Source organism: Nicotiana attenuata, unplaced genomic scaffold (assembly GCF_001879085.1).
Source record: "Nicotiana attenuata strain UT unplaced genomic scaffold, NIATTr2, whole genome shotgun sequence".
In the NCBI taxonomy this organism is placed as follows: domain Eukaryota; kingdom Viridiplantae; phylum Streptophyta; class Magnoliopsida; order Solanales; family Solanaceae; genus Nicotiana; species Nicotiana attenuata.
In genome coordinates this window covers 106,899-178,987 of record NW_017670547.1, presented here as the reverse complement: position 1 = coordinate 178,987, position 72,089 = coordinate 106,899, and the positions used below count along the sequence as shown (strand labels likewise).

General features: G+C 40.7%; 1 protein-coding gene across 1 annotated transcript; it reads right to left on the bottom strand.

Moving 5' to 3' along the window:
* Positions 1–39,684: 39,684 nt before the first annotated feature.
* Positions 39,685–41,380, bottom strand: LOC109240832 (peroxidase 5-like). The gene is made up of 2 exons (XM_019407512.1): positions 41,039–41,380; positions 39,685–40,774 (listed from the first exon to the last, which is right to left on the bottom strand). Exons 1-2 carry the CDS (start codon positions 41,282–41,284, stop codon positions 39,977–39,979), a joined length of 1,044 nt encoding a protein of 347 aa, XP_019263057.1. The 5' UTR covers positions 41,285–41,380; the 3' UTR covers positions 39,685–39,976.
* Positions 41,381–72,089: the final 30,709 nt, after the last annotated feature.

The following is a 72,089-nucleotide window of genomic DNA, read 5'->3' as shown; positions in this document are numbered from 1 at the left end:
GTGCGACTTTGGGATTTCTGTGGAGAAAAGTGGCATCGGGGGGGTCCTCTAGTGCATGAGGACGATGTCGAGGCTGGAAGTGTCGATCAGGAAAACCTATCGGATCGTCTTTTCTGTTCCTTTTTCTTCCAACCAAACTGAATGGAATGTTTTGAATGGCTTCCGAACAGCTCATGATTTTGCCTAACTTGATCCCTTCTTCTACTAGCTCCCCCAGTTTTAACACATCATTGAAAGGTTTTCCCAAGGCCGGGATCAAATGACTGTAGTAGGTGGGTCCCTGGGACTGTAGAAAAAGCTTAACCATTTCTTCTTCGCTGATCGGGGGACAGACTCGAGCAGCTTTCTCCCTCCATCTGAGCCCAAACTCATTAAAGCTTTCCTCCGGCCTCTTTTTCATCTTAGATAGCGAGGAGCGGTCTGAGGTAACCCTCGATTTGCATTGAAAGTGTCGGACAAAGTCTTGAGCCATGTCACCCAATGTAAGCCACTCATCGACATTTTGACGACCATGCCAGTCCAAAGCTGCCCCAGTTAGGCTTTCACTGAAATATGCCATCATCACGTCATCTTTCTCTCCAACAATCCTCATTTCGTTGCAATAGACCCTCAGGTGGGCTACCGGATCTCCACGCCCATCATACAAGTTAAATTTTGGTACTTTGAATCCTGCGGGCAGGCGGGCATCATGTGGCACAATCAGTTCTTCTCAAGTCATGCTACCCTGGCCTCCCACTCTTCGCTTGTCCCTTAAGGACAGTTCTATGCTTTTCAGCTTCCTGGGCGTCCCATCATGTCCTTCTCTTCCTGTAACCTTTTCATTTCTAGCATGGAGCTCATCCCGGGAGCTCTTCTTGTATGAATCAAGGACCCTGTGGGCAACCTCTGGAGGGTGATATTGGGCATTACGAGCTTTGAATGGGTGTTCATTGTTTGGGGTAATGGATATGATAGGAGGGCAATATTGGGGAGAAGTAACGGGAGGATGCGTGATGGAGCTACTAGGGTGGTTGGGAAAATTGTGATAAGCGGGTGTATCTGGAGAATATGGAGGATCATCTGGCATTGTGTTGGGAGTTTGGGTAAGGGTAGCGTCCGGGAAAATTGGTGGTGGCGGGGGTGGTGCCTTCCCAGTCATCCAGGCTTGATACATATCTGTCATGTGTTGTCTCAGCATCCGCACCTCTTCAACAAACCCATTATCCCGTTCCACCAACTGTTGTCGAGCACCGGTATCAACCAACTCAGTTCTCTTGTTGTTTGCCATTGCCTTTTGTCCTTGTGTTGTAAAGAAGAGTTACCACTTTCAAACCACAAACCAACCACCTTTTTGGAATGACAAAATGAAACCATCACGTTAGCGTTAGGGCATTTAACATATTGGTACCCGCACGTTTGGGAAGTGGATGCACCTAGGCAATTAACAGTTCCTATTATGCTTTTGATCGGTCGCATGCGTCATCCCGGCCTTTTCATTTCCTTTATTTGCCATGCCTTTCCTCTCATTCTTTTGCTTTTCTCTCTTATTTTTCCCTCTTTCCTTCTTTTCCGTTTTCCTTGGTTTTTCCTTGTTCCTCTTCGCTCCTGTCCTCAAAATTGTTTTTCCGCTCTTTTCTTTCCTTTGCTCCCTTTTTATTTTCTCTTGCTTGCTTTTGTTTGGTTTCTTATTTTCTTTTGTTTTTCTTTTGCCCTCTTTTGTTTTTCTTTCCTTTCTTGTTTTTCACCTCTTTCCTTCATTCTTTTCTTGTGTTTCTTTTTTTCATTTAGTTACGGTCGAATCCTGTGGAGATTGCCTACGTATCACGACCCCGCGTGAATCAAACCAAGCGTAGTTCTTGCAGAATAAATGTAAAGTAGAAGCAAAATATTTTTGGGATTTTCAATTTTATTGATATCAAATTCGTCTATTACAAAGATTCAAAACTGACAGATAAACAACTAACAGACTCTAATGCAGAAAAGAACTACGAACTCCGCCATCCCTATTCTAGTTCAAACGAAAATACAGACTTAATCAACTGACTGACTTTTACAGACTCCGGTAGAAAAGAAAATACAGACTCAAATGACCAACTCTAGTAGAAAAGGAAATACAGACTTAAAGGACAAATCATGAATACATTAAAGCTCCTGGTGCCCGCGGGACATCGTTCGGTCTCGCCGCGGGCCTATATGCAAGTTCCCATTATTTTGAATCGTGCTCATCCTGCACATTTATTAAGGTGATTTAATCACTTATTTTGACCTCAAAGGAAAAAAAAAAACTGACACTATTTTTGTTCAAATTTTCAATTTTAAAACAAACGGCCGGTTGCAGTTACGGCCTTTCAGCACGTCGGGGAGAAGATTTTAAGGCTGTGCCTGCTAACTATTGAAACTGACTCAGGGTGGCTGTTCTCGCAAAAACAGCCTTCCGGCGCCCTTTTGGGGACATTCGGCTTATTTTAAACAAGAATGGCGGCACCCGACTTATTCATGACGAAATTAAAAAATTTGGCATTTTTGGCTATTTTGAAAAGGGAGGTTGGACCCGATGAGGTTGCCTACGTATCTCACATCCGGTGAGAATCAAACCTGCGTAGTTTGGTCAAATAAACCTAACTATTTTTTAGAACAAGACTCTTTTGTTTTTGTTGGCAAATACACTATTTCTGAAAGCAAGATTCTTTTTTTTATATTTTCTTTTTCAGTGGCAAATAAACAAACTAATATGAAAATACAACTCTTTTTTGTTCTTCTTTTCCATTGGCAAACAAAACAAACTGAAAAAACTTTTATTTTTCCTTTCATTTTTCTCAAAAATCCAGCAGAGTTTCTACACTATTCTGACATAATTGACTTTCTACACTGCTATTTCTCTCCTCTTTTTTTTTCAATTTTTTCCAAATACTCCAAAGCCGGTCAGCATGCAAGTCCGAGACAGATAAATGCAAATGCAACAAGTAAGATGCCTCAGGGTGGTCTTTTTCATTTCAGGTTACCTGTCCTAGACGGACCCAACCCATGTGTTGAGTCCCCTACGGCAAATGCACATGATGCAAATAAGCGTTCCTACTAGGGATCCGGCATGAAGTCAAGTTATTCTAGGTTCAAAACCTGGGTATGTGTTCTAGACTGTGTACCCGAGCGCACAACTCGAGTCGAGGAGGGGGCTACGTACCGGGGACCCGTGGGATCGTCCGGCTTAGTAACCTGTCCGGCCTTTTTTTTATTTCGAGGTATGACACTAACAGAATAGGGAGTCTCCACCAGTGAGCACATCCCCGGAGGTGAGAAGAGAAGGTTTTCGGCACAGTTTATACACAGTTCAGATAATATCAAAGCGGTAAAAAATTTAGCACATAAGGCATGGAAACATGTAGGAAAATCAGATAAAGCCAAACATAACAATAATTCTAAGCTCGAATTCTTAAACCCTGAACCGAAGTTCTGGGTTTGTGTCCCCAGCAGAATCGCCAGAGCTGTCACACCTCCTTTTTCCATACTACACCCCCGAAAGGGTATAATAAAGGAGTTTTTCCAATTAAAGGACAATCGAAACGGGATTTGTTATTAAGATTCAGAGTCGCCACTTGGGAGATTTATGGTGTCCCAAGTCACCGGTTTAGAATCCCGAATCGAGGAAAAGAATGACTCTGTTTAATAATCCGCGAACCAGAAATCCGAGTAAGGAATTCTGTTAACCCGGGAGAAGGTGTTAGGCATTCCCGGGTTTCGTGGTTCTAGCACGGTTGCTCAACTGTCATATTCGGCTTAAATTATCTGATTTTAACAATTATGAACCTATGTGCAAATTTTAACTTTTTAACCGCTTTTATTATTATTTTTACAGAGAACTGCAACGTCATTAGAACACGTCTCGAGCCACGTCACATAAATGCACCCGTAATTTTTGACATATTTTAACTTCGTTGGGATTTGGATTTGGGTCACATAAATGCGCACCCGAATTTAGGAAAGTAATATTATTAAACACGTGCCTAAAGCAACTACGCGTTTGCAGTTTGCGAGGGCCATGGAATTTGCTAAATGGCACCTTCGGAATCTAAGGTTGAGTTAAAGCCAATTAAAACGAGGGCCACGCAACCGTCATTTTGTTTGGCACGGCGCACCTTAATTATTCTAACCAAAAGGTTTTACTCAACTAAAACAAACTACGGATATTCATGAATTATTTTTCTAGACTACTTTGAGATTGTTACCAAGTCATTGATTGTGGATAAGAATTATGGAAGAAAAGAAAAATGTCACAAGCCCAGATCATGTTGCAAAGACCCAGTGACTCATGAAGGGAACTACGCAAATTAATCTATATCAAAATTGCACATTCACTCACAATGCCTTATCGAAGTGGGACGTAATTAACAAACAGAAGCTCATACCTAAGCGCAAATGAACTGAACTAAGTAACCAGCCACCATATTCATTCAAGTTATATGTATATACAAATATAGTACCCCAAATAGCACAACTCAAATCCCCTTGTGAATGTGCAAATATGTGCCAAATCATTCTGGTGAAACAATGAGACTTATGTAATGAATTAATTAGCACATGAGGGAAACTGAATGACAATATGATTTAGACTTATCGGAAAGTCCATAAACTCAACAGAGGAAGCTCACTTTATTATACTTCAACATGTACCAAACAAGAACCAACTTTTATGCATTAACCACGAATAAGGAATTTCATATTTTTCATCCAAATTCAGCAAACCAAGTAATAGCACAGCATTCACAAAATCCAAAGGATGTAAGTCGAATAAACAGAGAAATGATACACCAGGTCGGATAGCGAACGCCGGATACAGAAATTTAAATCCCAAAACTCATTTCAATCACAACCAATGCAATATGAACACCCAAATCCGTCAAATCATTCAAACAGAGAAGTGAAAGTGATTGTATCACCAAAATCCTGATTTTATCTCTAGCAGCAACGAAGATTATACAACAATCAACATCAAATTAAAAAAAAAGGCTAGAAGAAATTGACCTCAAACGATAGCACCTAGACGAAACTCGAATCGGAGAACCAGCGGACAGCACCTCGATGGAGACTATTGATGAAACCTCGAATCAGTACAAGAACTTTCGAACCGTACACGATCTCAAATGACCTCCACTTTGGAACGAGAATCAGAGAACGACGCCTTTGATTTTTGAGACGAGAATCACGAAAATGCAAGAAGAAGACAGAGTATTTTCGTTTTGTATGAGCGACGGAATCGCGACTGCGTTTTGGAGTTACTTCAACCGGGTTTCATGGCATTTCCGGCAGCTGCCGTATGGTGGTCATATGGCTGATGGGTGGTCGTTGGGTGGTTGGAGTAAGGTCTAGCGCGGGGTCTGGTGATTTCCGGAGAGGGGCTACTGTTTTGCGAAGGTGGATAGAGATGGATGAACCGATGGGGGGGTCGTTTGGGGTCGTCGGAAGTTACAAAACGGGGGGAAGTTGAAGAAAACGTGAAGGGGGGGGGGGGGGTAGGGGGAGGGTCGTGGGGTCTGGTACTGGTGCGGCTGGCCGTCTTTCCGTTCGTTTTTGGCTTATCTGAAGAGTCTTTCCGTTTCCCCTTTGTCTAAGTTATTTTTTAAGATTTTATTAGTAGGTTGAGTTCGTAGGTNTGGGAGATGGGGTGGGGGTGGGTTCAAAGAAGATGACTTTGAGGAGGGGGGTCCTGTATTTGAGAATTGCGGCTCCACTTCTTTTTTCTCTTCAGAGATCGTTTTTTTTTTGTTCAGATTTTTTAAGTATTATTTATAGGTAGAGTCTAGGTCTAGGTGTATTTTGCCCATTAGTCCCTAGGTTTTTTGTGTTAAGTCCTTAGGGTCTTTTTATTTATTTTTATCCCAAAGAAGAGTCTAGAAGGGTCCCTAGACTACACAATGACTCTTTTTTTTTTATTTTGTATTTTTAAAAATAAGATAGAAATACTACACAATGCCAAAGCTAATCCTAATTAATTGAACTAGACATGAAACTATATATTTTTTTTGTTTTCGAAATTATATAAAGATAAAAATAAGGTACTATTTTTGTGTTGTTTTTTTGAATTTATGAAAAATGCATAAACTAATTTTTTTTTTTTTGTAATTTTCCTTTTTCTTGTACTAAAATAAAGCAAAAGTGTCAAAATTAATTGAAATAGCGCTATTAGGCCTAAATTAAATATTTACATGCTAAAATATGAAAAATCTTGGGGAGGGTCAAAAATCACACGTCTACAATTAATAGAGCAGAAGAATGAAATTTGACAATTTAGCTAATATCAATACGAATCCATAACATAAACTACACAGAACTGGTGTCAAAATCTCACGAACTATCTAAGAAATCTACAAATAAAAGTCTGAACAAGTAAGTACATGTCTGTCTCTGAAATAGTAAAGAACAGATGAAAACTAGATAGGGAGGGGACGCCAAGGCCTGCGGACGCCTGCAGGACTACCTCGGGTCTTCTGATGGACTGAAGGCAGCAACCCCAAGCTAAGGTCCGTATGCTCCAGTACCGGGATCTGCACAAAAGAGTGCAGAGTGTAGTATCAGCACAACCGACCCCATGTGCTGGTAAGTGTCGAGCCTAACCTCGGCGAAGTAGTGACGAGGCTAGGACACAACAACCAACAACCAACAACCTACAGCTAAACAGTATCTAACAGAATAACAGTAATAAAGGTAATTCAGAAGTAACGGGGAAAGGGTAACATGCTATGGGGAAGAATACCAACATAATGAATCACAGTAGTAGTGGAATAAGACAATCAAGGTACTTGAACCAAAGCAGCAAGAAGTCAAAATAAACAGGCAATAAGTGCACGGCATCACCCTTCATGCTTTTACTCTCAATCCTCACCAATGCAATCAAATAATGAAAATGTGCGCGACATCATCCTTCGTGCTTTATCTCTCTTCCGCACCATATAATTATTAGAAATGTGCACGGCATCACCCTTCGTGTTTTATCTCTCTTCCTCACCATATGCATCAATATCCATAAAAATGTACACGGCATCACCCTTCGTGCTTTATCACTCTTTCCTCACCAAATGCATAAATATGAATGTGCATGGCATCACCCTTCGTGCTTCATCACTCTTTCCTCACCCAAACAATAGCAACAACAATATCCCGGCAAGGGAATCACCAACAAGAATAAACACATCCCGGCAAGGGAACCAATAGTGAGAAATAAGTACCTCCCGGCAAGGGAATCAACAGCGAGAAATAAGTACGTCCCGGCAAGGGAATCAGCTATAACCAAACTTATACCAACACTTAATTTCACAATCAAAACCTCAACTAGAGCCAATGATTAAGAATAAACAAATACCACATGTTAATCCTAGGTCTTACTCAACACGGAGAATCAACAATTTAGGCAATTATAGTACTTATTAAGAAATACAACAATTACAATTTAAGACTCACGGGCATGCTTGACACTGACGTATAGATAATCGTCACCACACCTATACATTGTACATTACACTAGCACATAGCAAATAAGGCACAATATCTATTCCCTCAAGCTAAGGTTAGACCAAACACTTACCTCGAACTTCCACGGGCAACTCAAGCCTCAAACAACGCTTTTCCTTTAAAATTCGCCTCCAAATTACTTGTATCTAGTCCAAATTAACATAACAACATTAACAAATGCTAAAGAATTTATACCCAATGCTTAATTATAGATTTTCTATCATTTTCCCCAAAAAGTCAAAAATCGACCCTGGGCCCGCTTTGGTCAAAACTCGAGGTTCAGAATAAAACCCGATAACCCATTCACCCACAAGCCCAAATATGCAATTAGTTTCGAAATCCGACCCCAAAACGATTATTCAAAAGCCCTAACTCTACCCAAATTCCTAATTTCTACCATAAAAACCCTATATTTTTGGATGAAGATTGATGAAATGCAACGCGAAATCGAAAGAAAAAGGTTTAGAATCATATACCAATACTTTAGGGAAGAACTAGTCTCATGAAAATCGCCTCAATGCTCCCTAGTTTTGAAAATATGAAGTAAATGGGTTCTGCCCGTTTTTGCTACTGTTATAAAAATGAAAGGGCAGGCCTTCATCGTGTTCGCGATGGGTCAGGACCAGATGCTCATCGCGTTCGCGTTCGCGGAGCTTCAGCTCCTCAAGCCTTCGCGTTCGCGGTCAGGTGGCCGCGTTCGCATAGAACAATTTTAAATCCCTCCCCCCAGGCCACTAACCCTATGCGTTCGCGAGAGCCTGAACACGTTCGCGAAGGGTAACTCCCCCCACAGCTTCGCGTTCGCGTCCTAAGCTCCGCGTTCGCGAAGAACAAACTGGCACCTGAGGAAACTTGCCTTACGCGTTCGCGAGTGGAGCCACGCGAACGCGAAGAACAAAATCTCTGTGCACCTGAGACAGCAAAACCTGCAACTTTTCTAAGTGTAAAAACATCCCGAATCCCATCTAAAACTCACCCGAGCCCTCGGGGCTCCAAACATGCATACTAACTCAGAAACATCATATGGACTTACTCGTGCGATCAAATCGCCAAAATAACACCTTTTACAACGAATTTAGCATCAAAATCAAAGGAAAATCTCATGAACTCTTTAAGTTCCATTTTTAACAACCGAGGGTCCGATTCACGTCGTTTCAAGCCCGTTTCTTACCAAATTTTACAGGCTCAACCTAAATACCATATAAGACCTGTACCAGGATCCGGAACCAAGATACGGCCCGATAACGTCAATTTTAAATATATTCAAATTTCCAAAAACTCTTAAAATTTCAATCAATCAATTTTCTTCAAAAATTCATTTCTCGGGCTTGGGATCTCGGAATTCGATTCCGGGCATACGCCCAAGTCCCATATTTTTCTACAAACCCTCTGGGACCATCAAATCATGGGTCCAGGTCCGTTTATCAAAAATGTTAATCGAAGTCAACTTAAATTCAATTTTTAAAGGCCAAATTAGCATTTTCATCAAATTTTCACATAAAAACGTTCTGGATATATGCCCAGACCGTGCACACAAATCAAGGTGAGGTAAAAGGAGACTTTTAGGTCCTCAAAACACAGAATTGACTCAATAATCAAGTGATGACCTTTTGGGTCATCACATCCTCCACCTGTAAAACAACCGTTCTTCCTCGAACGGACATAGAAAAGAAGTACCTGAGTCGGGGAAAAGATGGGGATACGGCTTCGCATATCGGACTCGGACTCCCAGGTAGCTACCTCGGCAGGCTGACCTCTCCACTGAACACGAGCTGAAGGGAAATTCTTCGACCTCAACTGACGAACCTGCCAATCTAGAATAGCTACCGGATCCTCCTCATAGGACAAATCCTTGTCCAACTGGACAGTGTTGAAGTCTAACACGTGGGATGGATCACCGTGATACTTCCGAAGCATGGACACATGAAACACTGGATGCATGGCTGATAAACTCGGCGGCAACACAAGTCTGTAAGCCACCTCTCCCACTCGATCAAGAATCTCGAAAGGACCAATGAACCTAGGGCTTAGCTTGCCCTTCTTCCCAAATCTCATCACACCCTTCATGGGCGATACCCGGAGCAACACTCGTTCTCCTACCATGAATGCCACATCACGAACCTTGCGGTCGGCTTAACTCTTCTACCTGGACTGAGCTGTATGAAGCCTATCCTGAATGATCTTCACCTTGTCCAAGGCATCCTGCACTAGATCTTTACCTAACAACCGAGCCTCTCCCGGCTCAAACCATCCAACCAACGACCGACACCGCCTACCATATAAAGCGTCATAGCGAGCCATCTGGATGCTCGACTGATAGTTGTTGTTGTATGCAAACTCTGCTAAAGGCAAGAACTTATCCCACGAACCTCCAAAGTTTATAACATAAGCTCGGAACATATCCTCCAAAATCTGAATAGTACGTTCGGACTGTCCGTCCGTTTGGGGATGAAATGTTGTGTTCAACTCAACCCGTGTGCCCAACTCACGCTGAACTGCCCTCCAGAAATGCGAGGTAAACTACGTACCTCGATCAGAAATGATAGACACAGGCACACCATGAAGACGAAAAATCTCCTGAATATAGATTTTTGCTAACCTCTCGGAAGAATAGGAGACTACCATAGAATGAAATGCGCTGACTTGTTCATCCTATCAACAATGACCCATACTGCATCGAACTTCCTCTGAGTCCGAAGGAGTCCGACAACAAAGTCCATAGTGATCTGCTCCCACTTCCACTCAGGAATCTCAATCTTCTGAAACAATCCACCAGGTCTCTGATGTTCGTACTTCACCTACTGACAATTCAAACACCGAGCTACATAGGCAACAATGTCCTTCTTCATCCTCCTCCACCAATAATGCTACCGCAAGTCCTGATACATCTTAGCGACGCCCGGATGAATAGAATACATGGAACTATGGGCCTCCTCTAGAATCAACTCACGAAGCTCATCCACATTAGGCACACAAATACAACCCTGCATCCTTAAAACTCCATCATCTCCAACTGTAACCTGCTTGGCACCTCCGTGCCGCACCGTGTCTCTAAGGAAAAGCAAATGAGGATCATCATACTGCCGGTCTCGGATACGCTCAAATAATGAAGAACGAGCGACTATGTAAGCTAGCACACGGCTGGGCTCCGAAACATCCAACCTCATAAACCGATTGGCAAAAGCCTAAACATCCAAAGCAAGTGGTCTCTGACCAACTGGAATATACGCAAAGCTGCCTATACTGGCTGACTTCATACTCAATGCATCGACCACTACATTGGCCTTTTCCAGATGATACAAGATGGTAATATCATAGTCTTTCAACAGCTCCAATCACCTTCTCTGCCTCAAGTTTAGCTCCTTTTGCATGAACAAGTATTGCAAACTCTTGTGATCCATGAACACCTCATACGACACGCCATATAAATAATGCCTCCAAATCTTCAGCACGTGAACAATAGCTGCTAACTCCAAATCATGAACTGGATAATTCTTCTCGTGGATCTTCAACTATCGCGAAGCATATGCAAAAACCTTGCCATTCTGCATCAACACCGCACCAAGTCCAATACGCGATGCATCACAATACACTGTATATGGCCGTGAATATGTGGGCAAAACCAACACTGGCGCCGTAGTCAAAGCTATCTTGAGCTTCTGGAAGCTCCCCTCACACTCGTGTGACCACCTGAACTGGGCACCTTATGGGTCAACCTGGTCATCGGGGCCGCAATAGATGAAAACCCCTCCTCAAACCAACGGTAATAGCCCTCCAAACCCAAGAAGCTCCAAATATTTGTAGCTGATGCGGGTCTAGGCCAGTCCTTGACTGCTTCTATCTTCTTCAGATCTACCTGAATACCCTCAGCTGATACAATATGACCCAAGAATGCAACCGAACTCAACCAAAAAACTCACACTTTGAAAACTTAGCATACAACTGACTATCTCTTAGAGTCTGAAGAACGACTCGAAGATGCTGCTCGTTCTCCTCCCGGTTGCGGGTGTAAATCAAAATATCATCAATGAAGACAATCACAAAGGAATCCAAATAAGGCTTGAATACTCGGTTCATCAAGTCCATGAAAGCTGCTGGGGCATTTGTCAACCTGAATGACATCACTAAGAACTCATAATGCATGTACCGAGTGTGAAAAGTTGTCTTAGAGAAATCAGACGCCCTAATCCTCAACTAATGGTAGCCAGATCTCAAATCAATCTTAGAAAACACTTGGGCACCCTGAAGCTGATCAAACAAATCATCAATCCTCGGTAATGGATACTTGTTCTTGATGGTGGCTTTGTTCAACTGTCGATAATCTATACACATCCTCATCGACCCATCCTTCTTTTTGACAAACAATATCGGCGCACCCCAAGGCGAGACACTTGGTCTAATAAAGCCTTTATCCAACAAGTCCTACAACTGTTCTTTTAATTCATTCAACTCTGGCGGGGCCATACGATATGGCGGAATAGAAATGAGCTGAGTGCCCGGAGCCAAATCTATGCAAAAGTCAATATCCCTGTCGGGTGGCATCCTCGACAGGACTGAAGGAAATACCTCTGGACACTCACGAGCAAGGGGCACAGAATCCATAGAAGGAACCTCAGCACTGGAATCACCAACATACGCCAAATAAGCCAAACATCCCTTATCAACCATACGTCGAGCCTTCGTATATGAGATAACCCTGCTGGTAGAATGACCAGGAGTCCCTTTCCACTCCAAACGAGGCAACCCCAATAATGCTAAGGTCACGGTCTTGGCATGAAAATCCAATATAACATGATATTGGAATAACCAATCCATCCCCAGAATGACATCAAAATCCACCATGTTGAGAAGTAGGAGATCTACGTTGGTCTCAAGACCCCCAATAATAACCATGCAAGCACAATAAACACGATCTACCACAATAGTATCACCCACCGGTGTAGACACATATACAGGAGCTCTTAAAGAATCATGAGGCACAACCAGATAAGGGGCAAAATAAGATGATACATAAGAATATGTGGACCCTGGATCAAATAGAACTATGGCATCTCTATTGCACACTGAAAACGTACATGTGATAACTGCATTGGAGGCCTCAGCTTCAGGTCTGCCTGGCATAGCATAACATTGGGGTTGGGCCCCACCACTCTGAACTGCATCCCTAGGACGGCCTCCTACTGGCTGGCCTCCACCTCTAGCTGCCTGACCTCTACCTCTAGCGTCCTGGCCTCCACCTCTACCCCTACCCCTAGCTGGCTGAGCACCTGGTGGAACACCCATGTCTAGGACCATAGAATGAGAACCCTGGTGCTGAGAACTGCTCGACGCTCGAGGGCAAAACCTAGCAATATGCCTCGTATCACCACAAGTATAGCAAGACTTGGGCTGTTGAGACTGCTGACCCTGAAACTGACCCTAACAACCTGGATAACCACCCTGAAAACTCTGAAGCGGAGGTGCACTGATAGGAGCTGGTGGTGCACTGTAGGGAAACTAATCGGAATACTGCATATGAGAACCACGGCCACCTCGAGCACCGTGAGAAACCTGAAGTGCTGACTGGAATAGCCTAGGAGGATGGCCTCTACCAAAAGAATCCCTGCCTCCAAACGAGGCACCACTGAATCTTCCTGAATGACGAGGCCTCTTATCGGACCCCTGAACGCTCCCCTGAGCCAAAACCATCTCAACTCTCCTAGCCACATTTTCCGCATCCTGAAAAAAAATCTCGCTACCTGTCTCGTTAGCCATCTGCAGTCTAATAGGCTGAGTGAGTCCCTCAATAAACCTCCTCACACTCTCTCTCTTTCTCTCTCGGTGGGGAGTATCAGAAGAGCATGACGAGCCAAATTAATAAACCTCGTCTCGTACTGGGTGACAGTCATAGAACCTTGCTGGAGACGCTCGAACCGCCTGCGGTACTCCTCTCTCTGAGTGACGGGAAGAAACTTCTCAAGAAATAGCTGCGAGAACTGGTCCCAAGTGAGAGCTGGTGATCCAACTGGTCTGGATAAACAATAATATCTCTACCATTTCTTGGAGGAACCTAACAGACGGAAAGCAGCAAAGTCGACCCCATTGGTCTCCACTATCCCCATGTTCCGAAGAACCTCATGGCAGCTGTTTAAGTAATCCCGGGGATCCTCCAAAGATGCACCACCATAAGTAGTAGTGAACAGCTTGGTGAACCTGTCCAACCTCCACAAAGCATCGGCAGACATAGCTGCTCCATCACCGGTATGAGCGACTACACCCGGCTGAACTACTCCAACTGGCTGAGCTGCTGGAGTCTGAAACTGGGGAGCCATCTGCTCCGAAGTGCCGGTAGCGGGAGTCTGTGCTCCTCCCCCAGCCTGAGAGACGGGTGGTGCTACAAGAAGTAAGCATGCCTGAGTGACACTCTCCATAAGGCCCACTAGACGGACCAGAGCATCCTGGAGTACTGAGGTAGAAATGAACCCCTCTAGGACCTGAGTTAGGCCCACCGGAACTGCCTGGGCCGAAACCTCATGATCAAACTCAACTTGAGGCTCCGCCGTTGGTGCTGCTGCTCTAGGCTGAGCTCTTCCCCTGCCTCGGCCCCTAGCACAACCACGGACTCGCCCTCTACCCCTCGTAGGTGCTGCTGCTGACTGCTCGGGCTGCTGATCGGCGGATGAAGAAGCACGAGTGCTCCCCATCTGCGAAAGATCAGAGTAGAAGTTCAATTAGCATTGAGAAACCGAATCGCACGACAGAGAAGAATAAAAGTGAAACTGTTCCTAACTCTATAGCCTCTGAGGGATAAGCACAGACGTCTCTGTACTGATCCCTCAGACTGTACCAAGCTTGTTCATGAATTGTGAGATCTAAGCTACCTAAAGCTCTGATACCAACTTGTCACGACCCGGACTTCCCACCCTCGGGAGTCGTGATGGCGCCTACTAGTGAAAGCTAGGAAAGCCACTTATCTTATTCTTTTCATTTTTAATCTATTAACAATTATAATTAACATTTATAAACAATGGAAATTAATAGAGCGGAAGAATGAAAATTTGACAATTTAGCTAATATCAATATGAATCCATAACATAAACTACCCAGAACTGGTGTTATAATCTCACGGACTACTTAAAGAAAACTATAAACAAAGTCTGAACAAGAAAGTACATGTCTATCTCTGAAATAGTAAAGAATAGATGAAAACTAGATAGGGAGGGGACGCCAAGGCGTGCAGACGCCTGCAGGACTACCTCGGGTCTCCTGATGGACTAAAGGCAACAACCCCAAGCTAAGGTCCGTATGCTCCAGTAACGGGATCTGCACAAAAGACTGCAGAGTGTAGTATAAGCACAACTGACCCCATATGCTAGTAAGTGTCGAGCCTAACCTCGGCGAAGTAGTGACGAGGCTAGGACACAACAACCAATAACCTGCAACTAAATAGTATCTAACAAAATCACAGTAATAAAAGTAATTCAGAAGTAACGGGGAAAGGGTAACATGCTATGGGAAGAATACCAACATAATGAATCACAGTAGTAGTGGAATAAGACAATCAAGGTACTTGAACCAAATCAACAAGAAGTCAAAATAAACAGGCAATAAGTGCACGGCATCACCCTTCGTGCTTTTACTCTCAATCCTCACCAATGCAATCAAATAATGAAAATGTGCACGGCATCACCCTTCATGCTTTATCTCTCTTCCTCACCATATAAGTATTAGAAACGTGCACGGCATCATCATTCGTGCTTTATCTCTCTTCCTCACCATATGCACCAATATCAATAAAAATGTTCACGATGTTGATACCCAATTTTTCCTCAAACTATTTTTAAACTATTTCACCATATGCATAAATATCAATAAAAATTTAATTCCTATTCAAAGGCCTGTAACAATTATTTGTAAATGACTCTCGGGTTGGATAGTGAAAAGGGGTGGGTAATATGCATGTTGTAGTATAATCCAGGGTAGAAATTATGTTCATAGGTTTACTTTCTCTATGCGCAATAGCAGCCATGTTTAGATACAATATGTCAAGCATGCCATGCATTAGATATCATGCTATTTAGGATTTATATGTACTATTTTTAGCATCTCATCCATACATAGAAATCCTGTCTATAGGGTAGATAATAACAATAAAATAAGCTGCTATTATGTGATTCTGCCCATGTAAACATGTTCTGAAATTTCATTTAGAAATCCTGCCTTAGGGTAAACGTGTTAACACAATTTGTTATTTATGCACTCACCATATTGCAACCATGCTCCATACTTAGAAATCCTGCTTTAGGTAAACAACATCAAAACTGTCACTCCTGCCCATTTTGAAGCTGTGCATAATTTGATATGCATTTAGAAATCCTGTTTAAGTTATTATGCATCGTGGTGCATTAGACATCATGTTATAGGATCGCACTTATTCGATCGCACTAGTCTAAATACATATGTATAAACAGTCCTCCTGTTCTAAAACAAACTGATAATTAGTATCTGGATGTTTGCAACACTTAGAATTGCATGTTATTAGGTATAACAACTTGGAATTATTAACAAATCTGAATAACTTCTACATATTATTTTACGCCTAGGCAAGCCTTAGGTAATCAACTTTAAAATAAAACTAGAACCGTCTTTGTGATTAGTGTTTAACTGTCAGCATGTTAAAAATCAGAAGGCAAGCCTGATTTGGACTTCCTCTCTGAGTTATGTAATAAATCTGACTCTGCTGTTATCACTTAGATACCATGCTTAGGATTTGAATTTAGACCTTAATTGTGTATGAGTCATGCTGTTTATGTGTACTATGTGTGGAGGTATATATGAGCCTTTTATTTGTCTTCCATGCTCCCCTTTAATTGAAGTCGTATCTGTTTATTATGTGTCGCCTTAGTATTTTACCTTAAAACTTGAGGGTCTTCCTAGAACCCCCTTTTTATAGGATAGGAGTCCTAAATTCCTCCGGGACTGATAGAAAGGGACGGCTAACAGCATGCAATAAGGGTCGAGACCAACCCTCGCTTTAATTACCTTCATGGCGTGGGAAAGGGTAGATATAGATATGATGACCGGTGCGTTAATACCACGTGTAGCCCCTCTTTGAGGAGTGTCATACCGGGTATTGCATTGATGTGATCCATATTATAAACAAACCTAGGACACCCCTTTACATTCACAAATATGCTTAGATTATAATTCTTTTAAAAATCTAGCTTTTCATTAACTGTTTTTCGAACATCTGTGTACTTAAACTTAAATCCCCTATTATTTGAGCCATACTTATTTATTTTCTAAATTGTACAAGACAAAAGTTGTTTGGCCGGGAACCACACTGGTGGATCCTGAGGGGTGCCTAACACCTTCCCCTTAGGATAATTTCAAGCCCTTACCCTGTCTCTGGTTACCAAACGTAGTTATAAATGAACCCTCTAGGTGACCTAACGCACCTTAAATCGTTAGGTGGCGACTCTTCAAAATGCAAACCCCTATCCCAAAAGGAACGAGTTGTATCAACCAAAATGTCATAAACCCGATTTCGTAAGAAAAAGGTGGCGCGACAGCATGGAGACTCTACTGGGGACTTTTAGGCTTTTACCATTTCAGATCGTTTTTGTGAATTTGTACCCCCCCCCCCTATGTGCAATTATTTGTTTAATTCCTTTAAGCATTTAATTTCTTCTTCAAAAGCAAACTGGCGTATCTTTCTTGTTTCCTTCCTTTGTAATCGTTTTAAATTATAAAATTGTTGTATTCATCGCTTTCTTAACGTGCAAATACATGACAACATGCTTTTAATTATTGCATAATCATGCTCAACATCATACTCCACTCGTTCCAAACAAAATACTATAGCAACGCTTGATGAGTGGTTGCGCCCTTCCTATATCATTACCCCCTAAATTCGGAAAGGCTTATTTACGGTAAAACTAGTCGATCAGCGGTGCAGTCGACGGTTCCGTGCCTTCCCCATTGAGTTGTCCGCTCAAAAGTACCAGTCTAAAACCCCATAGAAACCTTACTCTGTTATTGTTGTTGCATGCATGGTCAAACCTAGCCCGGCTAAAAGTGTTGTCCGCATAATAGCGTTTAAAATAGCCTTGTCCAAAAGTCCACTGGGTTTCCCAAATCCAAACGGACATCATCACGTTCTGTGCATTTATTTGGAGAACTAAATGCTGCATGCTAATTGTTGATGTTAAATAGTCGAGTCTGGTGGGGGTCAGGGCCTAACCTTGTTTGCCTTGCAGAAATATGAGGCACGAAGTCCCCAGATTCGGCATGGTCACCAATATCCACCAAAGGTTGCTGAGTTGGTGGGAAGATTTACATTCTAGTGGTCATAGTAGAACTAGAGAAAAAATTTCTCAAAAGGGTTGAAGACTGTCAAAAGGCTGAAGGGACCAAAGGTGGACATCAAGCCAGAGCATACCTATTGTTAGGACTTCGCGAATTGGGGAAGCTGATCGAAGGAGCCAAAGATGTCGAGCCTGGGGAAGGTCCTTCTGGGACCAAATAGATAGGAATTTACTTTTTCGCTTTATGAATGTAATAAGGCCAATGACCATTAGTGACCTTTATTTCTTGCTTATTTAGTGTTGTTTTGGGATTCGTCTATTTTTATCAATCAAATGAGGCATTTAGCATTCTAAGTTCTCCAAATCAATTTGTCACTAGGCCTACCTCGGGCACAAAGAGGTTCCCAAATTAGGACACGCTTTACATTCCCGCACTATGTGTTTAAATATTGCAATACTTTTTATAATCCTCACTCACTTGATTACCTTTTGTTTTTGTTTTGTTTTCTTTCTTTTATTCCCCTCCCCAAAGGTTAGTTCGTGGACTCTGGCATCATCATCTTATTTCACGAGATCCAGGGTCCCTCCACCCACTCCTCCTCCTAGTCCCTCTAAAGGCAAGAACAAAGGCAAGAATAAAATGGAAGATTTAAACAACATCAAGAAGGAGAACACAGCTGAACGGGTAGAGGCCACTGATGGCCAGGGTATTCGGGTTCCTAATGAGAATGTATCACAGCTTGAACAAAAACTATTGAAATTCCAGGAAGAGCTCGATCAGGTTCGAAATCTGGCAAACCTATCATTTTCCCTCAACGTCCCAAACCTCAACTTCCCCAACGCTCAAAACCCTACACCTCCTCAAAATATCCCAAAATAGCATAATCATCCCGCACCTCACCATCATGCTACTCCACCAAAGAACCAATGTAACACCTGCCATACCCAAACAACACTCCACTACTTATCCTAGAACCTCAAAACTCCACAAACGACCATTTCCACACCCATACACCAGGCCACCATAACAATCCTATCTACGTGGAGACCATGCCACACTCCACCCAACCTATCTCATACACACCTGAGTCTGATAAAAAGGATCTGCTTATCAGGAACTTGGCCGAGGAACTTATGAAACTGACCAACCGGATTTAGGGCATCGAGGGAAGCAAAGGAATCGAGGGGCTGAACTATGAGGACCTTTGCATACAGCCTGATGTCGAACTGCCTGAGGGGTACAAACCTCCTAAGTTCGAAATGTTTGATGGTACGGGTGATCCAAGGGTCCATCTGAGGATCTATTGCGACAAGTTGGTTGGAGTAGGGAACAATAAAAGGATCCGCATGAAGTTGTTCATGAGGAGTTTGAAAGGAGCTGCATTGTCTTGGTACATCAGCCAGGATCCAAAGAAATGGTCAAGCTGGGTGAGCATGGCATATGACTTTATGGACAGATTCAAATTTAATACAGAGAACGCATCAGACGTGTTCTATATCCAGAATTTGAAGAAGAAGCCCACGGAGACATTTCGCGAGTATGCTACTCACTGGAGGTCCAAAGCTGCTAAGGTCAGACCCGCCTTAGAAGAGGAGCAAATGAACAAGTTCTTTGTCCGGGCTATGGACCTGCAGTACAATGAATGGTTGATGATGATTGAGAACCACAAGTTCTCCGACATTATCAAATTAGGTGAAAGAATTGAAGAGGGTATTAAAAGTGGTATGGTCACAAATTTCGAAGCTTGCAAGCTACGAATAAGGCTTTACAGTCCAGTGGTGTGTCCAAGTAAAGGGACATGGGGGCCGTGATGGTTGCACAAAAGACCAAGTCTCCCCTCAATTACCAAACTTACCCAACACCTCCACTCACATACCAGCTAACCCCAAATTACCAAGCACCCTCACCCTCGTACCAAGCTCCGCCACCAACTTATCAATCATCTCCACCTCCTACATATCAACCTACTTCACTCAGATACTCCCAACCCGCTCATGTCTACCACACTTATAATTCTCAACCATCCCATTATCAATCACCCCCTGCACACCAAAACTTCCCTAGACCTCGACCTAATTTTGATCGCAGACCTCCAAAATAATATACCGCCATCACTGAACCCATCGACTAGCTATATGAAAAGCTCAAAGCTGCTGGTTATGTCACCCCCATCCCTGCTACAACCCCTGAGAATCCTTCTCAATGGGTTAACCCAATGGGTTACCACTCCGGCATGAAAGGGCACACCATCGATGAATTTCGCTCTTTGAAAGACAAGATACAGTCTTCGATTGATAACAAGATCGTTGTGGCAAAGGAACTCTCTCCAGACGTCCTCAACAATCCTCTGCCAGACCATAAGGGTGGAGGTATCCACATGATTGAAGTAGAAGATGACTGGGATCCCGAGGGATCAATCGGGTTGTTCGCAAAAGGTGATGACCCAAAGAAACAGCAATTACTCTCAATCCAATCATAGTCCAGATCCAACCGTCTGAGGACGCTGAGGTGAATATGTCTATACCACTTGAGTTTGAAGCAGCGCCACCCACAAAGACACCGGTACCAATTGAGATTGAATTCCTGTCTCCGACAAATGCACCCGCACCATTTGAGGTTGCAGTCTTTCCACCCAAGGCACATGTTCCATTCAAAGTGAGGATAGTCGCGCCGATCCTAGTGGCGATGTCAACCACACCACCCTTCTATACAAATATTGTACCCTGGGACTATACAACCGAGGCGAGAAGGAAGGGCAAGCTCAGGAATGAAGAAACTGTCGCAACATAGGGTATGACAAGAAATGGTAGAGTGTATACCCCTGAACATCCAGCTGAATCAAGAAAGCAGGCTTCCAATTGGCCACCCCCCATTGAGACAGGTCCGGATGACCTTTGGAGGAAAGTACAAGCCAAGGAGTATTCGGTCATCGGCCAGTTGAACAAGACGCCAGCACAAATATCCATTCTCTCTTTGCTGCAAATTCTGAGACGCACAGGAATGCTTTGTTGAAGGTGCTGAATGAAGCGTACGTACCAAATAACATCACTAGCAGGGAAATGGCTAATATGGTAGGACAAGTGCTGGAAAGCCATAAGATCACCTTTCATGAGGGCGAGCTGCCACCTAAAGGGATGGGGCACAAAAAAGCACTGCATATCACCGTGCAATGCGAAGATCATTTCATCACCAGAATCCTGATCGATGGAGGGTCCAGTCTTAACATTTTTCCGCTGATAACGCTCAAGAAGTTGGGTAAAGGGCTGCATGAGATAAAGGATGGAGCAATTAATGTGAAAGCTTTCGATTGTTCTCAGAGGTCCACCATTGGTGAGATTAGTCTATGCCTGCAGATGGGACCAACCTGGTTCGAGGTCGATTTCCAGGTAATAGATGTACCAGCGTCTTACAACTTGCTGCTGGGACGGCCATGGATCCATGCTGCTGGGGCCGTAGCGTCAGCGCTGCATCAGGTAGTAAAGTTCGAATGGAATCACCAAGAAGTGATCATTCACGGCGACGGTAGCAACCCTATATACAGTCGCCAAACTATTCCGGTGATCGAGGGAAGATGGAAGCTGGGTGGAGAAGCTTACCACCACATTGAACGGGTCAATGCTATCGATAAAGACAAATGGTGGGATAGCAAAATCGAGAGTATACTGAGTTGGAGTGGGTACGAGCCTGGAAAAGGGCTCGGCAAGAACCTCCAAGGAATCTCTAAACCCATAAAACTCAAGAAACATGGCACCACCTTCGGTTTGGGATATAAATACACCTGGGAAGAATTCAATAGCTGGTCGCCACCATGGCGCGGTCCTTACTACCCATTAGAGCAGCCAATACCGCATCTGGAGCAGACCTTCCAATAGACCGACATTATTTATGGGTCACATGAAGAAGAAGCACTTGCAGCAGTAGGGAACTTGTTTCTAGAGGACGGTGATATGGACTATTGCGTTATTCTCAAGGAGGAGGGGGAGGAAGGCCCTTCCATACAGGCTGTGAGCAGAGGGGCACATCTCAAGAATTGGACCATCAGGACAACCAAAGCCCGACGAGCCTCGGGGTAGCAAGGCTAAAACAAGCATTATTCACTATTTTATTTACTAAATGATTTTCTTTTCGCATTTTTCAATTCCCGCAATAAGATCTTCGATGTTCAAAACAATTATTCAATTTATCAAAAGCATTTTTGATTTTTCTTAAGAATCAATATTTATTGCTACGTTTTCTCTCATTACTTTACCTATACAACATTACTATTACTTGTCTTGATGAATCAATGACTGTGACATGCAATGAGACAATGCAACAAACGGACACTAATTCAGAGGAAGATGACATACCTGACGAGATTGTCAAAGAAGTTGATAATTTTGAGAACAGACCTAAGTCCAACCTGGACGAGACTAAAACTATCTACCTGGGAGATTCAGAAAATGTCAAGGAAATGCGAATCAGCATTCACCTGTCACCATCAGAGAAGGGAGAATACACAGAATTTCTAAAGGAGTATGAGGACATATTCGCCTGGTCGTATGATGACATGACTGGTCTGAGTACATCTATTGTGGCTCACAAACTGCCAACCAATCCAATGTGTCCGCCGATAAAGCAAAAGCTCAGAAAGTTCAAGCCTGATATGAGCTTGAAAATCAAGGAAGAAGTCACCAAGCAGATCAACGCTAAGGTTCTCAGGGTAGTAGAATACCCGACGTGGTTTGCCAACATTGTGCCGGTGCCAAAGAAGGATGGGAAAGTCAGAGTCTGTGTCGACTACCGGGATCTCAACCGGGCCAGTCCGAAAGACGACTTCCCTGCCAAATATACACATCCTGATTGATAATTGCGCCAAGCTTGAGCTACAATCATTCGTAGATTGCTTCGCTGGTTATCATCAGATCTGGATGGGTTAGGAAGATGTTGAGAAAACGACTTTCATTACATCATAGGGAGTGTACTGTTACAAGGTGATGCCATTCGGCCTGATGAATGCAAGGGCCACCTACATGAGGGCCATGACTACCATCTTCCATGATATGATACACAAGGAGATCGAGGTATATGTGGATGATGTTATTATCAAGTCCAAAAAGGCCACTGACCATATAGAAGATCTGAGGAAGTTCTTCAATAGACTGTGGAAATACAACCTGAAATTAAACTCCGCAAAGTGTGCATTTGGGATTCCTGCTGGGAAATTGCTTGGGTTTATTGTGAGCCGCCGAGGAATAGAACTGGATCCATCGAAGGTCAAAGCCATTCAAGAACTACCACCGCCATGGAACAAGAAAGATGTGATGAGTTTCTTGGAAGGCTTAACTACATCAGCCAATTCATAGTACAATCTACATTTATCTGTGAGCCGATCTCAAGATGTTAAAGTAGGACGCCGCCACCAAATGGACCAATGATTGCCAAAAGGCCTTCGACAAAATCAAGGAGTACCTATCAACTCCACCAGTCTTAGTCCTGCCTGAGCCACGTAGACCCTTATTACTCTACCTTGTATTGTCAGATAGAGCTTTTGGCTGCTTTCTGGGGCAGCACGATGAAACAGGAAGGAAAGAGCAAGCCATTTATTATCTCAGCAAGAAGTTCACCCCGTACAGGCCCAGTATTCTCTACTGGAACGCACGTGTTGTGCTTTGACTTGGGTAGCTCAAAAGCTGAGACATTACTTATGTGCCTATACTACATATCTCAATTCGAGAATGGATCCCTTAAAGTACATCTTTCAGAAGCCCATGCCCACTGTCAAGCTAGCCAAGTGGCAAATCCTGTTGACTGAGTTCAACATTGTTTACGTAACTCAGAAAACGGTCAAGGGACAGGCACTGGCAGACCACCTTGCTAAAAACCCCGTGGATGGAGAATACGAACCCCTGGAAACATATTTTCCTGATGAAGAGGTATCATTTATAGGAGAAGACATTGCGGAATCCTATGACGGTTGGAGAATGTTCTTCGATAGAGCAGCGAACTTCAAAGGAGTTGGCATTGGAGCAGTACTAATATCAAAAACCAGTCAGCATTATCCGGTGTTTGCCAGACTCAGGTTCCCCTGCACCAACAATATGGCCGAGCATGAAGCCTGCATCTTAGGACTCAAAATGACCATTGGCATGAAGGTTCAAGAGCTGATAGTGATTGGAGATTCAGACTTACTTATACATGAGGTACAAGGAGAATGAGCAACCAAGAATTCCAAGATACTCCCGTATCTGCACCACGTACAGGAATGGAAAGAGGTTCACGAAGACAGAATTCCAACATGTTCCCAGAATCCAGAATGAGTTCGCCGATGCATTGGCTACCCTATCATCTATGATACAGCATCTAAACAAGAATTTCATTGATCCCATTCCGGTGAAAATCCATAATCAGCCAGCTTACTCTGCCCAAGTTGAAGAAGAAGCAGACGGAAAGCCTTGGTTTCATGATATCAAGGAATATTTGGCAAAAGGAGAGTACCCAGAGCTTGCAAATCCTACTCAGAAACGCACACTTCGGAGATTGTCCAACAACTTCTTTACAGCGGAGGAATCCTGTATAGGAGGACTCCCGATTTAGGATTATTAAGATGTGTCGACGCAAAGGAAGCATCCAAGCTACTATAGTAAATTCATGATGGGACCTGCGGTCCACATATGAACGGTTTTGTCTTAGCAAAGAAGATACTCCGGGCTGGTTACTTTTGGATGACTATGGAAACGGACTGCATCCAGTATGTCCGGAGATGCCACCGCTGTCAGATACATGCAGACATGATAAAGGTACCTCCAAACAAGCTTAACGTAACAAGCTCACCGTGGTCGTTCGCCGCCTGGGGAATGGACGTTATTGGACCAATCGAGCCTGCCGCTTCCAATGGACACAGGTTCATCCTAGTAGCCATCGACTATTTCACCAAATGGGTCGAAGCAGCATCTTACAAAGAAGTGACTAAGAAAGTTGTGGCAGACATTGTCCGCGACATTGTTTGTCGATTCGGAATTACAAAGTCAATCATTACTGATAATAGCTCCAACCCAACAGCGACTTGATGAAAGCTATGTGCGAAACTTTCAAGATCAAACACAAGAATTCCATAGCCTACAGACCTCAGATAAATGGAGCTGTAGAAGCCGCCTACAAGAATATCAAGAAGATATTGAGGAAAATGATAGAGAAGCATAGACGGTGGCACGAGAAGTTATCATTTGCTCTACTAGGGTACCGCACCACAGTCCGCACATCAACCGGGACAACCCCCTATATGTTGGTTTACGGTACAGAGGCTGTCATTCCCGCTTAGGTAGAAATTCCTTCCCTAAGGATCATACAAGAAGCTGAGCTCGGCGACGCAGAGTGGGTAAAAAGTCATTATAAGCAACTAGCCCTTATAGATGGAAAAAGAATGAATGCAGTCTGCCATGGTTAACTCTATCAGAATAGAATGTCCAGAGCCTTCAACAAAAGAGTCAAGCCAAAATAGTTCACACCTGGGCAGCTAGTGTTGAAGAAAATTTTTTCAAGATGAAGCCAAAGGGAAGTTCTCTCCCAACTGGCATGGTCCATACATGGTTCGCCGGGTTTTGACAGGAGGAGCCCCTATACTTGCAGAAATGGACGGAGAAGTCTGGCCAAAGCCGATCAATTCAGATGCAGTCAAGCATTACTATGTGTAATCTTTATGCCTTTCTTATATGATGTAAATTGAACTACGCCTGACCTGATTCCCATTTAAGAGGGGATACGTAGGCAGCCCTATGAGTTTGGTCACAATTCAATAAAAATTTCATTTCCCCCGCAATTGGAAACTGGGCAAAATTTTGAGGAGAACCCTCAAAATTTCGAAGTAATTTCAGCCGATCGCCGCACGAGCAACAGTCAAAAATATCAACCCATCAAACTGGGGCAGAATTTTGAGGTGGACCCTCAAAATTCCGTAGCAGGAGAGGTTGCAATGTCCTGAACTACGTCACAGTCGTCGATTCATCTAAAAGCTATTTTTAAATTATACATTTACGTCATACTTCTACAAAATCATGCATGTTTATTATTGAAACTGCTTTGTTTAGCAACGCTACCCCAATGATACAGACGGTATCACCAGATCAAAGTCGAACGAGTCAAGCAAAGCCAGCGGGGATACGAACTAACCTCCCCCTTACAAAACTCATGATTTTTCTTTGGAAGCAGGCACTAGGATTGCGAAATCTTTAAACATACTGTACGCCCGGGGGACAAACATTGTTCAAAAATATGATTCTCAGAACCGTTGCACTTGCCAACATTTGCTATCAGCACACACAAGTAATGCTCCATAGTCACAATGCTCCCAGTAATCACAATGCCGCAATTTGCTATCAGCTAAGAAAACTCTACTGTCATTTGTTATTTTATTTCTTCCATAAGGCTACCATTCTGCCTTCCGAGACTAAACGGTGTCTCCATCTGCATTTGCATTGCATAAGGCTACTATTCTGCCTTCCAATTTGCATAAGGCAACTATTCTGCCTTCCGAGACTAAACGCTGTCTCCATCTGCATGTGCATTGGATAAGGCTACTATTCTTCCTTCCAACTTGCATAAGGCTACCATTCTGCCTTCCGAGACTAAGAACTATCTCCATCTTTGCATAAGGCTACCATTCTGCCTTCCGCTCTACCTCCATCTACATTCGCATCTTTGCATAAGGCTACTTTTCTGCCTTTCGAGGCTAAGCTCTGCCTCCAATTTTCTTCGAAACTAAGCGCTATCTCAAGCACTATTTATCTCGCTTTTCTTACAGGCTAAGCTCTGCTAATTCGCAAGACTGAGCTCTGTCTTGTTCGTATCATACTACTGCATCCTTCATGGGCTGAAATATCGCCAACTCGTCCAAAGGCGTCATCGTTCGGAGGCACCATCTTCATGGCCCGAGAACACCATGTCATGGCCTGAGGATCTCTTTCAATCTTCTGCATATCATTATTCAAAGGAATCATCATTCGGAGGCACCATCTTCATGGCCCGAGAACACCATGTCATGGCCTGAGGATCTCTTTCAATCTTCTGCATATCATTATTCAAAGGCGTCATGGTTCGGAGGCACCATCCTCATAGCCTAAGAACATCATTTCATGGCCTGCGAATCCTGCATCAAACAACCCATGGCCCAGGACATCATGGTCTGAGGACACCATTCCTAACCGTCCAAAGACAACATTCAAGGTCCGAGGGGAATTTGCATCATGTTTAAATTGCGCAATATATGCTTGTATCATTTATTTGCAGGTAATCCGGCGAGCAACGATCATCCTAGCAGGAGCGTTCCCGCTCCAGTTCTCCTAACCATTCCTATAAGTCGCTTATTCGTCCAACCCTATACGTTGCGTCCGTTCTTGTAAAACTTCATCGATATACTTCGCTGATTCCAGTAGAACCAGGGATATGTAGGCAACTCAGAAACCAAGTTGCGGCCTAAATCCCTTCAAACCGTTTCGCTTGGTCAAAATATATCTTTACCAGACAACTCTTTCATCCTTCCCGGGTAAAGAGGGGCAGCTGTTGATACCCAATTTTTCCTCAAACTATTTTTAAATTTGCATATATACCTTCAAAATCACTTTTTATAATAATTGGTATTTTTTCATAATTTTCCATATTATTATCAATTTATTTTTCTAATTTATTTAGTCTTTATATCCAATAATTATTCATAAATTACATTACAAGTAACTTCAAAGTATTTCTTAGGTCAATATATCATTTTTAATCCTATTATTATTTAATTATTTCACAAATTAGCCAATTTGGCATCATTTGGCTATAATTACAATAATTTTGCAATTATAACCTAACTATATATTTTATGCTATTTTAATTCAATAATCTGTCATTTCATATTTTAAATATTAGTTAATTACCTTAATTTCACCTATTTAGCTTTAATTTCATTTTATCTAATTATTAGCTATTTTTATTAATTATTTATCTAATTTTGATGGGTATTTAACAATTAGCCATTCTTATTTAAATTATAGCCTGATTAAACCTGGTCCAAGTTAAATAACCCACCAGACCCCAAGCCCAATACCCAATCCTACCCGGCCCAATCCCCATTCCATCTGAGTCGTTGATTATTTTGAATCAACGGTCCAGATCAGCCCCTTCCTAATTTANATGCTCGTATCCTAATTGAGATGGATATAACACAAAAGTTGCCAGATTCTCTGATGATTGAAGTGGCTGATGGAAAATACAGGGAACAAATGGTAGAGTATGAGTGGAAACCAATATACTGTAAGGAATGCCTTCAGTTAGAGCAACATAAAGAAGGATGTACAAAAGACCAACAACAACAAAGGCAGATGGATCATAAGGGAAGTTCTCTCCCAACTGGCATGGTCCATACATGGTTCGCCGGGTTTTGACAGGAGGAGCCCCTATACTTGCAGAAATGGACGGAGAAGTCTGGCCAAAGCCGATCAATTCAGATGCAGTCAAGCATTACTATGTGTAATCTTTATGCCTTTCTTATATGATGTAAATTGAACTACGCCTGACCTGATTCCCATTTAAGAGGGATACGTAGGCAGCCCTATGAGTTTGGTCACAATTCAATAAAAATTTCATTTCCCCCGCAATTGGAAACTGGGCAAAATTTTGAGGAGAACCCTCAAAATTTCGAAGTAATTTCAGCCGATCGCCGCACGAGCAACAGTCAAAAATATCAACCCATCAAACTGGGGCAGAATTTTGAGGTGGACCCTCAAAATTCCGTAGCAGGAGAGGTTGCAATGTCCTGAACTACGNTACGAAGAAGATATTAAGGAAAATGATAGAGAAGCATAGACAGTGGCATGAGAAGTTATCATTTGCTCTAATGGGGGTATCGCACTAGAGTCTGCACATCAACCGAGGCAACCCCTTATATGCTAGTTTACAGTACAGAGGCTGTCATTCCCCCTGAGGTAGAAATTCCTTCCCTAAGGATCATACAAGAAGCTGAGCTCGGCGACGTAGAGTGGGTAAAAAGTCGCTATGAGCAACTAGCCCTTATAGACGGAAAGAGAATGATTGCAGTCTGCCATGGTCAACTCTATCAGCACAGAATGTCCAGAGCCTTCAACAAAAGAGTCAAGCCAAGACAGCTCACACCGGGGCAGCTAGTGTTGAAGAAAAATATTCCACATCTAGATGAAGCCAAAGGGAAGTTCTTTCCCAACTGGGAGGGTCCATACATGGTTCACCGGGTTTCGACAGGGGGAGCCCTCATACTTGCAGAAATGGACGGAGAAGTCTGGCCAAAGCCTATCAATTCAGATGCAGTCAAGCGTTACTATGTGTAATCTTTATGCTTTCCTTATATGATGTAAATTGAACTACGCCTGACCTGATTCCCGTTTAAGAGGGGATACGTAGGCAGCCCTATGGGTTCAGCCACAATTCAATAAAAATTTCATTTCCCCTCGCAATTGGAAACTGGGGCAGAATTTTGAGGAGGACCCTCAAAATTTCGAAGTAATTTCAGCCGATCGCCACACGAGCAACAGTCAGAAACATCAACCCATCAAACTGAGGCAGAATTTTGAGGAGGACCCTCAAAATTCCGTAGTAGGAGAGGTTGCAATGTCCTGAACTACGTCACAGTCGTCGGTTCATCTAAAAGCTATTTTTAACTATACATTTATGTCATACTTTTACAAAATCATGCATGTTTATTATTGAAACTGCTTTGTTTAGCAACGCTACCCAAATGATATAGACGGTATCACCAGATCAAAGCCGAACGACTCAAGCAAAGCTAGCGGGGATACGAACTAACCTCCCCCTTACAAAATTCATGATTTTTCTTTGGATACAGGCACTAGGATTGCGAAATCCTTAAACATACTGTACGCCCAGGGGACAAACATTGTTCAAAAATATGATTTTCAGAACCGTTGCACTTGCCAACATTTGCTATCAGCACACACAAGTAATGCTCCGTAGTCACAACGCTCCCAGTAATCACAATGCCGCAATCTGCTATCAGCTAAGAAAACTCTACTATCATTTGTTATTTTATTTCTTGCATAAGGATACCATTCTACCTTCCGAGACTAAACGTTGTCTCCCTCTGCATCTGTATTGCAACCATTCTGCCTTCCAATTTGCATAGGGCTACTATTCTGCCTTCCGAGACTAAACGTTGTCTCCCTCTGCATCTGCATTGCATAAGGCTACCATTCTGCCTTCCAATTTGCATAAGACTACTATTCTGCCTTCCGAGACTAAATATTATCTCCATCTGCATTTGCATTGCATAAGGCTACTATTCTGCCTTCCAACTTGCATAAGGCTACCATTCTGCCTTCCGAGGTTAAGCTCTACCTCCATCTGGATTCGCATCTTTGCATAAGGCTACTTTTCTGCCTTTCGAGGCTAAGCTCTACCTCCAATTTTCTTTGAAACTAAGCGCTATGTCAAGCACCATTTATCTCGTTTTTTTTACGGGCTAAGCTCCGCCCTTCAATTCGCAAGACTGAGTTCTGTCTTGTCCACATCATACTACTGCATCCTTCATGGGCTGAAATATCGCCAACTTGTCCAAAGGCATCATCGTTCGGAGGCACCATCTTCATGGCCCGAGAACACCATGTCATGGCCTGAGGATCTCTGTCAATCTTTTGCATATCAATATTCAAAGGCGTCATAGTTTGGAGGCACCATCCTCATAGCCCGAGACCATTATTTCATGGCCTGTGAATCCTGCATCAAACAACCCATGGCTCAGGACATCATGGTCTGAGGACGCCATTCCTAACCATCCAAAGACAACATTCATGGTCCGACGAAAATTTGCATCATGTTTAAATTACGCAATATATGCTTGTATCATTTATTTGCAGGTAATCTGGCGAGCAACGGTCATCTTGGCAAGAGCGGTCCCTCTCTAGTTCTCCTAACCATTCCCGTAAGTCGCTTATTCGCCGATGACTCCTGAACTACATAAGGCCTGATTCCTATAAAACCAGGGATATGTAGGCAACTCAGAAACCAGGGTGCGTCATAAATCTCTTCAAACAGTTTCGCTCGGTCAAAATTGGCCATCATATCTTTACCCGACAACTCTTTCATCCTTCCCGGGTAAAGAGGGGCAGCTGTTGATACCCAATTTTTCCTCAAACTATTTTTACATTTGTATATATACCTTCAAAATCACTTTTTATAATAATTGGTATTTGTCCATCGTTTTGCATATTATTATCAATTTATTTTTCTAATTTATTCAGTACTTTATATCAAATGATTATTCAGAAATTACATCATAAGTAATTTCAAAGTATTTCTTAGTTCAATATATCATTTTTAATTGTATTAGTATTTAATTATTTCATAAATTAGCCAATTTGGCATTGTTTGGCTATAATTACAATAATTTTGCAATTATAGCCTAATTGTACACTTTATGCTATTTTAATTCAATAATCAGTCATTTTATATTGTAAATATTAGTTAATTACCTTAATTTCACCTATTTAGCTTTAATTTCATTTTATCTAATTATTAGCTATTTTTATTAATTATTTATCTAATTTTGATGGGTATTTAACAATTAGCCATTCTTATTTAAATTATAGCCTGATTAAACCTGGTCCAAGTTAAATAACCCACCAGACCCCAAGCCCAATACCCAATCCTACCCGGCCCAATCCCCATTCCATCTGAGTCGTTGATTATTTTGAATCAACGGTCCAGATCAGCCCCTTCCTAATTTAACCCCCTAATGACTACCCCCGTCTCTCATCCCCCCCCCCCTCTCATTCTCTCTCAACCGGTCTCTCTATCTCCCTCTCTCTATCTCTATTTCTCTCTGGAACCTTCTCTTCTCCCCTCCTCTCCGATGGACCCTGTCCACCTTCTCCGGCCACCTCCCTTGTCGAAAACCATGGCCTCTCATCATCTCCTGGCCTTTGCTTCACCCCACACCGGTTTGACACTACCCTGAGGTCCTCAGGTGAACCTGGAGTGGTTCAACTCCTACCCATAGTCTTTCATGCCATTTTTCGGCCACCTCCGGCCGTTCGAGTAAGATCTATGACTTTTCCGGCTAAAATCGTTAAAATTTTAAGGTTTACTCATCTTCTCTGGGTTCTCTGAAACCCTAACTCTTAAGATTTTCTAAAACAAATTATAATTTAAAGTTAATAAATATCAATGTTATTTCAGTTAATGTTAGGCTTACCTAGTTTAGAGACTAGGTGCCATCACGACTTCTTTGGAGGAATTTTTGGGTTGTGACAAGTTCTTTTAGATCTGTCTTAGATCTGTGTATATTATGAGCTTTTGTCGTTTTCCTCAAAGGTTTTTTCTAATTTTTCTAAAGTAACTCTTCATCTTCAACTAGGGTTTTAACCCCTTTTTCAAAAAAACGCTTTTCTTCTGATTTTTTTTGGTATTAATCTACGACTCTCAATGTATTTAAACTTTTGTTTGAGCCTTCTCCTTTATCCGATTTATTTTGTTGAAAACCCTAATGTTTCTTAAGTTTCTGAGTTCGTCCTGGGTGCTATGTTCAATTAATCTGTATATTTCTTATGAACGTTCTGTGATTCTATGGTTTTTACCCTATGTGTGCTTGTTAGAGTTGCTGATTTTCGTCTATTATGAGTTTAATCTGTTTATTCTCATGAGCTTATGCTAATTTCTCCTAAATTGGTATTGTTCTCTATTTGTGGGTCTTCGAGTCCCTGTGATTGTTCTTCATCGATCTTGCATGATATTCTCTACTGATTCTTGAGATATCCCTTTAATTAAGGCTGGTTTCCTATTTATCCTTGCCTATAGCATGTTACTCATGTGTGATATTTTCCTTTGACAAATATTGATTCCCTATAATTAGAACCTCACTCGAGGATCTCCTTACTGATTTCTAGAATTTGAAATATCTCTTGCCTTATTTCTCTGGCTGATTCCGCTGTCAAACTAATTTGTATGTATTTTCCTTTAATAGGATTCTGAACTTGACCTTAATTGCATGCTCTATACCTATATTACACTTGTACTACTTCCTTATTATGTTATAAGCAGCTTTACTTGATTCATTTCCTTATTTTGCCACTGCTTCTTACTGTTTGAGTATGATTCCTTAATTAAAGGAAGTCTGTATACTAAATTGATTCTAATTAACGTTTATTTCTATAGTTACTACTGAACTATTATTTTTACCTTATTCTTCCGCCCGCTTTCAAACTATATATACTCTATTCATTCATTAGCATAACAGACGAACAAAAATCTGTTCAACTCTCTCTCACACAACTAAAACTCTCTATTCTCTCTTATGTGCTACTTGCTACTATTCTAAGTTAGCCGACTGCAAGCCAAGGTTAACTACTGTGCCTCTCCTATTTCTACTTTGTGCGTTTGCTTTCTTCACTTCACTGGTATGTTCTAATTCAGATTTCAGTCCTCAAACCAACATGTTTCTATTACTGTTACAATTCCTTGTATTTCTGATGCGCTTTTATTTACTATTTTTGCTGTTCAACATGTAATTAGGATCCTGAATTCCCTCTACATGTTAATTTATGCTTTACTTGTCAATGACCAGCATGTTTCTGTATACTTAGTACATGTTTCTTATGTGAATCCCTATGATTGGTATGTTAGTTTCATCATGATCTTAGTTGTTTGGTGTTGATATGTTAATCTAATCCAATACCCTACTGTCCCCCCTGATCCCCTGAACCTGTAGGAGTTTCTGATTGTGTGCTCATATATGTTCCTGCCTGCTACATGTTTGCCCTCACATGCTCTATATTTGTCCCTCCAATCCCATTCCCTTGGTTGTGTTTGCTGGACTATTCTTGGTCCTTGGTGTCATGCTGACATTGTTTTGGTTCTGAGATTGGTATGCATGCTCCTTCAAATTGTTTTCATTAGTTAAGCTTTGTTATAAAACTATTTCAATTAAGTCTCTCTTTTCAAAACTATTTCTTACTTACCCTTTTTTTCAAAACTGTTTTCTTACTTACACTCTTCAAAACTATGTCGAGCACTCTCATTCTACTCTTAGACCACTAAGTTCTGCCCCTTTTGTGTGAGCATTGCCTTGGGATCCTTGAGCTCCCTCTGAACTTTTGCACACAAAAGCTGGCCTTTCCACACTGCACTTACTCTATCTTGGCTATGAAATCTGGGTGTGAGCACCGCCCGGGAGCCCTTGAGGTCCTTAGGGAACTCTGACATACCTAGATTATGAGAAAGGTTGTGAAACTATACTTGGCATTGAGGACCTGGAGACTTGGGCCTATTCTGTAGGCTCCCTATAATTAACTTCTTCTTTTTTTCTTTATTTTCAGTCATGTAATTCCTATTCAAAGGCCTGTAACAATTATTTGTAAACAACTCTCGGGTTGGATAGTGAAAAGGGGTGGGTAATATACATGTTGTAGTATAATCCAGGGTAGAAATCATGTTTATAGGTTTACTTTCTCTATGCGCAATAGCAGCCATGTTTAGGTACAACATGCCAAGCATGCCATGCATTAAATATCATGCAATTTAGGATTTATATGTACTGTTTTCAGCATCTCATCCACACTTAGAATTCCTGTCTATAGGGTAGATAATAACAATAAATAAGCTGCAATTATGTGATTCTGCCCATGTAAACATGTTCTGAAATATCATTTAGAAATCCTGCCTTAGGGTAAACGTGTTAACACAATTTGTTATTCATGCACTCACCATATTGCAACCATGCTCCGCACTTAGAAATTCTGCTTTAGGTAAACAACATCAAAACTGTCACTACTGCCCATTTTGAAGCTGTGCATAATTTGATGTGCATTTAGAAATCCTGTTTAAGTTATTATGCATCGTGCTGCATTAGACATCATGTTATCGGATCACACTTATTCGATCACACTAGTCTAAATAGAGATGTATAAACAGTCCTCATGTTCTAAACAAACTGATAATTAGTCTCTGGATGTTTGCAACACTTAGAATTGCATGCTATTAGGTATAACAACCTGGAATTATTAACAAATCTGAATAATTGCTACATATTATTTTACGCCTAGGCAAGCCTTAGGTAATCAACTTTAAAATAAAACCAGAACCGTCTTTGTGATTAGTGTTTAACTGTCAGTATGTTAAAATCAGTAGGCAAGCCTGATTAGGACTTCCTCTCTGAGTTATGTAATAAATCTGACTCAGCTGTTATCACTTAGATACCATGCTTAGGATCTGAATTTAGACCTTAATTGTGTATGAGTATTGTTGTTTATGTGTACTATGTGTGGAGGTATATCTGAGCCTTTTATTTGTCTTCCATGCTCCCCTTTAATTGAAGTCGTATCTGTTTATTATGTGTCGCCTTAGTATTTTACCTTTAAACTTGAGGGTCTGCCTAGAACCCCCTTTTTATAGGATAGGAGTCCTAAATTCCTCTGGGACTGATAGAAAGGGACGGGTAACAGCATACAATAGGGGTCGAGACCAACCCTCGCTTTAATTACCTTCATGGGGTGGGAAAGGGTATATATGGATATGATGACTGGTGCGTTAATACCACGTGTAGCCCCTCTTTGAGGAGTGTCATACCAGGTATTGCATTAATGTGATCCATATTATAAACAAACCTAGGATACCCCTTTACATTCACAAATATGCTTAGATTATAATTCTTTTTCAAAATCTAGCTTTTCATTAACTATTTTTCGAAAATCTGTGTACTTAAACTTAAATCCCCTATTATTTGAGCCATACTAGTTTATTTGCTAAATTTTACAAATCCACAAAAGCTGTTTGGCGGGGAACCACACTGGTGGATCCTGAGGGGTGCCTAACACCTTCCCCTTAGGATAATTTCAAGCCCTTACCCTGTCTCTGATTACCAAACGTAGTTATAAATGAACCATCTAGGTGCCCTAACGCACCTTAAATCGTTAGGTGGTGACTCTTCAAAATGCAAACCCCTTTCCCAAAAGGAACGAGTTGTCTCAACCAAATGTCATAAATCCGATTTCGCGAGAAAAAGGGGACGCCGACACACAGCATCACCCTTCGTGCTTTGTCACTCTTTCCTCACCAAATGCATAAATATGAATGTGCACGGCATCACCCTTCGTGCTTTATCACTCTTTCCTCGCCCCAAACATTAGCAACAACAACATCCCGGCAAGGGAATCAACAACAAGAATAAACACATCCCGGCAAGGGAACCAACAGTGAGAAATAAGTACGTCCCGACAAGGGAATCAAGAGTGAGAAACAAGTACGTCCTGGCAAGGGAATCAGCTATAACCAAACTTTTACCAACACTTTATTTCACAATCAAAACCTCAACTGGAGCCAATGCTCAACAATAAACAAATACCACAAGTTAATCATAGGTCTTACTCAACACGGAGTATCAACAATTTAGGCAATTCTAGTACTTATTAAGAAATACAACAATTACAATTTAAGACTCACGGTATGCTTGACACCGACATATTGATACTCGTCACCATACCTATACGTCGTACACTACACTAGCACATAGCAAATAAAGCACAATACCTATTCCCTCGAGCTAAGGTTAGACCAAACACTTACCTCGAACTTCCACGGCCAAGTCAAGCCTCAAACACCGCTTGTCCTTTAAAATTCGCCTCCAAATTACTTGTATCTAGTCCAAATTAATTTAACAACATCAATAAATGCTAAAGAATTCATACCCAATACTTAATTATAGGTTTTCTATCATTTTCCCCCAAAAAGTCAAAAATCGACCCCAGGCCCGCTTGGTCAAAACTCGAGGTTCAGACCAAAACCCGATCACCCATTCACCCACGAGCCTAAAAATGTAATTAGTTTCGAAATCTTACCCCAAAACGAGGTCTAAATTCCAATTATTCAAAAGCCCAAACTCTACCCAAATTCCTAATTTCTACCATAAAAACCCCAGATTTTTTGATGAAATTTGATGAAATCCAATAGGAAATCGAAAGAAAAAGGTTTAGAATCATATACCAATGCTTTAGGGAAGAACTTGTCTCTTGAAAATCGCCTCAATGCTCTCTAGTTTTGAAAATATAAAGTAAATAGGTTCTGCCCGTTTTCGCTACTGTTTCAAAAATGACTGGCCAGGCCTTCATCGCGTTCGCGATGGGCCTGTCGCGTTCGCGATGGGTCAGGCCCAGATGGCCATCGCATTCGCGTTCAAAGGCTCGCGTTCGTGGAGCTTCAGCTCCTCAAGCCTTCGCGGTTAGGTGGCCGCGTTCGCGTAGAACAATTTCAAATCCCTCCCCCATGCCACTAACCCTATGCGTTCGCGAGAGCCTGAACGCGTTCGCGAAGGGTAACTCCCCCCACAGCTTCGCGTTCGCGTCCTAAGCTCCGCGTTCGCGAAGAACAAACTGGCACCTGAGGAAACTTGCCTTACGCGTTCGCGAGTGGAGCCATGCGAACGCGAAGAACAAAATCTCTGTGCACTTGAGACAGCAAAACCTGCAACTTTTCTAACTGTAAAAACATCCCGAAACCCATTCGAAACTCACCCGAGCCCTCGGGGTACCAAACATGCATACTAACTCAGAAACATCATATGGACTTACTCGTGCGATCAAATCGCCAAATTAACACCTTTAACAACGAATTTAGCATTAAAATGAAAGGAAAATCTCATGAACTCTTTAAGTTCCATTTTTAACAACCGAGGGTCCGATTCACGTCATTTCAAGCCCGTTTCTTACCAAATTTTACAGGCTCAACCTAAATACCATATAAGATCTGTACCTGGCTCCGGAACCAAGATGCGGCCCGATACCATCAATTTCAAATACATTCAAATTTCCAAAAGCTCTTAAAATTTCAATTAAATAATTTTCTTCAAAAATTTATTTCTCGGGTTTGGGACCTCGAAATTCGTTTCCGGGCACACGCCCAAGTCCCATATTTTTCTACGGACCCTCCGGGACCGTCAAATCATAGGTTTGGGTCCGTTTATCCAAAATATAGATCGAAATCAACTTAAATTCAATTTTTAAAGGCCAAATTAGCATTTTCATCACATTTTCACACAAAAGCGTTCCGGATATACGCCCGGACCGTGCACGCAAATCGAAATAAGGTAAAAGGAGACTTTTAGGGATCCGGAACACAGAATTGACTCAAAAATCAAATGATGACCTTTTGGGTCATCACACACAGTCTTGACTACAGAGCCCAAGAGTGCATCATGGATCATCCAAAAGATATTCAAAGCAAGGAGCTACTTTGAAGATGCAGGATTTACAGAAGGGGATGTACAGAAGATGGAGAAATGCTCAGTTAAAAAAATATACAAAGCCATGCAGGGAGAATTTTCATAGATGACATGGAGGAAATTAGTATGCAACAATCAGGGACTGCCCACGTGGATATTCATACTAAGGCTGGAAATACAACAAAGGCTTGCTATAAAAGAAAGATTAGCAAGATGGGGGATCATTCAGAGCAAACCTGCTCACTATGCAAAGAGAGAATGAAACAGTGCAACGTACAGGCAGCAACTACTGAAGTGGCAAGGTATACAGAGAACAAAGAAAGCTTGGCAGGAGCAGTTGACATGGCTGGAACAGGTTAGCAAAGGAAAGAGTGGAGGTGCAGCAGTATGTAAAATGACCCTAGCAGATGTAGTCTACCACATTTGGCAAGAAAGAAATAATGTGATATTTCAGAAGAAGAATAGATCAACCAATGCTATACTACGATTGATCATTCAGGAAATAGATGTCAGGGCCACCATATTTCTCCGGTTAGATGGAGTCATGTCTAAATTGAATTGGTAACCTGAAGTAGGCTAGAGGAAATAGTAGCAGTAGAGGATTAGTAGTAAAGTCTATGGGTAACTCCTAGTTGGGGCTTCATGTCCAGTAGGAGGTACGCTAGAGCTTTTAGTTGCAGTTTGTAAGAATTATAAATATAAAAATCTTTACTTGGTAAATAAAATACTTTATTTATTAAAAATAAATATTGCTCCACTCGAATATTGTATTTTACCCCGTAAAAGATTTGGTGTCGTTGTTACTCTGTTGTGTTATTATTATTACCATGAATATTATTCCTGGGCGGGATATTATTTTTCCAATAGAGGATAAGAGAAAAATGGGATCAAAATATCCCACCAATAAAGTGAGTAAATTTAGAATTAATACATTTGCAGAAGTAAAATTTGTTATAATATATAGATAAAAATCTAGAAATTAAAAGTAATTAGTTTTTGTTTTAATTCTCAACTTTGATTAAAAAGAGCGTCAATGATTTTATTTTGAGGTCACATGATGAACAAAGCTGAGTAGTGAGCAAATTCTATTACCGATGCCGCTTGTACAAGTGGCAACTATGCTTTGTTAGGATCAACAATTCAGGTGTCATGCGGAAGCTAGTAAACCAAACCTTAAACGACGATAAAGTAGGCAACAAAAGAGAAATATACCAAAAGAGACACAAACATTTAACGTGGTTAGGTCAATTGACCTACGTCCACGGCGGAGATGAGCAATCCACTACATAAAATAGAGTACAAAATATCGAGAGAACAACCTCACGAAGAGACAAACACAAGTGACACACTAACACTTGTCCCGTAAAGTTCTCCCCATAAACACGACTCTCAAACCCCATATAGCTACATTGTGGATGATGCTGAATGAGAAGGAAAGGAACCTCAATTTATAGAAGTTCAATCATTTTCCTCCAAGAAAAAGGACAAGCCAAATATCGAAGAATTATATTTTCCTTCTAGGAAAAGAAATACTCAATTATGGTAAACATATTGCCCTTTCCTTCTAGAGATACAAAAACCAAATATGGCAAGAAAATTAGGACAACACCTTACAGCTTTTTGACTGAACCCGCTTGTATAAAATTCTGGGTCCGCCACAGATAATAATATCATCAAAAAATTACATCTCTTCTCGTATATTCAACAACGTTTCTGCATATTTATTGTCTCTTGATGATTTAACATGATAGATTTTGGAAATATGATGATTTTCACCTAAACTTGTTTCCAACATCAATTGCACGAATCATTTTAAAACTTAATTCAGAATAGATCTTCCAATATTCAATCGAACAAACATTGGAAAAATTAAATAAACAAAAACAATTGGACACTCATTAGGGAAAAAAAACAGAAGCAATTGGACAAACTTGAACCATCCTTGCAGCTTGAATAGGATGGCAAAGTAGAAACAGTAGTGATTACCATTCCTTATAAATTTAAGGAAGGCAAAAGATTATTGAAATGATTATTGAAATGACAATTCCTCCTTATCTCTCCCTTTCGACCTGTTAGGACATCCAATTGACCCATGTGAATCATTGCAGCTGCAAATTTCTTAGCCCAAACTGAACCATACATAGCATTGAAGTTCACCATTTTAGCAGTTGTAGGATTGGCCAGCAACGTCTGATCAGAAATCAACAACCCCTTTTTACTCTTTAACGCCGCGTAGTATCTATTATCCAACCTGTTTGGTGTCAGGACATCAAGATTTGCAGGGTTCGCGGCTCCTGTACCATTTGTAAGCGCCTCAGGCGGGCAAATGGACTTCAAGAAGTTGGCGTATTCGGGATCAATTGGCAGATTTTGTTGTTTGTTTTGAGGGTAAAGGCGATTAGCAAAAACAGCACAGTGAGCAATGCCAATGGAATGCGCGCCAGATAAGGTCACCATTTCATCAACGGACATACCTTTTCTGGCAAAGCTCTTGCCGAGTTCCTTAGCATCGACGAATGGAGAAGGAAGATTGGTTAATGTTTCAGAATCAATGGAAACACGACCATCACGACGTCCAGCTTCAACATTATAGTTTATATTCCCAACTTTATAGGAACTGTCCCGAGCAGCAAAGGCAAGAATGTCAGCACAGGATACAGTTCCAGGGCATGCAGCCTCAAGTTGTGCTTTTGCTGCATCAACAACCTCGAAACCACGTAAACTGTTCTTGTTAGGAACACCTTCCTTCTCTGAGTTTGGTCCATCCAATAATACTGATGCATCACACCCCTAATCATATAAACAACACACAGTAATAAGGTAATGTAATTATCAAAAGAAAATAAAAACACCATCATGCATGTGAAAATTAAATCAGTAACAGATAATAAGAGGCGGAGATAAGAGTTCTAGCTACAAGTTCCGTAGAATCCAGTAATTAATTCTGGTCAAAACTCTGTGTCTATATATGCATAAATAATTTAATTTCCAGAATCCAGTAAGCTGCCTTTTCTAGAATTCAGGACTCATATACTCAAAAAATTGCATACGTACCCTGACAAAGCAGTCGTGAAAATGTAGCCTGATAAGGCCAGCAGCAATGCCTGGATTACGCGATACGGCTTTGTAAACAACATTTTTCACAATTGCTTCAGCAGGAGGACAGCTATATCTGTAGAAACCTACTCTAAGTGGTGGCCATGCTGTTTTCTTCCCATAGGCAAGAGATTGTACTGAAAAAGATAAAATCAGGCAAGCTAAAAGTGCTAAAACAGAAAGGTTGAAGTTCTTGGAATCCATTTCTGTAAGACTTAATAGCAGCTAAACACTATGGTTTTTTCTTAGTAATTGGCTTTCCTTAAGAGATGGATATAACTAATTATGAACACATTGGAGTATTTATAGTATGAGAAATTCTTTGAACCAATCTATAATTAATTTCAGAAGGAACCGTTCATGTACGTTACAAAAACAAAACATGAATGCCTGTAATACCAACTGTATAGTTGAAGTATTCTTGAGAAAATATTGTCTGACCTTTGAAGGACTCCACAACTTATTTGAATATATTTAGCTTGCCGTCTTTTTTTCCTTTAATTGTTTACCATTAGTTGCCTATAAGTAGAAAAAAAGAGGAAACAAGAATAGAGAATGAAGAAAACAATTTTTATTTGTTTTATAGTATCAACATTCCTTGGAAAATGACTTTATTAACTGCTGCTCACATCCTTAGTTTAAACTGCAGAATATCTTGTGTCATGGTACTGAAAAACGATTCCCTCTTGGAGATTGAGTTGGTCAGTTTATTTTATTAGTTGGTTGCCAATACGTGTAAAATTTCTTACTTCATAGCCAATATGTTATATTCAACTCATTAGGATAACTTTCTTAATTCGTAAGTAGGGGTTTGACTTCTTCTCATTTTGTAGTATTTTTATTTGTGAATTTGGTCCACAAACGCCATTACTATTCTATAACACGTAGAGAAAGAAAATAGAAGGAATCTTGATTCTTTCTTCTTTTTGTTTTAATAAAAAGAAAAAAAGAAAAATTCTGCTTACATATATATTTCTATGAAAAAAAGCTACTAAATATATTACACTAGGCATAGGCATCTAATGAATTTATCGAAAAAACGATTGGAAAAAAATTTAATGAGCAGTAGGTGGCATGTTTTTATGCGTTCTATCTTAGTTTTTTTTTTTTTCCTTTTTGGATTTTCAAAGCGAACCTATCTAATAAAACTATTAGTGTATAAGTTAACCACCTGCTAATTTACTGCATTGACCACTTCTTTAGCTATAGCTAGGATTTTGTTAGTCCTTTATTTTATCAAATAAATCTCCTTATTCAAGGAGTTTGTCCAGCAAGTAATTTAGTCCTCCTCTTGTATTCAAGGAGTTAGTTTAGGAAATTGATTTTTCACACTTGTATTTAAAGGTTGCTTTGATTCAATAAACACATCAGCTTTTTGTACTTCTCTTGTTCTTATACAGTATCAGAGCCGAGAATCCAAGGATTTGCTTATGTGTGCATTCCCGAAACATAGTTGGCCTTGAAAATGATTGTGAGATTTGGATCTGCATACACTTGCAATATGACCTGGTTTGTTGCACTGCTGGCAACGAATACCATCATAAGAGTTGTTGTTCGAAGATCACCCCTGATTTTGTGAATTAAAGCGATTGTTGTGTTGCCATTATTGGTGCCACCATTGCTATTGTTGGAGCGACGATCGTTGCGATTGTTCGAGTTTTTAAATCTGTTGAAAGTAGCAGCACAGCAGTAATCTGGCTGGGAGCTTTCTTTGACTCTTCATGTCTAAAGAAAAGCTCTTGATCAAGTAGCTTCTCATAGAGTTCTTCATACGTAATAGTGGAGTCACGAGCACGAATTGTAGCTGAAATCTCACGAAACTCTGGTCCTAGACCACTCAGGATCTTAACAATGAGTTCAAAGGTTGTGACTGGGGCACCAGCAGTAGAGAGTTCGTCAGTCATGGATCGAATATTATGCAAATATTTAGTGACTGGTTGGAAGTCTTTTGTGAGTCTCGCAAGTCGATCGCGAAGACTAAAAATTCTAGTTTGCGACTTGTTCGCATATGTAGTGTGCATCCATGTTTTTTTTGCTGTATCAGCAGCTGCAAACTTCTTTGAAATTTTCCGCTTTCTTGTCTTATTATATTACGGGAGTACGACAATAGTGGCAATTGTTGGATCAATAGATGCCATAAATGCGTTCTGAATGAGTTTGTCTTGACCAAACCAAAGAGCACATGCAGGATAGGCACTAAGGACTGTGCTAGTTGTGATAGTGCGAGATGGTACAGGAGTAGACCCTAGATGACCATAAAGATCATGACCATGCATAAGCATGGAAAATTGCGCCTTTCAAGTTGCAAAGTTGTGCATGCCTTGTAAATTTATGGGTAATTGTGACGCATGATTAAATTGGACAACCATCGCACCACTATTGTTATCAGCATTAACTACTCCGCTAGTGTTGGCCATTTGTGGAGGGTGGGTGGGAGAGAAAAAGAATAGGATCTTACTCGTTAGAGTTTGTAAAGGCTCTTGATACCATATAACAACAAGAACCACGGTCAACACCTTATGTTTGTTTAGGTTATTCTTTAAATTATTATTGGCATCAATGTTTTGATCCGAATGTTCCAAAATATATTTATCTCAAGATGTAAAAAAATTTGAAAATTATTTTCCTTTTCAGAATATATTTTCAAATATTTTCTTAAATTTTAAAGCCCTTGTGTGGGAAAATCTAACTGAAGCTAACCCAACAAAATCTCTTATTTTTTCTCCTCCCATAACCAGTGAATTACCCAACCCTATACTTATCCCAAATACAGATAAAACCAACACTCACAAAGACACTATCTCATGTACCTACGCTCCAACAAAATCTGCAACTACAGGTACGTCTTCTACTTCTCCTCCTACAAATTCTATTGTTCCTATGTTGCTTGTACCACTGCCTCAACTCCGCAAGCCCCATAACCTTCCCCAAAACCCCTTCTAGTCACAGAACCACAGCAACCTTCTCCTCGTGTTGTGAATCGTTCACAGAACAACATTCACAAATCAAAAATAATCCTTAACTTCATGGCTCACTTATCCTCGACCATTACCCTTACCAGCTTTAAACAACTTAAAAACCACCCAGAGTGGCAGAGAGCAATGAAAAGTGAATCTGATGCATTATTGAATAATCAGTCATGAGAATTGGTCCACGTGACCCCACAAAAAATATTATTTCTTGCAAGTGGTTATACAGGTAAGAAAGAAAGCTGATGGGACATTCGATCACTACAAGGCTCGTCTTGTTGCAAAGGGGTTTACACAATGCCCTGGAATTGACTTACACACCACATTTAGTCCAGTTGTCAAACTAACTATTGTGCATTTGGAGCTTTTGATTACTGTCCAACAGAATTGGCCCATACGTCTGCTTGATGTCAACAACGTGTTCTTGCAGGGTCACCTAGAAGAAGAAGTCTACATGGTCCAACCTCCGGGTTTTGAAGACGAGTAGTTCCCCTCACATATATGTCGCCTAAATAAAGCTATATACGGACTCAAGCAAGCTCATCATCCACTGAATAGGTTGACACTCTTTTTTTCACTTAATGTTAATTTATACTCCTTCTGTTCTATTTTATGTGACACTATTTGCTTATTTTCGTTTTATAAAGAATAACATATTTCTATTAAACTTTTTATTTTATCCTTAATGGAAATGTTGAGATTACATTGCTTGTTCAAGTTAGAGGCATCCCAATGCATGAAGGATGTAGGGTCTGGGGAAAGATCACACCTGAAGTCAGGGCAGACGCACATAACGTGAAGCGGTGTCACGCTACACCGCTTCGTCAAAAAATACTGTGAGGAAACGGAATAGTACGTAGGAAGAAATGACACCACTTGATGATACAAATTTTCTCCTGGCGTGTTTTTTATGTACATAATTTTTCTCTAAGAGGTCATAGGGTTCAAATCGCAACTAACATGTATTTTGTGCAAATATTTGAGAGAGTCTCTATGGTTAAAAATTATAATTAAGTAGAATTGAACTCATGACCTCTTCTAACCAGAGATTCAACAAAACTAGTGGATTAAAGCTATTTACTGTCTAGAAATATGATAATAGAAGTTATTTATTCTTGTTCTTCTATAAATTTCAAAACTGCTTACAAAAATTCTTGGATACGCTCCTGTCCCAAGTTCAAAAAGTCTTTAAGATTATTAGTTCCAAAAGTATTTTTTTTCTTAAATGCCATATTCAGTCAAACACCGCCACATAAATTAAAATGGAGGGTGAAAGTAGTGCTCAAGGGTGGCAGAGATGATTGATTATATATTGTGTGTTGGTATTACTGTATTCAAAATCAAAAAATCAGAGAAGTAGAGAACCATTAATAAACAAAACAGGAAAAATAATTCCGAGCCCACAAGTTGTTTGTGTGTCCTTAAGGAATTTAATCCCCTCACTGTTGCCTAAGGTTTTGGATTAATTCCTCCCAGGATAGAACGGAATAACTTTGCAATACTGGCAATCGAAATTACAGAATATCAGCAAACTCAACAGACGGAGCAAATCACACTTGACACTTATGTTTATTTGAAAATAATGCAACAATATAGAAAAGAGAGGAGAAATTTTCAGATTTTTCATCATAGAAAATTGAGGCCAAGCCTCTAAATTTATAGACAAAGGAAGGGTGATATGGAGAGGTGCAATCCAAAAGGTGGCTCTTCTATTTCCCATTCACACTCTTTAAAGAAAAAATGCAACAATCCCCCACATAAATGGGGAATGAGCATATCTGTAAAAACATGCACGAAAATATAGTGTGATTCACAAGTAAGGATTAATCGCATCTGGATAAGTAGGTTTCCCTTTGAACTTTCCGTAGTGAACTTATGTCGGATATACTCGGTGAATTGATAGAATTGATAGAATTGAACCATCGAGCTTTGGTGTATACCTAGACAACCATAAGTCACACAATCAACCCTTAACCGTCTTTGGTTCTCATTGTTGTGTTTGTTTCAGCCATGAACATCACCTGGTTCATAAGTGCGTAGAGAACTGGCCTTATAGAATTCTTCTTGAAGCGGCTTACACTTCACACTTACATAGGTGATTCCTAAACGGGTTATCCCGTAGATACACTATTTGATATACCTTGTATCAAACTTAGAAAACATTAAAAAGTCTTAACGCTTTATCCTTGGTACTGAACATTGTCTCATCACGAGAATGGACCAAAAAGAAATTTTATTTGACAATGTTGAACCGTCATTAGTGACTTTGTTTGAGCACCTTGAACCTAGATCTTGGGATCTCCAGTCTTCTAGGTAGAGTTACCGCCACAATGACTTGTCCTCGGCCATAGTCACATTCCCCTCGATGATCTTTCAACTACGTCTCTAGTTAGGCCTTTTATAAGTGGATCCGACACATTATCGCTTGACTTTACATAGTCAATTATGATAATTCCCCTAGAGAGTAGTTGCCTAACGGTTTTCTGTCTTCGTCGTATATGACAAAATTTTCCGTTCTACATAATGCTCCCAGCCCTTCCTATTGTCGCTTGACTATAACAATATATATATATATATGTGCCAAAGGTTTGGGCCGAAATGGAATATCTTCCAAGAAATTACGGAGCCATTCAGCTTCTTCACCGGCCTTCTCTAAGGCTATAAACTCAACCTCCACTGTAGAGCGGTCAATGCACATTTGTTTGAACGATTTCCAAGACATCGCTCCTCCACCAACTGTTTAGAATCGGTTGAACCGGTGATCTAATTTGCATCACTATACCCCTCTATTATCAAGAGATACTTATTGTAGTGCAAAGCATAATTTGGAGTATACTTCAAATACTTCAAAACTCGTTTCATTGTCATGAAAGTTCAATGTAAACTTTCTTATGTTGTAGACTAATACGTCTCGACTTTCGATTGCAGATCAGATTATTGACTACACTTAACGTAGCAATAGTGTATTATAACAATAACAGGAATGATTGGCATCAGTTGTGTCCACAACCTTTTAATACATAACACATTTCGCAATCACACCGTCATTTTCAAGTATTTGTATGCTATTTATTCATACGTCTATATGATATGCAAATTATAGCACCTTCATTTATGAAACAAATCCAACTTTCAATGGATTTTGGTCATGTTCATCGGTTGGTTCACCTTATTATAGACCAATGTATTAATACGTTCGTTTATGAACGATCATATTTATACGAGACATACAAACGCACTTTTCATGAAAAGTCACAGCCTTCTAGGTAACACCCTTTCATAAAAGAGCTAAACCTTATAAATATTCAAGAAAGAATCATTTCTGGAAAGGCACGTAAACAACTTTCGTATTTGTAGTTTAATCACTAGTCATCACTAAGACTGAACAAGTAATGAATTCACCGACTACCATATCAATATCCCTAAGGATTCGTGGGGTTCGAAGAATTATATCATCTAATTCTTCAAGATAATATATGCATCACGTCTTATTTCATGTGCCTTTTCTACTATTCATTAATCTTTAAAACCATTTGATACCATTATGTGATCAAATTTCATATGTCATTATTTGGGTGCTTGTTTTAGTCCAAAAAGAGACTTAACACATCTGCATACCTTCTTTTCTTTTCTTTTCTTTTTTTCCAGGAACCACGAACCCTTTAGGTTGGCCCATATAAATTTCTTCCTCCAAATCTCTATTTAAGGAGGTTTGTCTTTATGTCCATCTGATCGATTTCAAGGCCATATGCGACGGCTAACGCTATTAACACCCGAGTAGATGTAATTCTCGTTACCAGCGAGTATGTAAATACTCAAGACCTTCTTGTTGTCTAAATCATTTGAACACTACTCTTACCTTATATTTGTCAATAGTACCATCAACTTTCCATTTCCCTTATGAAAATCCACTACGCAAAGGTTTATTTCCTAGAGGAAGATCAACAAATTCCCAAGTATGATTACTTAATATGGATTATATCTCACTATTGACTGCCTCTTTCCAATATTGTGCTTCCGAGGAAGACAATGTTTCTTTAAACATTTGAGGCTCATTTTCCAACAAGAATGTCAGAAAATCCGATCCAAAGGAAGTAGTTATCCTTTGACTTTTACTACGTCTTGAATTTTTCTAATTCAACGTACTTTCCTTTGCTTCTTCCCGAGTTCGCTTAGATACTTCACTAGATGACTCACATTCCTTTTTATACGGATAAATATTCTCAAGGAATTCAGCATTATTTGATTCGATTACCGTATCAATATGAATATCGGGATTTTCTGATTTATGAATTAGAAAATGATATGCCTTACTATTTCTTGCATATATTATAAAAACGGAATTAACAGTTCTCGATCCGATTTTTATCCTTTTGGGTTTAAGAACTTGCACTTAACCCAAATATCCCTCCACACTTAGAAATATTTCAAGTTGGGTTTTCTTCCTTTCCATTTTTCATATGGAATGGATTGTGTCTTGCTATGGGAAACGTGAATGAGTATTCGGTTAGCTGTAAGCATAGCTTCCCCCCACAAATTTTGGGTAAACCAGAACTTATCAACTAGGCATTCATCGTCTCCTTTGACGTTCTATTCTTTCTTTCGCAATTCCATTAGATTGCGGTGACTGAGGGGCTATCGTTTGGTGAATAATTTTATATTCCAAACATATTTCTTCAAAAGGAGATTCATATTCGACGCCCCTATTACGTTGTTGAGCCAACCCCAAGAATTGTTGTTTGTGTCACGACATAGCCAGAATTAATAAATGGTGAAGTTTTTAATCTTCAAAAACCAATCTGACACATTCAGAATTAATAAACGGTGAAGTTTTTAAATCTACAAACCGAGTAACATCTGATACAACTAGATCTAATAAAAGGTGAAGTTTTTAATCTTCAAACCGAATTATATGTGACACAATCAAATTTAATAAACGGAGAAGTTTTTAATCTTCAAACCAAATAATAAATTGGAGTAGAAAATCACTAAGATTTTAATCTCCAAAACGAGTATAAAGTCACTAGGACTTTAATCTCAACGAACGAGTAGAAAATCACATCGATTTTAATCTCGAATCATGAATAGAAAATTATAAAGATTTTGATCTCGAAGCAGGAATAGAAAATCACAAAGATTTTAATCTCCATAACAAGAGCGGAAAATCACGAGGATTTTAGTCTCCAAAAATAGGGTAGAAAATTACAAGTATTTTAATTTTCTTTTCAAATGGCTTCTAACTAAACCATTGTAACCCCTAAAAAAATTGTTTTACAGTTTGATATTTTATTCTTATCAAACTAACATATGTATAACTTTAAATATAATATATTCATTGACTCCACGAATACTTCAAGTATTAAAAAGCCTCATACTTACAACCTCAGATACTTTTTAGTTTTAAATTTTTATTTCTAACATATAGAAAAAGAAAATTATTCACAAATAATGTACACCTAAGCACAATTTTCTGTAATATATAAAGAAATCTGTGCATATTTGTTAGTAAAGAACTTGTGGCAATACGATTTACTAAAAAAAAAAAAAAGTTTATCCAAACGTTACGATTTTCCGGACCAGAATGTTTAATCCCTTATTTGTTGCCTGATTCGTTTATCTCAGTTTGATTAGAAGTGTGACCAAAAGATTAAGAAAAAAAAATGTGGCTGCACTGATAAGTGGCATTGAAGGAATGATATTCCAAAAACAATTATGTCCTTATATAAATAAGACTCTTTTGACATTTTATGGGAACTTTGTCATGTGGTGGTGAGAAGTCTTCTCACAAAAGACATGGTTACATTAAAGCATAAAGGTGGGATCTTGCGCTTTATAATACAGTTGACATAAGAATTTAATTACTGATTCTTGATCCAAAGTGTGAATCCAAAGTTGAACCAGAATTATAATATTAATGTGGTTTTGGTTATCCAACACTGGACTACAGATAGAAAACCCACATTTTTATGAATGTTAAAGCATAGCAACGTGCCATCGTCCTTTTTTGGATTTGTCGATTGGGATATGACTTTCGTCAAAAGCCATCAGTAACGTAGCCTCGATTATCAGTGCTGCACAAAGTGGCTTTCGAAGATTAAACATTTTTATCTTCTTCGTATCACATTAAATTCCTTAAGCTTGTTGGTACTACTGTGTTCAAAATCAGAAAATCAGAGAAGCAGAGAATTATTAATAAACAAAATAGGAAAAATAATTCCAAGCCCACAAGTTGCTTGTGTGTCCTTAAGGAATTTATTCCCCTCACTGTTGCCCAAAGTTTTGGATTAATTCCTCCCAGGATAGAACGGAATAACTATTCTGCAATACTGGCAATCGAACTTACAGAATTTCAGCGAACTCAACAGACGGAACAAATCACACTTGACACTTATGTTTATTTGAAAATAATGCAACAATATAGAAAAAATGGGAGAAATTTTTAGATTTTTCATCATAGAAAAATGAGGTCAAGCCTCTAAATTTATAGACAAATGAAGGGTGATATGGAGAGGTGCAATCCAAAAGGTGCCTCTTCCATTTCCCATTCACACCCTTTAAAGAAAAAACGCAACATTGTGTATAAACTAATAACGAACATTCCTAGAGTGCTCCTCTCGATTATTTGTTTTTTTTTTTACAATAAAATCGAAAAGGTCATTTCTGGTTTTCCATTTGAATGAAGTTTGCTTAATTGGTGGTGGTATTGAAAAAACAAGATCCACTTGGTATTTGAGTTGGCTTATTTATTTGATTAGTTGGTTGCAAGCAATGTTTTAACAGACGGGGGCGTGAGGCGAAATATTTTACCTCTGACGAGGCGAGGCGTAGGTTTTGAGATATGGTTCATAAGTCCCGCGGATCTTTAAATTTTACTAATTTAAAGATAATATAAAATAAAAAATAATTATAGAAACTTCATAAAATTACAAAATTATAACAAATAATCTATTTAAAATATTTATAAATTATAATTTAACTATAAATAATATGAAAAGTATGACATATATCATAATATGCAAATTAGCTGCAACGTCGATATAACTCAAATATCAAAAGTAATGTATTCGATGCGAAATCTTATACGTATCTCTTAAGGAGTATTGAATCTTGAAAGAATTTCAATATTATAATTTGATTTTTTTTTAAAAATACTCCTTTTATTTAATATACTTTCTATTTGAAAGAGAATTTATATAAAAACATAATTCACAATTTAAATATGATTCTCTAGCATCATTTATTTTTAAGTTTTAACAAGTTAATAAATTGACACATAATTCACCATACTATACCATGATAATTAATTATTTGTAAATAGTTACTAGCTAATACTAAGCTATTAAATTAATAAGTATTGAATATAATATTTAGGAAAATAATTATAAAAATATTTATGGACTATTATATAATAAAAACATAACAAAAGTTAATAAATAAATACTGTTAAATGAAAGATTTATTTAAAATTTAGTATCATAGCAGTCTTAGTGGATAACGTGTAATAATTTTTATTTAATTATGACTTAAAATACGCTCAACTAAATAATTTATGATTAAGAAAAAACTAATTCTGAATAGTCAACGAAGAAAATTTGAGAATTTACAATATTAGTTACACACAATTGCATAAAGTTCTATTAGGCGAGCCTAGTATGCTGGGCGTTGGGCGTGTCCGAAGCGTATGCCCCGACGGCTGAAACGTAAGTCTCACGAACTAAGCCCCATACATAAGCCCAAAGGCAGTTTACGAGTGTTCCGCTCCAACACGAATTCCGGGCGAGTTCCAATTCTTCCTTTTAAAACAGAGGTTACAAGTACGTGTTAGTATCTTTATGCATTCCACGTATAGTATTTGTTAACTCATGGTCATTATGATAGCTTTCTTAATTTGTAATAAGGGTTTGACTTCTTGACTTTCCTCTTTCATCGTAGTCCACAAACTCCAACATTCCTATTCTATAGCAAGTAGGGCAAGAGAAAATAGAAGGAAGCTTGATTCTTTGATTTTTTGGATTTAATTAATAGAAAAGGACAGATTCTACTTTCATATATTATACTTCGAAGAAAGAAAAAATACTACCAAAAGTAGATTATACGTCCAAATTATTGCATCATTTAGCTACATTATATATGTATGTAGGTTACCTCCATCAGCAATGACTCATCTTCTCCCACTATTTCGAGAGTGCTCAACCATAACATACAGACGCTCGTTCATGGCCAGCAAAAACAAATAACGCAATAAGTTTCAAAATTTAACGATAATGCAATGCATTAGTAATATCTTCTTTTTTTGTTTCTTCTTCTTCCTCAATGCCCCATCCTTCTCCTCACGGATATTTATTTATAAATCTTGCCATGATTATTGCATATATGTAGGAGACTATTTTCAAAGTAAGTGTATTTAGGATAATGAAAAAGGAAATAAAAAGAACATATTAACTGAAACACATAATAATTTTTATTGATTAAACAATGGGATGAACCTTTATCAACATGTATATCAGTCTAGTTACTTAAGAGGGTAGAGGTACTCCAGAAAAGAGTAGGGCACTGAGCACATAGAGATGTATATGCAAACTCTTGTAAAAAGGAATGATAGATCAAGTATGCAAAGACAGATTAATTATTTAAATATTACTAATAAAATTATGATATACTCACAATTATTCAGTACCAGCTTATTAGAATAAAATCTCCAAAAACGATGAATATCAATATATCACAAGCATGTACATGAATCTCATAGTTCCTATCAATATAGACACAAATAAGGATCTTGGTTGTATATACCACAATCCAATTTAGAGAGTAATCCAATTAGAATAAATAGATTTAATAGAAGACTGGCCATCTAGAAATTGTTTGTATTTCTGTAGATGAATCTGCAGGTATATATTATTTGCCAATGGCAACTCTTCAAATTCTTCGGCTTAAGTTTAAAGAAAAAAGAGCTTGGTTTACTTTTTTTTTTTTTTTTTGGGTACAGAGAAGCTTGATTAACGTACCATTTTAAGAAGGAATCATTTAGATTTTATTATTTCATCAATTACAACGCTTCAAATTCTTCAGTTTTGGAATTCACGAAAAGAAGCTTGGTTAATGTACCAATTTATGAAGGAATTACTCATTCTTCTATCGGGCGTTCAAGTACATCAATAATCCAAGGCTAATTTTGTCTATTATAAGAGTAGATGAAGGATAAAATGGTCATTTAATTTTTTATGAATATTTTGGTAATTCAACTTTACACTTTAGAGCTTACCACCTTTAGTATCATATAATATAATATGATGATGATTACTCTACTCATACTCTACTTTTTCTTTGTATTATTATATGTTTATTCTTTAAATTGCTGGTGTGTAACATTATGAAAAAATAAAAAATGATACAAGCTATCTAAAGATTGTATAGACTAAAATAATATAATACAATACAATACGATATGATACGCCAAGTTAAGAAACAATATGTAACAAGCATCCAAACAAACTGTTAAGAACGAGCAATTTGAAATCCCAATTATATATGCCAATAGGAATTTAACTTCTTCTCTTAGTGAGCTCTTGCTGGAGAAACTAGTTAGTATCTCAAAAAAAAAATCTCCTTCATTAATTAGAATTGGCTCCCTTTCACTTTATTATTTTATTATTTTGAGAAAACCTCACTTTATACCTATTAATTTCAAACTATTTACCCTTTAATGCTCAGGCCCAAACTATTTACTACTCCTACCCATGCTGCCCAAACTATTTACCCTGTTATTTCCCAATAATATGAAGGAGTAATAATTGGAATCACGTGCAGCTTGTCCCTCATCTCAACTGTTTCTCCAACTCTTACCCCACTCTGCTCTTTTTTTATTTGAAGCAAAAACGACAATCCAATTTCAGCAATCAAAAATTCAAATCTTGTATTTAGAGATGCTATACTTTCTGTATACACCGGTAAGCTTCCCAGTTGCAGCCTTCTGATGGAAAGAAATCATCAGTCTTGAGCACTCCCTGTTATATAAAAAAAAAAATCGAACCACAACACTCAGAGGGCTCTCTTTGTATATTCGATAAAAACAATTCATTCATTCAAACAAAGAAAAGTAGATAATGCTTACAAAAACAATTCTTTCTCTTCACCCAAACTAGTTTTTGGAGATTTTGTGACGACCCAAAGGGGTCATCACCTGTATTCCTACTCCCTCTGTACTTCTGAGGCCCTGGAAACCTCACTTGGGGGTTGCCTCGACTTGTGTGCACAGTCCGGGCGCGTAACCGGAAAGTTTACATGTGAATTTGTGAGAAAAATAATAAAATTTGATGTTTTAAATTGATCGAGTTTGACTTTGGTCAACGTTTTGGACAAACGGACCCGGACTCGTGGTTCGACAGTCCCGGAGGGTCCGTAGGAAACTTTGGGACTTGGGTGTGTGCCCGGAATCAAATTCCGAGGTTCCATGTCCGAGAAATGAATTATTGTGTGAAATTGTTTTCTGAAAATAATTAAAGAATTTGAAAGTGTTATTTGTTTAGAAGACTGTGTTGTTGGGCTCGTATTTTGGTTCCGACACCCGGCACAAGTCTTAAATGTGATTTAAGCAATTGCTGTAAAGTTTGGTAAGATTTGGACGTCGTTTGACGTGTTTTGGACAAAAACTCTAAACTTGATGTCTTATGAAAATTGGGACGAAATCATGGGTCTTGAGGCCTAATTTGATGATTTCGATGTTGTTTTGGCGATTGGATCGCACGGATGAGTTCGTACGATATTATTGAGTTAGTGTGTATGCTTAGTTTGGAGCCCCGAGGGCTCGGGTGAGTTTTGAGTAGGTCCCGGGAGGCCTTAGGCTTAAAGTAACAGATTATGCAGTGTTGCAGGCCCCAGCGCGGCCGCGGTCATTCCCGCGCGGTCCGCACTGGAAGCCACGCCGCCGCGGTGCAGTCCGCGTGGTCCACGTGGCCAGATTCAGAGGGGTCCTCATCCTTGGTTTGACCAGCGCGGCCACGCACCAAGTTCGTGCGGTCCGCGCTGGGAGATTCAGAGAAGGCCCCAGGTGCAAGACACCAGCGCGGCCGCGCACCAAAATCGTGCGGTCCGCGCTGGGTAGGTTCAGAGAGTTGTTTTCCCTCCCTTCCTCGGCGCGGCCGCGGAGCATTTTTGCGCGGTCCGCGCCAGTCCTTCAGCAAAGTATATAAATCTGAGATTTTCAGTCATTTTGCACTTTTTCAAAACCCAAAACATAAGAGGCGATTTTCCAAATGATTCTTCTCCTTCAAAATGATTGGTAAGTTATTTCTAACTTATTTTCCTTGCTTCTTAACATCTTTAAACATAATTTCAACTTCAAAACAAAGATTTTAATGGGGGAATTTGGGAATTTAGGGTAGAACTAGGGTTTCAAAATTTGGGGGTTTTGTACCTCAATTTGAGGTCCGATTCTAAAATAACTTTTATATCTGAGTTCATGGGTGAATGGGTAGTCGGATTTTGGTTCGAACCTCGGGTTTTGACCACGTGGGCCCAGGGGCATTTTGGGGATTTTTTAATAAACTTTGGGAAATTCACTTTTCATGCATTCAAATTTATTAGATTAGCGTTTGTTGATACACTCAAGTAATTTGTGACTAGATTCGAGCGGTTTGGTGGTGAATTCGAAGGGTAAAACTATACTAGAGGATTGAGTTGAGTTTGGAGCATTTGAGGTAAGTGTTTGTTCTAACTTTGGCTTGAGGGAATAGGATTAGGATGTTATTTGCTACTTGCTAAATGTGGAGTACGGTGTATAGGCATGGTGACGGTTATCTATGCACCGGCGTCTAGCATGACCGTGAGTCTTAACTGCTTTTAATTCGAATGACGTGACAAAATTTCCCGGTTAAATTGATAAATTTCATATAATGTGAACGGTTGAGGAAGAATTGTGATTGGTATATTTTGGAGCGTTGGCTCGAACAAGAATGTGATAGTCGAGAAAGAAGTGATTTAAAAGAGGATGTGTTGTGATTATTCCCTTGCCGGGACGTGTAGACTATTATTATGTACTCTCCCTTGCCGGGATATTTGGGCTGTTAGCTGTACCCTTGCCGGGTTAAAGTGTTATGTTGTCGAATTCCCCTAATGGGGCCTTCTTTACAAAGTCAGATATTTTGAATTAAGAAATGGGATCGTGTGGCGCGCCGACCACCTATAAATGAGCTATTGTATTGAGATAGTTTCGTCGTTATATCCGTTGATCTGTGTTCGCTGTATTTTTCCCCGAGCATGCCCCCTTCCCTTTTTTAGTTGATATTCTCTGTTGTTATTTCTGTTGCCTTTGTATATATATATCTGCACAGGTTGTTTTTGGTAGGTCCTGTCTAGCCTCGTCACTACCTCGCCGGGGTTAGGCCAGACACTTACCAGCACATGGGGTCGGTTGTGCTGATGCTACACTTCTGTGCTTTTTGCACAAATCACAGTACCGGAGCAGGAGCTTTTGGACATTAGTAGGAGCGTTGGGAGCTTACTTCAGTCCGGAGATTTCCGAGGTAGCCTTGCTGGCGTCCGCATGGCCCGGAGTCTCTCTTATCTCTGTCTTTCGTTTAATTTCCCTTGTATCGGATCAGACAGTAGTGTATTCTTATTCAGACTTTGTATTTAGCATTCAGTAGAAGTTCGTGAGTTAGTGACATCAGATCTGGGTAGAAGTGTATTTGAATTTCCGCACTTGGTTTCAGTTATTTATGTTTCGAGACTTTCGCTTTTATATTAATTGCCTCGTTCTTCTTTATACTATTAATGTTGTTGAGAGAAATGTTAAATTAATTGGCTTGCCTAGCTTTTATTAGTAGGCGCCATCACGACTCCCGAGGGTGGAAAATCCGGGTCGTGACAAGTTGGTATCAGAGCACTAGGTTACATAGGTCTCACAACTCACGGACAAACTCGGTAGAGTCTGAGGGATCGGTACGGAGACGTCTGTATTTATCTTCCAGAGGCTACAGAGTTAGGAAAACTTCACTTCTCTTCTTTCTTGTCGTGCGAATCTGTTTCCCCAAATACTGATTGTCTTTCCACTCTGTTCTTTCGCAGATGGCGAGAACACGTGCTTCCTCTTCTACCGCGCAGCAGCCCGAGCCCCCAGCAGCAGTCCCAGAGGTGGAGCCTCATGTTGATTATGATGAGGAGGCTCCAGCCCCAGCAGCTCCGGTGGGCCCAGCTCAGGTCCCAGAGGGGTTCATAGCCACCCCAGTTCTTCAGGACGCTCTGGTCAGATTGGTAGGCTTTGTGGAGAGCGTCACTAGAGCGGGTTTGCTTCCAGTAGCACCAGCCACTTCTCAAGCGCGAGGAGGGGTTCAGACTCCTGCTACACGTACTCCGGAGCAGGTAGCTCCCCAGGAACAAGTTCCCGTGGTTCAGCCAGCGGTGGCAGTTCAGCCGGGTATTGTGACTCAGACCGGCGATGGAGCGGCTATGTCCTCAGATGCTTTTTGGAGGCTTGATAGGTTCTTCAAGATCTTCACCACCACATTCAGTGGTGCTTCTTCAGAGGATCCACAGGATTTCTTATTCAGCTGCCATGAGATCCTCAGGACTATGGGCATTATGGAAACCAATGGGGTCGACTTCGCCACCTTTCGGCTTGCAGGGTCCGCCAAGACTTGGTGGAGGGACTATTGTTTATCTAGACCAGCAGGGTCGCCAACATTGACATGGGATCAGTTTGCAGAGTTGTTTCTGGAGAAGTTTCTCCCAGTTACTCAGCGAGAGGCTCTCCGCAGGCAGTTCGAGCGCCTCCAGCAGGGCACTATGACAGTCACGCAGTATGAGACTCGGTTCATTGATTTGGCACGCCATGCTATTGTTATACTCCCCACAGAGCGAGAGAGGGTACGGAGGTTTATTGATGGATTGATTCAGCCGATCCGTCTCCAGATGGCTACGGGAGCTGGTAGCGAGATTTCTTTCCAGGAGGCGGCCAATGCATCCCATAGAGTTGAGATGGCTCTTGCACGGGGAGGTGGTCATGGGTCAGACAAGAGACCCCGTCATGCAGGTAGATTCAGTGGTACCTCGTCTGGAGGTGGGGATTCTTATGGTGGAGGCCATCCTCCGAGACCCTTTCAGTCAGCCCTACAAGTCTCACATGGTACTTCAGGTGGTCGTGGCTCTCAGCCGCAGTCTTATGACCAGCAGCTTTTCAGTTCACCATCAGCACCTATCAGCGCACCACCACTCCGTTATTCTCAGCAGCCGAGAGCTTGTTACACGTGTGGCGACACGAGACATATTGCCAGGTATTGCCCTCGAGCTTCTGACAGCTCTTAGCAGCAGGGTCTTCGTCCTATGATTCAGGCATCAGGTGATCCACAGGCCGCCCGGCCAGCTAGAGGCGGGGGTAGAGGCCATAGAGGTGGAGGTAGAGATCATAGAGGTGGAGCTCGGACCGCCAGAGGTAGAGGCCAGCCAGCAGCCGATCGTCCCAGAGATATGGTTCAGGGAGGTGGGGCCCAGCCACGGTGTTATGCTCTTCCAGCCAGGCCAGAGGCTGAGTCTTCAGATGCAGTTATTACAGGTACTATTCTGGTCTGTGATAGGGATGTCTTCAGTGCTATTTGACCCTGGGTCTACGTATTCATATGTGTCGTCCTATTTTNCGTGGAATTAGAAAAGGAACAAGAAATAAAGAAAAAAATAAAAATAAAAAAATAAAGAAGGAGTCAAATTTGAGTGTGAAATAAGTTATGGTAAAAATATCAATAATACAATTTGGGCAAAAATAAATGAATAAAAGAGAAAAAAATATGAAGAAAATGAGAAAAAAAGAAGGAGAAAAAAAGAAAAGAAGCATAGAAATAAAAAAGAATTTGAGAATAAAGAAAAAATTCCCCACAAAAATTACTATGGGTAGGAAATGTAATTAGTTTATGGGTAGAAAAACAAATGGATAGACAAGGGTAAATAGTTTTATTTTTGTGGGTAACTGTGTCAAAACCCCTTTTATTTTGCCTTACCTTGAAATGGCAAGAACTAGACAATACAGATTTATTAGGGATTTTTCTTGTTATCAAAATTTTAATATACTAGTTGATTGTTATTAAAATCCTAATACGCTAGGTATTAGTTAGCTGTTACCTAACACCTATAAACATGATATTTTGGAGAGGAGCTAATTATTACATTTTCTAAGACCTTCCTGTTTCTCCTATTTTTTCTAAGCTGGGTTTTGTTTACCCTCAAAATCGGATAGTTGAATTTGTTTGTGGTTTTAAGGATACGTGGATTAAATTGACACAAAAAGATAAATTGAAAATACAATTGAAACAAGCAATGGAAAAGTAAATTCAAGGGAAAAGGGCCAGATTTGTCCATCAACTTTAAAATATTATCTATATTTATCCTTCATTATACTTTCGGGTCATATATATCCCTACCGTTAACAAAGTATTCAAATTTACCCCTATTGTTAATGGTACTCCAACGCGGCAGTGGGTCCCGCTGTTAAAATGCCACAATGGACGTCACATGTGTATATTAATTTTTTTATTTTTTGATAAAAAAAATTCAAAGTCTTGTCCTTCGTTGCTTATACCTCCATTACCCTATGTATTTTGGAATGGACAGTAAAAGGCTACAATTTCTAGTTCACATATCAAAACAAAATGAAATTTATCCCTTTGTACTTACATTCACATACGACTGAAATGGTACAACAAACTGTGAAATCACACGACCCATTAGGTGGATCCAGATGAAGAAAGACAATTCTTGGATTGAGTAAACAAGAAAGGGAATCGATTTGCTAAAACAGGAACCCAATCGCAAGACGTAAGCTGTAAGGTGAGTGTATTGATTTTTGAATGAAATTTAAGAAAAAATTCTGAAAAAATTAACCCAAGATAATAAGAAAGAATCATGTTTTTCTTCTTTTTTATTATTCTTGTATTAAAATGTTCAAAACAATTGAGAAATGCTAAAGTAGAATAGGTTTGTTTACTAGATTAAATTTTATTTTAATGAGTACTCTAAATATCCCCACTTATCTTTCTGCGAGGGATTCTGAGTTTGTAAAAATAATTGATAGAACAACCAATTTATAGGGTAATGGAGTACGAGTAACGAAAGAGAAGACTTTGAAACAGGTTTTTTTGTTACTTCAACATACACATGTGGCATCTATTGTGGCATTTTAATAGCTGGGTCCACTGCCACTTGGAGAACCGTTAAAAAATAAGGGTAAATTTGAATACTTTAATAACGGTGGGGATATATATGGCCCGAAAGTATAACGGAGGTTAAATATAGATAATATTTCAAAGTAGAGGGATATATTTGATCCTTTTCCCTAAATTCAAACCGCACAACTTGAACAGTTACAGCCTTAGAAAAATCTATCACACTTCAACTGGATGTAATTCGATCGATATCAAGATACTGCAGAACAAGAGCTTAAAGAAAGAAAATAATAATAATGCTTTGGAATGTGTGTTACAATGTGTTTTACAAGTAATCAGACCCCCTTTATATAGCAGGGGAGTCCTACTTTAGGTACAATTCTATAGAAGGTAAAAATCTCCTAATTTGCTGATTTGTCGGTTCCTCATTCATATGTGCCGAGATTCCCGCCGTAATATCCAATCAGTCACGGATATTTTGGCCTTATGTTATTCGCTCTTCTGTTGGTTACACTGACAACGTTTTCTCGAGCTTGTTCGGGGTCAAGGTCAATTCCGGGATCACAGACTCAATATTCTGGAGGACGGACATTCTGATCTCGGGTTCTGGCCCTGTGGGGCCGGGGGTCGATCTTTAGTCCCTCATGTTCCGAGTCCGGTCTACCACGTCGTAGACGATCCCGGTTTCTACCGTATACAGATAGTCCCCTCGTTTTTCGGAGAGTAGACGATGACAAACAACATGAGCTCCCGATTCTCAGCTCGATATCATGCGATAGAAATGACAAAATAAATGAAATGTCACGTCAGTCAAGTTTTAATGGCATTAAATGCTCGTTAGTTGTCGTTCGGCCACTCCTGGATGCGAACCGTCGTTTGAAAACTATAAGTACCCCCTTCTTTATTCATTCAAACTTTACTTCCAAATTCTCTACCCTTGCTTCATAGAAATTTCTCTATTTTCTGGCACGTATTCTCTGATTTCTTGAGATCCTTTGTGAAGAATTTTGCTTGTCTCCCCCCTAAATCATCAAGCGTACTGCTCTAACTTCCTCTTCTTCTTTTTTCCTCCATTTTAAAAAGAAATGGCGAAGACTTCAAAAACCGTTGCCCAAAATGAAACTACTTCTACATCATGGTCGGCTGGCGAGGAGACCGTTCCACATACTGCTGTTGAGGAACCAGCGGCGGAACCTCTTCTGAGCACCTTCATCCCTGGTGGGTGCTCGGTAACCGTCGATTTTAAGGTTGAAAAAACTCCCTCCGTACCCGGACGATGTGAGAAGGTCTCGAGATACGTGTGCTCGATCACCAAAGAAATCCTCCACACGGTCAAAAAGGATGAAAACTAGGTTGATAAGCACGTGGTGGTTCCCGGACCCGATGAAGATATCGTCACTCACGTCGAGGGATACTTAAGTGTTTACACTTATCCCTTTACAATGGGCCCATTGCACCCCGTTATCATCCACTTCTACAAAAGATACGAGGTATGCCTCGGTCAAATTCACCCTTCATTCTGGAGGATCGTGATCCTCTTTCGGTTCTTCATGAGCAAGATTGATGGATGACCTTTCACCGTCAACCACCTCATGCGCCTATACAATCCCCGACTCTCTCAGGGGAATGATCAAGCATGCTCGTCGGGCTAGTAAAGCCCCATTCTCGAGTATCGATGAAGATCGAGATCGAGGGTAGTTAGGCCGTTTTGTCTGAGTGAGAACCTCAGACATGATCCCGGCAGAGTGCTTGCCGTTCCCCAAGAAGTGGAACACAAAACGTAAGTAAAATTTTAGTTTTCCAAAATTTTATTTTACTCTCTTTTCCTTCTTTCTTATTGGTGCTTGGTGGTGGTGCAGCTGTTGCTTGGGTCCCGAATGCAGCCCCTCGACTCAGGGAGTGGGTCGAGGGCATAGTGTCATAAAAGCCATTTTCCGAGCGCGCATGGCGCAGACTTTAAAAGGCCAGTGGGAGGCCCGTTCTCATGGTGAGATTTGCTTTCCTACGTGAGTAATACTTGGGTCTTTTTTTTTTGCTGCTGGGTTCTTATCTGTTTCATTTCCCTTTGTAGGTTTATCTAAGGACGTCACAATGAGGCCTCCATCTGGTGACGAGGATTGCCCACCGAGTCCCCTGCTCCGAGACAGGGTGATTAGAAGAAAATAAAAAGGCTCCGAATTTAGAAAAGAAGAAACCGAGGAGAAGGTAGGTGTGCAAATCTAAAGAAAGTACCAATTCCCGAGTTCCATCATCGGACACTCTCCACCGGCTGAGGGACGAATCCGAAGAAGAAGAAGCCTCTAAACTGGTGGCCCGCGTGCAGTCACAACTCGAGGGACAAGGGGACTCCGAACAGAGAGAGGCGAGGCCGATCTGCCACAAACCGGGGAGGCCGATGAGGAGACTGTGGCCGAGTCTTCGGAAATAGAGAGGGGCAAGGCCGTTTTGGCTCAAGTTAGGGAGGTCGACAAGGAAGCCGTGGATGGTGATTCCCGGGAAGTGGGAAATGCCCCGAAGGATGCACTCGGTGTAATAGACCTCCCCAAGTCTCCTTCGTTAACTGAGTCTATGCTTAACGAGGCTCAGATGATGTAAGGACCCCCTAGCGAGGGGCCCCAAGGGGCGGCAAACCCCTTACACAATTTTTTTGATGGCGAGTCTCAACCTCCACGGAGGACGTCACCAGGTTGGGTGACTTAGCAGTGCCAAGGAAGAGTCTATCTTCGGGAACAAGCAGGCCTTCCTCAAGTCCGAAACTAGTCAACCAAATCCCAGCTCCGAGTGTGAATCCTGACCAAAAGCGGTCGATTGTTATGTCTATTCCGGAAGATGCCCGTCTCCTCTCTACCACTATAAGGGTGGCCAATTACCTCCGGTGCTTGGTGACCGAGGAAGACCAAGCCAAAATGAACGAGGTGGAAGCGCCCTGCCTGTTCAATGAAGCTCAACAGGCGTTAAACCGGGTAACTTCAGATACCTTTTGATGACTTCTAACATTTACTTAGATCAATTTATAGATGATTATAACTTCTTTCTTTGTGGCTGTAGGCCTCGGTGCTTCATCACGAGACTTTTCTCCGATATTGGGCAGAGCTAAACCAGTATGAGGCCGAGATTCGGGGCTCGCTGAGAAGAGAGATGCTTATAAACTTCTCAGCGAGCAACGTGAAGGGGAGGCTAAGAGCCTCCAAGCTGAGCTAGAGGCGGCTCGAAAAGAGCACGCCAACCTGGTGGAAAAGGTAAATATCTTTGAGATTAGTGACAAAGATCTAGACTCGGTGACTAACACTCCGACCCTGCAGGTCCAACAGAATCTCGATAGGATTGAACAACTTCGGGCAGAGATGGACGCGGTTAGGGGTGTTCATGGTTCGGTTTGGATCGGTTTTTGAAATATTAGAACTAAACCAAACCAATTAAGTCGGTTTTTCTCGATTCGGGTTATGTCGGCTTTTGTCGATTTTTTAATTTTTTCGGTTATTTGTCGTTTTTTCTTAAATATAAGACATACACTACCAAACACATATTATGGCGACCACATTTTCAACGTAACACTATCAAGTCAATTGCCCTTTGAGAAATCTATTACTCCATCCCTTTCATATTCTTTGAGGTAGTTTGACTCTACACGGAGTTTAACAAAAAAGAAGAAGACTTTTAAAAGTTGTGGTCTTAAAAGCTTAAGGGGTAAAAAGTTTGTGGGGTCATGCCATTTTTGTGGCTATATAAGCTTCTCATTAAGGGCAAAAAGGGTAAAATGAAGAGTTTAAAGTTGAATTATTTCCAAATTTAGAAATGTGTCATTTATTTTGGAACAGACTAAAAAGGAAAGTACCTCATTTAATATGAAACGGAGGGAGTATTTACTAAAATATATTGATGATAATTGAATCAAATAGTGATGAATAATTCAAGGACTCAATTAAAAATACATTTTTTAGCATGAAATGGATTCTTAGACTTAACAAAAGAAAACTACCAAACAAACTAGAATATAAAGGTAAAAAACAGTACTAAAAGTGCAAACGATTAACGTATACCATAAAAATTTTGAAACTTTGTATAAAAATATACAGATATATAGGTCCAATAATAAATTTAAAATAGCTACTCCTATAGTCGGTTTGGTTTGGTTTTTTTTGGTTATTTTTTTATTAAAACCAAAACCAAACCAAATTTGATCGGTTTTTAAAATTCAAAACCCAAACCAAACCAAACCAAAAAGTATCAATTTTTTTGGTCAGTTTGGTTTCGTTTTCGATTTGGTTCGGTTTTTCGGGTTTTAATAAACACCCCTAGACGTGGTAAAGGCCGAGGCCGAAGAGTGGAAAAGTAAAATGGACCGTTTGCCTCAAAAAATGAGACTGCCCGGGCACAATTGGCTTCGGTTGAGGTCCAGCTTCGAGTTGCAAAGGAAAACGCCTTGGTGCAGGCCAAAATTATTGAGGAGCTCCAGTCTCATCTAAGTTCGGCCGTCTTTGATCGAGAAAATCTGGCCAAGGAGCTTGAAACGGCCAAGTTGGAGGCCGAGGTGGTAAAGTTGATGCCGATGAGATGTGGCCCAATATAAGTTCGATGCCGAGGCGGCCCAAGTTCGAACAAAGGATATCGTCGAGCACGCGAAGCTGCAATCTTGAAGGGAGGCCCTCGAGAAAATTCATGCTCGGGTTCGACTTATCGGCTGAAATTGAGAGTGCCAAGGAGCTTGAAGCCGAGGCCAAGAAGTTGGCTTATCCCGAGGATGATGAAGATTCCGAGGGTGGAGGAGACCCCGAAAGTGATGAGGCAGCCCCGGCGAAGACTAGGCCACTTAGGGTCTTTTCAGATGTTTTTGTTTTTTGCTTTTTTGTTGAGGCCATTTGGCCTTTGTAAAAATTTGCATCGGGGCTATTTGGCCCTTGTAAAAAAATTTGATATGTATATAAGATTTTTTCCCTTCAACAACTTCTGAATTTTTCCTTTGCTTTATTATTTATATTTGCAAAGATCAAAATGCCTTAGCATGAAATAGTTAGGTTACGCTCGGGGGTTCGAACAAGCCTTGCCTTCAACATTATTTTGTTTTAAGGCATCGTGGGTGTTCGGTGTGACCAAAAATTTTCCCCAAAGTACTTATACATTTTCATATTTCAGTTTGCCGAGGGTAGCCTTTAGAATCGATTAAGAAATTTTAAGGCCTTGTTATTTATGTCACGGGTCTCGGACGTCTTCGAGCCATTTTAATATGGTCATAGCCTTTTTAGTTCGGGGGTTGCCCAGTGGACTCATTATCTCGAGTTATCCGGACTTGCCTAAGATAACAGTCCCCGAGTAGGGATGGCTGTAACCTTTAAAGTTCGGGCGTTACCTAATAGGTCTTATGCCCTCGGGCTTCGATAGCCCGGGCCGTCCGAGTTTATCTTTGGACGGCAATCCCCGAGTGGCAGTGATTGATTGAATTCGAATTAAGGCAGCCCTTGGGCTCGATACCTTTAGGGGATCAGATGTAGGAAATTTCTTAAGAAATGAAAAAAGGAATTTTTTTAAAGGACCAAATGTTTATCCGCAAGGTAGAGACTTCTTTTTATTCTTGTGTAATAGTTACACATGTGTATAAGTTTTTTGCCAGGGATCGAGTAGTCTATGTGGGCACGGTTTATTTGACTGTTTGACCCTTACAGTAAATCATATCGATCGAGCCGAGACCATTCAATCACAAAGTCTATGTCCTTGCTAAAGTCATTATCCGAGGTTAATGCCCCCAGTGTCTGAGGTTGATCATAGAGAAGCTTCGGATACTATTTATGTGATCTTTGACATCGATTCCTGACTGGCCTTCGATTCTAAGTTAGCACGATCCACTGTTGCCTCGTGAAAAACCTTGCTAGAAAATCCATATGGGACAAAACCAATTCAAGGGAAAAAGAGTGCAATGCATGCTTTCAAGCCTAAGAATTGTACTGTTCCTTGCTAGTTACCTGCATGTGTTAGTTCAAAAATAAGTAAGAAGGAATGAATGGGGTCATACCTTAGCAGCAGTATCGCTTAAAGTGAGTTATGTTCTAGTTATTCTGTAGTTGTTAACCGTTCATTGCCCCGAGTTTGTACGATCATTTTTCGGTGATCTCAATAATTTGATACGGCTTTTCCCAGTTCGGCCCCAGTTTCCCCTCGTTAGGATTCCAGGTGCTTATAGTGTGACCTTCCTTAACACTAAGTCCCTGATATTGAAATGTCAAAGGTTGGCTCTTCGATTGTAATACCTCTTGATTCGGTACTATTGCGCGGCTAATCGGATAAGGGCGGCTTCACACCTTTTATCTAATAGCTCCAGGCTAGTACTCATGGCCTCGTCATTCAATTCCTTGGTTGCATATCGCAATCTGACACTTGGTTCCCCGACTTCAATCGGGAGCTTCGATGCCGTAAACCAGTGAGAATAGGGTGTCCTCGGTACTGGACTTCAAGGTTGTATGGTATGCCTAGGACTTCGGGCAGGATTTCCTTCCATTTTCCTTCGGCGTCGATTAACCTCTTTTTGAGATTTTGGAGTATGGTTTTGTTGGTCGATTCTGTTTGTCCGTTCCTACTAGGGTGATAGGGTGTTGATAGGATCCTTTTGATCTTATGGTCTCCGAGAAACTTGGTCACTTTGCTGCCGATGAATTGTTTCCCGTTGTCGCGCACGATCGCGGCCGGCATTCCAAACCCGCATATGATGTGGTTCCAAATAAAATCGATGACTTCTTTCTCCCTGACCTTCTCGTATGCCTGGGCTTCAACCCACTTTGAAAAATAGTCAGTCATAAACAATATGATTTGAGTCGTATCGGGTGCCCATGGAAGGGAGCCAACGATGTCCATTCCCCACTTCATGAATGATCGTGGTGACAAAACTGAATGCAGCAGCTCCCCTGGTTGATGTATCATCGGAGCATGTCTTTGAAATTCATCACATTTTCGTACGAACTCCTTTGCATCCTTTTACATATCAATCCAGTAGTAGTCGGCTCTAATTATTTTTCGAACCAATGATTCGGCGCCTGAATGATTTTCGTATATGCACTCATGAACTTCCCTCGGAACGTACTCAGTATCTCCTGGTCCTAGACATATTTATAGTGGACCATCGAATGCTCTTCTGAACAAAGTTCCGTCTTCGAACAAGCTGAACAGGGCTGCCTTCATACGCAGGGCCCTCGATTCTTCTGGATCCGATGGTAGTTTTTCGACCGATGACCCTAAGTTAGAAAGAGCATTGGCATCTCTGTTTTGATTCTGAGGTATGTGTTCCAAAGTCCACTCTTTGAACGGATGTAATGTCACTTGCGACTTATCCATGTACCTTTGCATCCGTTCTTCTCTAACCTCGAATTATTAACTTGGTTCACCACAACGAGGGAGTCTCACTTGGCTTCGATCACCTCCGCCCCCAAGCTTTTGGCTAGTTCGAGACCTGCAATCATAGCCTCATATTCGGCCTCGTTGTTAGTCAATTTTACAGTCCTAATAGATTTTCTAGTTATGTTTCCTGTTGGTAGTTTCAATACAATTCCAAGTCCGAACCCTTTTGTGTTCGAGGCGCCATCCTTAAAGAGGGTCCAGATCCCTGAAGTCATCCCCAAGTTTACCAATAACTCCCTTTCGACTTCGGGTATTAGGGCCAGCGTAAAGTCGGCCAAAAAATTTGCCAAAATCTTAGATTTAATGGTTGTCTAGGGTCGATATTCAATATTGTATCCGTTGATTTCCACGGCTCATTTGGCCAAATGCCCCGAGAGCTCGGGTTTATGCATTATATTTCACAATGGGTAAGTAGTCATGACATATATAGGATGATAGTAAAAATATGGTTTCAACTTCCTAGAGGCACTTATCAAGGCGAGTGCAAATTTTTCTAAGTGAGGGTATCTAGTTTGGGCCTCACCTAGAGTCCTGCTAACATAGTAAATTGGAAATTGCGTACCTTGCTCTGCCCGGACCAGGACTCCACTTACCGATATCTCTGATACTGCCAAGTATACGTATAATTGTTCGCCTGTGTTTGGCGTGTGAAGCATCGGTGGGCTCGATAGATACCGCTTAAGCTCTTCCAAGGCCCTTGGCAATCCGGGGTCCATGAAAAGTTGTTCTTCTTCTTCAGTAGCGAGAAGAATCGGTGGCTCTTAGCAGAGGACCTCGAGATGAATCGCCCTAGAGCGGCTATGCACCCGGTTAACCTTTGCACGGCCTTTACGTTGTCCACCACTGTGATATCTTTGATGGCTTTGATCTTGTCGGGGTTGATCTCGATTCCCCGGTTGGATACCATGAACCCGAGGAATTTACCCAATTCGACTCCAAACGCACACTTCTCCAGGTTCAGCTTCATATTGTACTTCTTCAATATGCTGAAGGTTTCCTGTAAATGTTCTAAATGGTCCTCTTCTCCTAGGGACTTAACCAACATAACGTCAATGTAAACTTTCATTGATTTTCCTATTTGTTCCTCGAGCATCCTGTTTACTAGGCGTTTGATAAGTGGCACCAGCATTTTTTAGCCTGAATGGCATCACGTTATAACAATGTGTTGTATTTAGTGATGAAGGAGGTTTTCTCCTGATCATATGGGTTCATCCGTATTTGGATGTACCCGGAATAGGCATCGAGAAAACTGAGGATCTTATGGCTGGCCATGGCATTGATCATGCGGTCGATGTTTGGCAAAGGGAAAGAGTCCTTGGGGCACGCCTTGTTTAAATCCTTGTATTCTACACACATTCTTAATTTGTTCCCTTTTTAGGGACTACCACTACGTTTGTTAACCGATCCGGGTATATAACCTTCCGAATGGACCCTATTTTAAGGAGTTTAGATACCTCGTCCTTGATGAAAGCATGTTTGACCTTGGACTGGGGTCTCCTCTTCTACTTGATCGGGTGAATTTTGGGTCCAGACTTAGCTTGTGAGTGGTTATCTCTAGTGGGATCCTTGTCATATCAAGATGGGACCAAGTGAAACAATCTATGTTAGCTATGAGAAATTGAATGAGTTTTTTCTTGAGCTCAGGAATTAACACCGTGCCTAGGTATACCTTTCAATCGGGTGGACGCTCGATCAATATGACCTGTTCCAACTCCTCGACCGTTGACTTAGTGGCATCAGAATCATCAGGGACTATACATGTCACAACCTAATTTCACCTCAAGTCGTGATGGCGCCCAACACCGTTATCGGGCAAGCCAACGCGGAAATATTAATGAATTATCATTTTTTACTTACTAAAATAGTTGCAACATTTTCTTAATTAGAAACTAAAGCATGCGATAATAAGCAACATTCAGTAATAGTTATACAACCCGAAAGAATAGTCTACTAATGTGTGTGCCAAGACCTGGTGTCACAAGTGCGTGGGCAGCTAGTAGAATATACAAAAGAATAATACTATCCTACTGTCTGAAATAGAGTAGACAGCCAAAAGTAAAGAAAAGACTCCATCGGGCTGCTGAACGGCATAGGAAGGGAGCAGCTCACCGGGGAATCTCAAGCGGTCAAGGGTATGCACCAGCCTGGTAACCAGATGTACCTGCCTTAGATCCTGTACAATTAACTACAGAAGCGTAGTATGAGTACATAAACAATATGTACCCAGTAAGTATCCTGTCTAATCTCGAAGAAGTAGAGACGAGAGGTCGACATGACCCTTACTAGGGTCAAATAACATGATAGGTGATATACTAAGCATGGATAGCACAATGATTAACAATCTATAACATTAAGCAACAAGCCCTTTACTAGATGATATCACAGTTAGCCATTTACATTTCAAGGCATATAACAAGGTTCCGTCCACAACAATATACCAATCAATAAGCATACGCAAGTAGTGCCGAGGTCGTACGGCCCGATCCAACATAAAAATAAAGTGTGCACTGCCGGAGGGTCGAACGACGTAAACCATAGATGCATCTATTACCCCGCTCGCGAATCATATATGTGACGCGGTCAAATGTATTTAAACACAACAACAGGTAGACAAGAATGGACATCAGGAGAGCAAGTACTCTCAAAATATCAACTTCTCTTTTAAAAAGGGCAAGTAAAATAGTGTTCCACTTATTAGATTCGTTTACCATATTCAACAAGATATAAGCAATCTCGAATTAATCATAGAGTCACAAGAACATCATATAAAACATGATTTTGGGTCCTAAACTACCCGGACTTAAGCATAATAGTAGCTACGCACGGACCCTCGTCACCAAGTGCGTACGTACCCCCCCCCCCCCCCCCCCCGCATTTAGTGGCAAATTATTCAATTATTACACCTATGGGGACAATTCACTCTTACAAGGTTAGATAGGAGACTCACCTCGCTCCAAAGCGTACTTCCAATATCAAGAACGTGCTCAAACCCTCAAAATTTGAGTTGCACGATCCAAAACTAATTAAACGAAGTAGAAACTAGTCAATACAAGCTCACAAGATCGCATTCTAACTATTAAAGCAATTTCCCAACCTTAAATACAAGTTTCCTAAAATCCGACCCGGGGCCCACGTGCCCGGATTCCGACATTTTTCGAAGAAAGTTGTTCCTTGTAACCTAAGGATCAATAATATATGATTTTTACTTCGTTTCATACCCAAGTTCATGGTAAAATCTAAGTTTTATCAAAACCTTAGATTTTGCTCTAACCCCTTGATTTTTCCTAATATTTAGGTGTTAATCTACCCAAAACTCGAGTATTAAACTTAGAAATAAGGGGGATGAACTTACCTCAAGATGCTATGTGGAAATCCTCTCTCAAGAGCGCCAAAATCGCCCAAAATACGAGTGACAAATGGGTAAAAATGGCTAGAGGCCGTATTAAATGAAGCTCACTGCTTCAGCGATTTCCGCATCTGCGGTCCCGCTTCTGCGAAAGGAAGGCCGCATTTGCGAAATTTGCCAAGCAAGCTGGGACCGCTACTGCGGTCTTGAAGCCGCTTCTGCGGAGCCGCTTCTGCGGCTAAGGATCCACTTCTGCGGCTAAGGATCCGCTTCTGCGGTTTTGGCCTGGCCGGGCCCTGGGCTGCATTTGCGAGAGGGCGACCGCTTCTGCAGTCTCGCACCTGCGGCTGACCAACCGACATGTTTGAAATCACGAAACGGACTTGCTCGAACCTTCGGAACGCTCGAAACAATGCTAAATCTAAGAATCACCCCCTAAAACCAATTGAATCAAACTTATGAACTTCAAGTTCTTAATTCACTTCTAACGTGCCGAAACGTACTTAAACTACTCGGATTTACACCAAATTTTGCGGGCAAGTCTTAAATGTTATATTGGACCTGTACTGGGCTCCGGAACCAACAACGAGCCCGATACCGACGTGATCAATCATTATTTATTTTTCTTTAAATCCTTGGAATTTCAGTTTAAGAATTTCAAATAAAAATTCATTACTCGGGCTAGGGACCTCGGAATTTTATTTTGGGCATACGCCCAGGTCCCATATTTTCCTACGGACCCTCCAGGACCGTCAAAACAAAGATCCGGGTCCGTTTGCTAAAAATGTTGACCAAAGTCAAACTTGGTCTTTTAAGAAAATCTTAAGGAATCAAGTGGGCATATTTCAACCCAAACCCTTCCAAATCCCGAACCAACCACCCCCGCAAGTCGTAAATTAGCTAAAGCAAGCGCGGGAAGTTTTATTTAGGGGAACGGGTTCTAAAAGGTAAAACGACCGGTCGGGTCGTTACATTCCCACCTCTTAAAAACATTCGTCCTCGAACGAACATAAAAAGTACCTGGGGTGCCGAATGAGTGTGGATATCTGCTCCGCATGTCCTCCTCAGACTCCCAGGTCGCCTCCTCGACTGGTTGGCCCCTCCACTGGACCTTCACCGTTGAAATCCTCTTGGATCTTAACTGGCGATCCTGTCTATCA

Excerpts from the sequence above, each read along its gene's own strand:
- LOC109240832 (XM_019407512.1), bottom strand. The coding sequence starts at position 41,284 with ATGGATTCCAAGAACTTCAACCTTTCTGTTTTAGCACTTTTAGCTTGC. Across the intron at positions 40,775-41,038 it reads TTCACGACTGCTTTGTCAGG|GGGTGTGATGCATCAGTATT; the intron begins GTACGTATGCAA and ends TTATATGATTAG.